Here is a 72,089-nt window from a genome sequence, read left to right on the forward strand (position 1 = left end):
TAGTTCCCATACTACTTCTTTCTCTAACTTATAGCACCGGTCTTACCGGGAAGATTCTAGTTCAGAGCTTCATCGCGTGTGTCTTCCCAGGAGCCGGGAGCATGGCGTCTCTCCTGAGGCGTCTGCTCCCGAGAGGAGAGCTGTCGAGTCTGAGCTCACTTCCTCTTCCTCCCGGCATTCTGTTCTGTTTACTCCACCTACCTACGTCCTAACCAATAAAATGGGCCGAGGCAGTTCCTTTATTAGCCAATGACCTTCCTCCATCAGGTTTCAATTGCTGCACCTCTGGCTTCCTGTCACTGACCTTGGTGATTTTCAGAGTCTGACTATGTACTTTTTCCGTCTTCTAACCTTTTCTCATGAACTGACCTCAGAGCATCTATACATTGTTTACAATGAGACACTAACATCAACTCTCTGCATACCCTGCTGTTTTGTTTGAGGACACTTTTAACCCTGCTTTTTGCTCATTTTTGAATGTCATAGTTATTAATTAGGCATTCAGAAAACTGGTAATGAAACCTTCCTAACCTAGACAAAAAATACTCCACTGGTCATGGTTTTGTGGTCACCTAAGCCCAGCAGAGGAAAGAGGCAGATCTTTGTGAGTTCAGGGAGCCCAGCTTTGTCTACATAATGGCATCCAGGCCAGTCATGCCTACATAGTGACAGAGTGTCTCATCAACAACAATAACAACACCAAATAAACAAATCTATCGAAACTGTGAACATTAAGATTCAGAGTTTTTGTTTAGTTCTCACTTCATACCTTGATCTTTGAGCTTAGACTTTTGGGGAGTTCGTATTGATATACCTCTCACCACAAAAATCTGAGATGCTCCTTTGCACTTTGACTTGCCACCAGTGGTGAAATACCACATTTGAAAGGACAAGTTAGAGGAAAGGATATTCTTGAGACAGCCAGGGAATCTTTCATTTGAAATTTTCTCCATTATTTTGCAACTCTGTTAAATCGCCAACAGCATTGCAAGATTTGGCTTGTGGACACCTGGAAAATGTGAGACTCGAATATTTCATGTGGACACTCTGACTTCACTTCCCCTGGGAAAAGAGGAAGTGACTGAACAGCATGTGTTCAATTTGCCCCTAAAGAGTAACACCTAGTGTGCTACAGGAAGCTTCCTGGTGGCATCGTAGTCTTTCTACACTGACTTCCTATCTTTTCATCCCCAAACGGGTTTACTTAGCTGCTCAGTTATTGAAACAAAGTGCTGTTCAGGGTCAGCTTTAGCCCCAGGTAGAAAAGACAGATGTTTATGGGATATGCTTTTTAAAATGTTCACAAGCCTCCTACAGAAAATATTTTCCTTAACATCCTTACTAAAATTCCCATATTAGTCATTTCCTTGGAATGGAGCAATGAGAAAGGAAAAAAAAAAAAACTTCTGATAAAATATACAAAGATCCAAAGTTACAGCACACAAAGCCTCTTCACTTACTGTTCAAATTAGGAGGACTTTAAGACACTTAAAAGGACTAAAGAAGGAAGAATTTTGATAAGAAATGGGAGGTAAACAAGGCATGGAATTTGTCAAAGCTTGGAAAGGAACAGAAACCTAAGGAATTTCAGTCATGTTCTTCAAATGGAGGTTCAAAAAAAAAAAATAAACCATATAGTATATATCTGTATATCCATCAACACAGTTTATTGTCTTTTTATTCATCCATCTATCCATCCATCTACTGAAGAATTGTTTTTTGAGTATTTTTGTTTGGGATATTGCAGTGATATACTGGGATTAATGAAGAGATTGAGTCTGTGTTTTGCTTATTTGTTGATTGAGATATTATGTTTTGTTTTCCTTTCTTTCTTTGTTTTTTATTTATGAAAGGGTCTTACTATACATCTCTGGTTGGCCTAGACCTTACTCTGTGGACCAGGCTGTGATGTCGCACCCTGTCCAGTTTGAATCCCTATTGGAAAAATTTTCCAAAAGGGCTGGACAGAGATATGGTTTAATAGTTAAGGATGCTTGCTGCATGCCAGGCATGGTGGCACGTGCTTTTAATCTTTTAATCCCAGGATTCAGAGGTAGAGACAGGAAGACTGCTGTGAGTTCAAAGTCTGCCAAGAAAGTTCCAGGACCATCAAGGTACACAGAGAAACCCTGTCTCAAAAAAACAAAACAAAACAAAAACAAAAACAAAAACAAACAAACAAACAAAATCAAACAAACAAATGCTTGTTGCTCTTCCACAGGCCCAGAGCTTAGTTCCCAGCATCTAAGTCAGGCAGCTCTCAACCATCTGTAACTACAGACGTTCCCACTACCTCTTCTAGTCTCAGTGGCATATGTATTGGTACACACACACACACACACACACACACCACACACACACCAATACCCATAGTTAAATATTAGAAACAAAAACTGCCTATGAAGCAATAGAAGGACATAAATAAAATTCATCTATCTACAGGTGAGAAAATGGTAATTAGTGTGTGTCTGTCTTATCCAAAATTTACAAGTAACATTAGACAAGACTGAAATGTGATCTCAGTTCATCTATCTCAAAAAATGCACATATAGCTGTTGTAGAACTGTCAAAAAGCACAGGAACTGTAGGTGATATATAAGTGACATCACAAAAGCAGAATAGTCTTCTGTATACAAATACTCATCTGGCTAAAAAGTAAATATAAGTCATCAGATAAAACTGGGCTATCATAGCAGTGGCTTTATTCCTAGAACATCAGTAAACACTGTCACCAGCTGATGGTTAATTCATGAAGGATGAACTGTGTCCTTATGGTTGAAAAAGAACTAGCAATAAATGCCTTTGCTTTGTTCAAGTCTATGTGTCACTATTGAAAATGTATATTAAAATTAGTGCAGCTGAGACGCACTAGGATTCTGATATTTTCACTGTGACTAAAGATGGCTGTTGGACCTTCCTGGGATTCATGGAGCAGAAAGGTGGTAACAGATTCTGGGGGGCCAGTGAGGACTTCTGAAGAAGATGGATATTGTCAGGAGGAGTATAGGAAACCATAGCATCTAGCTTGACACATTTATAGGCCACAGTCATGACTGAATGACCAAGAGTCAGCCTGGACCACAAAATAACCAGGGTAGTGGCAGAGGCAGCTGGGGAGAACTAGGAAAAGGGCCAAGCCAATAATGAAAGGGGGAAGTAAGGTACACATTAAGCTCCCCAATGGGAAAAAATAAGCAAAGTTTCCAGGACATTTCTAAGAAAAATTTGAAATATTAACCTTTTTGCTAAAGTAGCAAAAAATGGCAAATTTACTGGTTTCTCTAAGTATATTCTATTGCTTTATTGTTTTTTTTTCTTGAAGCCTTGAGGTGGTGAGGCCTCATTGAGCAGTAGTGAGTGAGGTCTTGAGACTTAACAAGTTATACACCAGTCAATTACTCAGAGTTCAGAACGAGTGGGCTATTTTTCCGGTGTTCAGAATCAGCACTTTTTGGAGCCGGGTTCTGGGGACTGAGCCCACATCCCTGAGAGAGCTGGGGTTCCAGTGGGCCGACAAGCTGTCTTATTTCCTGAAGTGAGGCTGCCACTGGAACCCAGGGCACTTGATTGAAATTTCAGACATGTGATTTTGTCAGAGATCAGATGCCTTTCGTTTGAGATGCCTTGCCTTAATAACTTCTTTAACCCATTGCCAATCTTGGTGGGAAGCATGCCTCCCATGATTGGGAAAATTAATGAACAGGCACCAGCTAAAGCAATTAAATCCAAGCACCCCTGATTTCAGTGTTAGGCAAAAGGCTGCCTTGAATTTCTCTTGACAATGCAGAAGCCTAGGCATCTCCGAACTGTTGAATTATTGAGGTGAACTGTAACAGCATACAGGAAGGGGCTGTCACAGCAGCTGGGCTCGGCGAGGCAGACTCTGGACAAGGTGCCCAGACCTGAGGCAACTCATTTGCTGTTCCCCAAGGTCAGTAAGTGTGCTAGGTGGCCAACAGCCGCACGAATGTCCTGGGTTTACCGAGGTCCAAGGGTGCTTGCTGGTTTAAGAAAAGCTAAAGTCCGCTCTGGTGTCCACCACAACATCACAGTTCCCATGCCCTGATGCATTCCTCTTTCCAGATCCCAGGCCTTTTTTCTCTCGCCTCCCTACGTGCACCATAGGATGTAGACAAAATGAAATCCAAGTGACCTATGTGGGGGTGGAATTTTTTTTTTTTTAGAAACAAACAGAAAATTAAGTGAAAAATGAAAAAAAAAATCCTGTTCTCACTTTTTTCTTTTTGGAAGGGGTATGTTTGTTTTCTCAGAGACACTTTCTGGCAGCGATGAGGGAATTCAGTTCTATTAAACTCTTTTCTTTAAAAAAAAAAAGTATTAGCCCTTGCTTAACTTTATTTTCTGACTCCTAAGTCTAATAAAAACCTATACCACTCACTTTTTTGTAAAACTAACTGTGTCAAGTCTTCTGATTTGAGAATACATTTTCTGAAAAGGTAGAATATTTTCATAAAGCATTAGCAATATTTAGATTATTACCTAATATAGTAGGAGAAAATACTTGAAAAAAATTTAGAGACATTAACACTAGGTAAACGAGAATTAAACCATGATGTTTGCTAAGTTATTTAATAATCGTGAAAAGCAATAATATTAAACAATAAGTTAAAAGAAATACTTTCTAAATATTTCAGTTGTTCTGAATCACAAACATATTTTTTTTTAAAAAAAGACTAGTAACTATTAAGAGTGAAGTATTCGTGGTTGCGCCAGGAGAACCTGAAGAAAATTGTGCATTTGACACAAGTAGATTTTTCATCATAGTCCTCCTTGTTAACACGGCTCTCGTCTCTGCTCAGAACCACACTCAGTACCAGCTGCATGCCTTATTTCTCTCATTTACTGTCTCAGTATTTATGGTCTTAAACTGTATTATTAAAACTAATTCTAGGGGCTAGCAATGGAGGCAGAGCCCTCCTGGGACTTGGAAATCCCCATAGAACATATCCAGATAATGTCCTTTGAAAACTAGAAAAGGGAATATAAAGGTGAGATTTTTGCTGTATGATTTTGCATTCACATTTGAACAGCTTTTTGGATCAAAGAGTAGTGGTAAGCCAGAGGAGTAACATAGTCTACATGGTGGCAATCATAGGTAAAATGGGACCCATACAATCTACTGATCTGAATCATCATCATCATCATCATCATCTGAGAATGAAGAAACAGGCTTAGTACTAGCCTTTGTGCTGACCATACTTCCTCCTCTGTCTACCGCATACTCCCTATCCTGTCAGTTTGAGCTCTTGGATCCACTCTGCGAGCTTCTTGACATCTCATTTCAATCCTGTCATCACTATGTATTTCCAGAATTGCCATGACCAGGTGAGGTTTTGGTAGCTCCTGTATAAACTGTCAAAGCTCGTAGAAAGGCCCCTCTTCCATGGCCCAAATCCCAGAGAGCCAGAAGCCCTTCAGTGAGGAGTTGGTGGACAAAAAAGACATCAGTCCATAGGCAAAACAATACCATCAGGAATCTTCAATCGGAGCAGGGTGCAAAGCTGAAATGGGAAGACAATCTCCCTTACTCCTGTAAAAACAACATGGTGGACATCCCAGGAAAAGATGCCAATTTTAGCATAGACCTGAAATTTAGGGCCAAGACCAGTTCCAGAGATATAACAACATTAAGTATAACCTAAGCCTTGTTTCAGACAGAAACCACAATTCCTTTTATGGTCCACCCTTGTCAAAGCTAAGTTAAACTGTAATTCGGCCACTTCGGGAAGGTGTGGGAACAAGCTGTAGTGGCTGTACAGAAAACAGGAGAATTTCCAAACAAGGTGAGTTTCCCTCCTCCGTCGCCTAACTTAGCATTAACCTAGGAAGAAAACAGGCATCTGTAAGCTGTACTTAATCCATTCTTTAAACAGCATGATATGATAGCCTTCTTCATTTCTCCCCACACTGCATTTTGTTGTTTTTGTCTCAGAGGCTTTAGCACAAGATGGGGACTTTGCTGGGAGGCCCGCAGATTACAAGAAATAATGACCTGTATATATTTAGTTGTTCAAAGGAAATTAGAGTAGCCTGATTTTTATTATTCCCCATTGCCTCACGTTCTCTGGTGTAATAACTTGCCCTGTTCTCTAATTTGCTTTTACATCATTGGAAATGTATAGCATTTAGCCCACATACTCCCATGACCAATCAGGACCTGCTGCTGAGCTAGGTTAACACAACCTTACAGGGAATGGCAAGATTTCCTGGGGCAGGCCAGCCAGAGATGGTGATGAGCTTATCTCCCCTGAAGGCAGGTCTGGCGAAAGCCCTTGGCACTTTTACCCCTTGACCCCACTGAACTCCGTGGGCCCTACTCTGGAGCAAAGTAGCTGTCTTTTCAAGGATGGTGTCGGAGAAAATATCCTTTGCTGGAAACATTTGTATGTAAGTGCTTAGGGTTAACTTTTTCATTGCTAATTTCCCAGTGCATGTCCAGGAATACCACCTCGCCCTGCCTCTCCATCCCTCTAATCGCTTACTATTTTCTCTCACACTAAAAATCTAAAAGCCATCTGCTTTTAATTTTTTCTCAGAAGAAGAAACAGCTGTTTCAGACATCATGGGTGTGTGGTGATGTATATGTAGGTTTTTTATATGTCTGTGTACAGATTTAGGAAAAGATACACACACATGTGTGCATATTCACTTAGAGTGCAAGGTTAGATGTCTTCTTCAGTTGCTCCCCACCTTATCGGTGTAGACACAGTCTCTCACCTACTTAGAGCTCACTCCTCAGCAGGTGCCAGGAATCCTCGGGCCTCTGCCTCCCCAGTGTTTGTTTTATAGTCACATGCCATCAACCTGACAGCATCTAGCTTCTTACACAGCATCTAGATCTTCAGCCCATATGCTTGTACAGCAAGCATTTAACTAATCAAACCACCCCAGTCATATTTCGAATGTTTGTAAGAACTCCATCTAGACCTACCCCACCCCCACATAACCCATGTATGGTATTTATACTCATTTGAGACAAAAGCAACACATGAAAGACAGGCAAAAGTGATTTCCATTTAATTAAGGGTGCTTTTCAAGACATTTAGTGAGTTCGTGTTTTTTTCTTTAAATTCTACTCTTAAATAGGCAGAATTTGGCAAGATAAAAATGACAAGAACTATATAGTAAGCAGTTTTAATAATCACAACTTCTGAAATTTACTTCAGGAGCATATTTTAGAAGCTCAATAAATTTGATCTTTATAAACGTTTCTTCTTCTCTCCTCAAACATTTCTTTGCAGCCTGGGCAATTGCCTCATTATTAACCAAGTCTCCATTCCAAAACAAACTCGGGCCCCTCATATTCACCCAACTTTAATTTCCTTCAGTCTCATATATTTTAAGATTAACTACTGGTTTTGTTTTGTTCTCTTCTTGCCTGCTCTGGGCACCACAATTTTTCTCATTATGATTTCTTAGAAATAACACATTCCTTTTAATACTGTCAAATGTAATACTTCTAATTGTTCTCTGCTTTTTCTAAATCAACACTAAAACCCCCCACTCCCCATAAAGAACCAATCAACTGTGGCTCAGGAGATAACTTTTAATGATCTTACTTTATAGTTAACTTACTGTCCTGACTGTCCTTTTATTACTGGAGCTTAGGCAATTCAACCCTCTTGCTAAATTGTACCCCTTGCCCTAAATTCCATTCATGGGTAACACAGTACTTGGATGAGTCTGTCTGTCTCCAGAGGTGGTGCAATCCTTTTGAGATTTCTCCAGTTCATAACCTTTCAAGGGGCAATTTTCATTTCAGAACAAGATTAGATAGGAAGTTTGTACCTTTGTGCAAAAGTAAATCAGCCAACAGTTGCCCTTCCCAGAGACTGACCAGGTGGTTGACTGTGGGGCCAGGATGGGGGAAGGACTGGGAAAGTGTAATGAAACAGAGAAGAAAAATGTTAACATTTTCTCTGCAGTGACAAAAATATTCAGTTTCTGAATTCCAGAAAACATTTAATTCCATTTGATTCCACTAATTCCAAAATGAGTCCTTTGGGAATCCCGCGGAACACTATGAGGGCAAAAGAGGCAGATTATATATCTACTTCTTCTCTTAAGATTCTGATTCCAATTTTGGGGATCCTAGTCTCTTTGGATATATACCTTGCTTGGCCTGGATATAGTGTGGAGGGCTTTGGACTTTCCACAAAGCAATGTGCCTTGCCCTTTCTTAGGATTGGATAGGGGTGGGGTGGGAGGGTGGAAGGAATGGGAAGAGGTGAGGGAGTGAGAATTTGGATTGGTATTTTTTTAAAAAAAAATCTAGTAAATAAAAAAGGATTCTGATTCCAGTTTCCCTGTCATTCCCTTCCTTTTCTTCCCAGAGGTGGTAGCAGTTCTGTGGCCTCAAATAATTTTTTGATATTGCAACTCAACTTATCTTAAAATTCATGTATCTAGAGTGATTTTGCATGATTTTAAATCCTTTCAAAGAGTTTCACAGCTAAAACAAAAAGCATATATAGAAGTTGTTATTGGCCCTTAACAAATGTGTTACTTTCTTTATAAGTAAACCAATTTCATAAATATATACAATGCAGCCTTTTGTTACTAGCTTCTTTTCCTCAGTATAATCCTTAGAAGGGCCACACATGGTATAACATATGTTGACTAAAAAAAAGCCAGTATGAGTTTCTATTTTTCCCTTTATTTGCATTGTTATTACCATAATACTAGTGAATATAAAACAATATATTATGTCTGATTTTCATTTCATTGATAGGTAGCAATAAACTTTTCCATGGATTTGCACGCACATTACGTATCTTCTTTGGAGGGGTATCCATGGCTTTGTTAATTGTATAGGACAGCTCATTTTTCTATTATGTAGTCAAATGATCTCTTTATGTACTGTAAGCACAAGTCGATCATCAGAGGTGTCATCTACGTACTTCATCTATCCTCTTGATTAACTTTCATAATTTCTATTTCAAGCTTTGAAGGTTAAAACTTTTCATTTTTCTGTAGCCTGGTTGTTTTTATCTTTTGTTATTCATGCCGCTAGTACTACTTCTGAAAAATCTTTTCCGGCTCAAGATAACAAAGATTTATGAGTGTAATCTTTGGGACTCTTGTGACATTAGGTCTATGTTTGAGTCTCTGAACCATTTTGTATGGGCTGTGAGACAGATTCCAAATCTTTTGTTTTTTTTCCCCTTTTTTTGCATATGGGTTTAGAGTTTTCTCAACACTGGTTAGAAATACTATTCTTTTTTTACCACTAAACTGTACCAGCAAACTTATTGTAAATATGAAAGCTTACAATGCAATCTACATTGTACATAGTTTTCTGTATATCAGATCATGACTATCTATCTATCTATATCTATATCTATCTATATCTATATATCTATCTATCTATATATATATATATATATATATATATATATATATATATAATTATTTTTTCCAATCAGGAATCCTTAATCTCTTTTTTCTGATGAATTGTTCTTACTAGAAAATGTTGCTTATAATTGACTATATTATATATAATCAGCCTTACATACATATGACTGAGGGGTTTGTAGCTACCCTTTATCAAGCTAATAAAATTCACTTTATTTCCTAGTTTATTAATTGCTTTTGCTATGGCAAAGTGTTGAATTTTGTCAAATACTGTTTCTATATCTATTGAGATAATCATATTGCTTTGTCATTTATGGACATTCTGCTGATTTCAGATGTTAAACAAACTTCTAATAAATCCCACTCAGTCATGATCATATTTTTTTAATATCTTATATACCACTTGCCAGCATTTTGTCAAGGATTTTTTATCTGTGTAAGAAATTTATTCTGTATAACTTTATTTATTTATTATGACATTGACTGTCAGTAATAGAAGGCTGTGAGTGATGAAATAGCTTTTCTTGGTCTAATTTTAGGGAAAGTACATGAAGAATCAGTACTAATTTCTTGAGGGAGCTAATCAGCAAAGCAATCTTTGGTTAAAAATATATTTCGGAGAAAAATATAAACTGCTACACAAACCTGCTGTATTGGTCTGACCTGCATTTCCATGTTTCTAAGGTAGAGACATTGAATCTTATTTGTAAAATTAAACTCATTAAACAATTATCAATGACATCTTTATGAAGAACATAAAAGTAGAGCATTCCTTAAAATATAGCAACAAGGAAAAAAAGGTGGAGAGTTCCCGTGAGCTGCAGAGACTCCATGTCTAAAATTGCCTTTGTGAGCTGACATGAAAGGCATCTCAAATAAATGTTATATGGATTTTTGAGTAATAACTAGGAGAGATGTCAACATTTAGGTTTCCCTCAAGTCCTATGAATTACTGCTATACCTCTCTTAAAGGTAGCACTAATGTCTGAACAACTATTTTCATTCTATTGAATTGTCTCTTAAAATAAAAATGAAGTCCCATGTATTTTAAAATCTTGAGTTTAATGGCTAAAATTTGTATCTGTTGCATTAGAAAATCAGTGACATATCATATTCTGTAAAGATTTCCACAATACAACAATTAGAATCGGCCAGTCCTTCAAAAAAGTTCAGCCATTCAGAAGTTCTTCTAGGTTGTTAATTTTAGGTGTAACAGAGAAAGGACCTAGCATTTCTGAGATAGGTGTCTAGTTTAGCACATTGCAGTTTTTAAACTTAAGAATTATTTTTCTTTTAGTGGTTCAATTTGTTAAGTTTTAAAAATAGAGATTATATGTAGCCTCAATATAATAATTTCATGTATATTAATATGTGGATTACATGTTATTTACTCCATGGCAACCATAGTAATTAATATTTCCAGAAACAATCAGCTATGGGGCCAAAATTTGTGTGATGTACCCAATCATTCATTGTTATCTGAGTCTGCTTATTCCTTCCCAGAATACCAAACTCAAAAATAACCACACAGAAACTGTATTAATTAAATCACTGCTTGGCCTATTAACTCTATGCTCTTATTGGCTAGCTCTTCTATTTTAAATTAACCCATTTCCATTATTTTATATTTTACCATGAGGTTTGTGGTTTACTGGTGTGATTCCAGTTTATCTGTTTGCTGCTGCGGCTACCTAGCATTGACTCTACCTTCTTTCTCCCAGCATTTTGTTTAGTTTTCCCACATATCTCTACTCTGCCCTGTCACAGGCCAAAGCAGCTTCTTTATTCCTTAACAAATAGAAGCAACATATATACAAAAAGACTTCCCACACCAGCTCACCCACCTACTCTTCCTGAAATGACATCACCATTCCAATTATCCCTATTATTCTTGATAGGAGTATAATAATTCCTGCTATTCATCTTCTGTTCTGTCCTTGATACTTTTTCAAGCTCTAGGGAATCTTTCTATAGATTTTCCCTCATGTCCCTTCTGTTTTTATTCAGCATTAGAGAATTTACTAATACTGTTGAGCAGAGCTCTTCAATTTTTGCTTCCAATGTTTTGAACACGTATTGAGTCTGTCAAGCTAAGTGCTGGTACCTTAAACTCATTCTTTCCAGTCCATGTCAATATGTGCAGAACATGAATGGGCATTCTGAGTTTATGGGTGATTAAAAGGTATAACAGAACTTGGTGAACTATTTAGTTCATTCAGTTTATACATGATCATCCTACAAAATACATTTGTTCTGAGTATGAAATCCATGCTGCTTCTTATCCTTCAAGCAGCTGCCAAGGCAATTTTGTTATAGTGTAGTTTTGATTATAACACACTCAACTTGATGGGTCCTTATTGCCTGTAAAATAAAGCCCAAACTCTTAGCTTGAGAATTCAAAGCTTGTGATAATCTGGTTTAAACCTGCTTTTTAGACTCTACTCACTGATCCTTCTCACACCCACTCCACTCCAACCAAAACATATGACTTTTCACTGCAAGTATGGCCTCAACTTGCCTATATAACTGCCTCTTCCTATGTCCTCCACCCAGTACCACCTCTACCATGAAGGCTCTCTATCTTGGACAGATGTGAAATCCCTTCATCTCTATGCCCAGTCACTTGGATTGTGTCAGCTTATGATTTATAACCTTCTTAACATAGGAAAAATACTAGAGGGATGTGACATCAAGGGGATTTCAAGAAAAAGGAGTCTGAGGAAAAAGCTAGAGTTAGTTACATCGACAAGGCAAAACCCAGAGCAAAAGGGGAGAACATGGTAATATAGAGTAAAGTACATTGTGCTGAGAAAGGACCTGACTTGTTTCATTTTCCCACTCATTAGAACATATAAATTATTAGGTGAAGTGAAGGGTATCAACAGATAAGAATTTTGGCAGTACCAGGAGATTGGCTTCCATATGAAATTACTGGCTTGGCATATTTTATATGTTATTTCTGGCTGTTAATTCAGTTTGACTCAGGCTTTTGTGTATGGAGTGCTTTTCCAAAATTGAAGATATTCCTGAGAGTTAGAAGGATGGGAAGAAGCCAGGAGTAGCCATATTCCATGAAATTAATTACTTGGACAGATGCTTGTCAAAGTACACCAAAATGGATGTTAAGTACTCATATGTGAACATATTCCAATTTTTATGTAAACCTGAAAGTTGTGGAGCATGGAAACGTTGTCTTATTCATAGAGGCTCCATTAACACCTTTCATGTAATGATACACAGTTGTTTTACATAAGATTTAACATTTTATTTTCAATGGTTCAATATAATCTCTATAAGAATGATGAGTTACATGGGTGAAATGGAGACCGAGGAAAGAAGGGAGAAACACATGGCCAGAGCCAAGATTTGGTGAGACGACATGTGTTCCTTAGCTTTGATATGTACAGCTTAAGGCAAGACTCCTTAACTTTGGTACTACTTGTATTTAGGTTGCTTAATTCTTTGTTACATGGTCAAGTCCTTTGACTTACATAACCTATAGGAGTGTAACTTGTTACTATTACTATTTCAAAAGCATTTCCCAGTATCTACACCCAAAAGATGTCCCCTGACTTGGCCAAACAGCTCCAGTGAGCCATAAAATTTTGAAGGGAGTGGTAAACAATGAAACCTAGAAGATTTCATACAACCAACTCACTTAAAGCTACCATCCTGCATGGATTTGTAAGAATTAGATCTAATGATGGCAGAGGCAAGGCTAAGGGAAACAACTATGGAAAGAATTTTCCAAAAAGAAAGTACTCACTGATGCCAGCAACAAACATTTCACGTGCCGTCTGGGTATAGGGCCTAGAGGAGCTTCTTAAGAGACTGTCAAACTGTTGTGTCAACAGAAGATGTCTTGGGAATCTGAGCAATGATATGAAAGAGTAAATAATCCCTTTGTAGGCTCCGGAAGGTCAAATATAGAGAAAATAGTTCAGAGAGATACCACACAATACAAGAAAAAAAAGACCTGCTCTATCTTAGTATGTAAAACAAGATTCCAAATGTTTAGCTGAGGAAAAGGCTCCGTTCTAAAATCTGTAACCCTAGAGTAAACAAGACATGAAAATTTTTAAGTGTAATTTTTATAGAGTATGAGGGCAAGCCAGAGTCTGAGCTCAGCCTTGGAGTTCAAAAGAGGAGCAGGACATAACTATTACAGGGAGGTTTGTAAAAGCTAGAATTGATGGGCAGGAGAGCCTCGAATGGTACAGTGCCAGACCAAAACACTTTACTTGTATTAGTTGCTCTATTCGTTGCTGTGACAAAATACCTGCAACTTGAAGCAAGGAGGATTTGTTTTGCTTACAATTATCAGGTGAAGTTTATCTTTGCGGGAAAAGCCAGGAGCAGAAACCAGGAGCCCTCAGTCCCGTTCCATCTGCAGTCCACAATGAAATAGAAATAAGTTCTGGGCCCAGCTGCCTTCCTCTTACTTGTTTCGCTTTTTAGTCTATGACTCAATCAGACGAAATGGTGCTGCCATATTTAGAGTAGGCCTTCCCAACTAAATGAACCTAAACTAGATAATCCCTCACAGACATGCCTAGAGTTCTCTCTCCATGGTGATGCATGGTTAATAAAAACTCTGAGACAGATATGGGAATTCAACCTGAAGACTGAAAAAGCAGCCAGCCACTGGCTCTCACCTCGACCTCAGTCCAAAAATGGCGATCCTGCCTCCAGGAATCATCAGAATGAGACTGGGTATGTAAGCTGTCTCCTTCAGTCTTATGTCTTATTCCTTGCTAGGGCTGTGATTAAGGGTGTTCACCACTATTGCCTCTTTCTATGGCAAGCTAGTTTGGCTACTGGGATTAAAGGTGTGTGTCACCACTGCCTGGTATGGAAAACTGGCCAGATCCTTTGACAAACATTATTTATTAAAATACAAATGAAATGCTACTATACCTTGGTGACTCCAAATCCTACTAAGTCACCATTGAATCCAGCAGAGTGAGTCAAAAGACGCTAACAGAATGCTAGTCAGGACCTTGCTAAAATACTAAGGATTTAGTATTACATATGGGCAGTGAGCAATACTATAGATGCCATGCAATCTTATTTGTATATTTAAATACATAGTTATAGCTAACTACTTACAAATATCAATATATAGGAAATACCATGAAGGAAAAAGTGAAGGGACTCTTTAGGATGTGAAAACTTGAAAGACAAAAGAAATTCCATATGGTTTTTATTTTCTGTATGGCTTTTATACTTTATCTTCCATGTTTTAGGTGAAAAGTGTTTTAATAACCACTTGTAAACTATTCTTCAAAAACACCATGCTGCCTCAAACAAGGATTGGACTTGGAATTAGCAATGGCGGATTATTTGAGTAGGGAAAATATTGGCATTTATGAGAAAGATCAGGGATGGCACAATCTGAGAAAGGTATAAACAATCCAGAAAATATGGATTGCACGGTGGAAATGAACACACCATTACACAAATTTGACAAGAAGTTTGCGTGCGTAAGTGGAGTACTTTGCTCCTAATGGAAAACTACTTTGTCGTTTCCTGAAAAGAAGCATGTTCTCCTTTCCATGGACCTAATCAGCAGTAGCTCTTTTGGAAAGGAAAGAAACTCTGTGGCTGTGTGTAACTGTGTATTAGACTATGGAGCAGAGAGTTTGTTTGGAATGATGGATGGTTTGACAATATAGCACAGTCAGACAAGACCAGCCATCAATCACTTTAAATCAATGATAGACCTTGGGTGTGTTTTGTGCCACTTTGGCTCACTCTAGTGCCCGGAGAGTTGCACAGAACAACCTCATGACCCCATATCAGCAAAGAAAATGGCTTTTAAAGTTGTTTTCAGGCTCTATTCATCACTCATTCCTGGGTGAGATGCCAGGAAATAATTTTCATGTGTTTTTCTTCAACTCATCTTTCTCACCCAAAATAAAATTTGGTTAAAGGATAGACAAACAGACAAGAAAGGGAGAAGCAGTCCATGTGAGGGCACTAGGTTTGGCATCTTGCAAATGACTTAGCATCCAAGTTTTTCTTCTAAACTTGTCTTATTCATCAAAGATCTGCCCAGATAGTTTTCCCATCTTTCTGGAAGGGAGCTGCTATTTCCCCATTATTACTTCTTGGGCCATTCTAGAAGATTTGAAGATGGGCAATCTGTCATCAGTGTCACCAGTACATACCCAACATTGTTATTCCTCAGTCAATGTCCTGAGAGACTTCCGCTGAGGGCATTGTGATCTTCAATGTTACTATCATCAGCATAGTTATTGATGGTTAGCCCACCGACTTCAGAAACCTCACACTACTATTTGATTGATATGGGCTCAGAGTATGTTCCCATGGAGGGACTGAGGGGATATTGTGTATTTCATAATGTGAGGGAATCTACAAGACCCTAAAATTCCCTTCTTTGACAAATAATTTGTGAAACAGACTCCTTAATTCAAGACACTGGTTCATCTCTGCCACCTTCTTAAAGCCCAATGGTCCTTCACTATGCCTTCACTATGACTCCTTTCCTTTCCTTTCCTAGCCAAGGAGTAAGATGGCGAAGTGACAACAAGCCAGCCCCTCAGAAATATAGAGGTTCCTTCAAGCAGCTTACTCTGAGACCAAGGAAAAGGTAAGCAGATCTATGTTCTTGTCTCCTCTTGTTGAAAGCATTATAAAAATAAAGGTTAACAGGAATTAAGAATATTTTATCTCATAATACATGAACCTACCAAATTGCTCAGATTTTGCATCTATCAGGAAAAACATTTGTCATCTGTCATGTATGACATTTCATCAGGATACCAAACAATTCTATAAATAGATAGAAATAGCTCTGCTGAGGTCTTAAGATGCTGAAGTTCTGTTAGTGAACGCACAAATTGAAATTTAAAAGCCAATGGAAAGAAAGGGAACACTAAAATATTGAATAAACTAATGCTATGATTATAAACAACTTAGATACAAGATAGCGTAGAAAAGTGGAACTTACTGGCCAAGGATGAAAAATCTAATGGGCCTCTATATAACATAGTACATGAAAAATGATTAGCAAAGGAATCAAACATCCCATTTGAGTTTCAATGTTTCACCACTTTCGTGGGATAATTTATGTTTTGGGGACTCCTAGGGATTAAAATCTGACCAAAAGTCTGACTTTCAGCAGCAATTATAAAGTGATAGCATTTTTATAGTTGTGTCACTTTTATTATAGAAACTGTAGCAAATATGAGAATTTCCAATTAAAGTAATATAGCTATGTGTATGGTCTTGGTTGGTTTTCATTTTGTGTTTACCAACTTGGCATATACTGGAGTTATCCCCGAATGGAAAACTCAGTTGAGAAAATACCTCCACCAAGTAGGCAAGTCTGTAGGATATTTTCTTGATTTCACATTTATATAGAAGGGCCCAGCAAACTCTGGGCATTGCCACACCTTGGCAAGTGGTTCTGAATTGTATAAGAAAACAGGCTGAGAAAACTATTAGTAGCAAGCTAGTAAGCCATACTCTTCCATGGCTTCTACTTCAGTTCCTGCCTCAAGGTTCCTGCTTTAAATTCTTGTTTTTACTTCCCTCTGTGTGATTTTACTTACCTGGGTAGTATAAGATGAAATAAATTCTTTCTTCCCCAGGATGCTGTTGGTCATGGTCTTTATCACAGCAACAAAAACTCCAGTTAAGGCATATTTGTGATATATGTAAGTCTGAGTTTGTGTTTATATGTTTTATAAATATATATGTGTGCATATCTGCATATATTGTGCATATATATGCATACATAAATATCTATGAATATGTATGGTGTGGGAGGTCCTTCTGTCTATGTGTTGTTCTTATTGGTTAATGAATAACGAAACTGTCATGATTGGGTAGAGCAGAACTAGGCGGGAAAAACTAAACCGAATGCTGGAAGAAGGAAGTCGGAGTAAGAGAGAAGCTATGTAGACTCGCTGGAGCCAGATGGAACTTCACCCAGTAAGCCACAGCCACGTGGCGATATACAGATTAATAGAAATGGGTTAAATTAATATGTAAGAGACACCTAATAAGAAGCTAGAGCTAATGGGCCAAGTGGTAAACTAAATAATACAGATTATGTGAGATTATTTCAGGGCTATGTGGCCAGGGACCAAAAAGTGGTCTTCCTACATATGCATACCTGTGTGAATGCATGTGAAGTTTATCTACTTATGATTTTTATCATGCTGAAAAGAATAGCTTATTATGGCATTGGTAGGCAAAACATGTCATTAACCTCCTTTTACTTCTATTAAAGGCTAAAGGGGGCAGAACTGGAGGGTCAATCATAGATATAAATAACTGTTTTATATATATATATATATATATATATATATATATATATATATATATATATTATTGAGATCAGAGAACAGATTTCTTATTTGAAAGGAAATTTAAAAAAAAACAGTCTAAATATTTATGCCCTCAAATCTAGAAGCCACTCAGGAAAGTGTGTGTATGACTCTGTGTGTCTGTGTGTAGGAAGGACTTAAACGTGGTAGAGGAAAACCTTTATATTTCTTCACAGTCCTTACAAGGGTGCAAACAGAGTTCACCCTGTATGCATCTGCTCCAGTAGGCAAAGAAGAATCTTGTCTGGAAGTGGGAAAAGGCAGCAAAGTAGCCCTCCTGCTGGTATCCAGTCCACGGATCCCAAAGTAAAGCTATATTTTTATTTTTCCTGTTACAGCAGAGATCTGTTGTTTGGCTACCAAATTACAGGTTGTGTCTGGTTCTCACATACTTCTGCTTTTCATGTGCTGAACAAGAGTAATAACAGGCTACTTTTTTCTCTTGTGGGACTTAGGTACTCTTCATCATAGAATGGGCCATTTTTCTAAGAAAACCTGCCAGTTTAAAAACTGGAGGTGTACGCCATTCATGTGGGGATGGAAAACCCATAAAAATGAGAGGTTTTTGGCTTGAAAGATGGGTTCTAGTTACTTGTTCCCAGATCTAAATGACATGTTTATGAGTCATACCCTTATTATCTAATCCGAACAGTTCTATCCAAAGATCACTATCATTAAATGGTTGCTCAGGGAAGGGTCTCTGGGAAATTTTAGCCCAGAGAAAATTATACACATTCATTCAGTTATGGAACATCACTCAGAACACACTTTTTATTCATTTTTTTAAAGTGTGCTCTATTGATAATCTATAAAAGATAATTAAACAAAGCACAGCAAATATTGTTCAAATGTGTAATACCTGATATTCTGAACATAAGACCAGTTAACTTAAATACACCACATAGTGAGGGAAACTGCTGCACACATATATTAGCAATTAGTATTTGAATCAATCGGCCATTGCACAAATATTCCATTCATTGTGTGTGTGCTCTAGCTTCACGGAGAAGTGGAAGATGACTAAACGGAGTAAGAGTGAACAAATGATGTATCCATGGAGCCCACTGACAACTGAGAAGATTGAAGGAACAGTTTATTGAGAGATCCCGGATCAGCATGCCCTACCCCAGAGTAGTATTAGGGAATTTTGCTGGTCATTTCAGGAAAGAACCTTGGAATTTTGACTCATCAGAGAATTTCTAAAGACTCTTTTTGGCAGAGAGAACCCAGTTTGAGGACATCTGGGTTTCTTCAAATGAAATTAATTTATACTTATTTTCTTAAAAAATAAAAAAGGAAAAAGTAGACATTTCCTTGCCCTTAAATCATTTGTTTTGTCCAAAGATTAAAAAAAATAAAACAAATTCATTTTCACCATTATTCATATTTTTGGAATAAGAAACTATTATTACATTTTATTAGAAAAGGAAATGAAAGAACACAGTATTCAGTTTATATCAGCCCATGACACTAAAAAGACGTAGTAGAGCTGAGGATTCTTCTCAGGCCCAGGCTACACCATGAAGAGAAGTGGGTGACAGTAAAAGAACTCTTGTTTTTCAGTCTTGAGGCGAAAAGATGCATTACGATGCCAGGCCCATTCTAACTGTCTTATCAAACTGTCACTTAGACACACCTTAATCTCTCCCAGGGAGTGTTTCTGCAAGTTACCATTGTTAGATTCTGCATCTCTTTTGTTTAGCAGTCTTGTCCTTAACTCATTTTTCTCTTCTCTCATTTTACTCTAGGAAGTAGCAGAAGACAGGCCTCACCTTCCACCCTGTGTTGAGTGCCCCACTTCCCCTACCTATCAACTTTACCTTTTATAAAATATTAAGACACAAATACAAGTCCTCAGAGTCACTGTCGTCTCATACAAGATTTGCCTTTCCTCCAGAATCCTTCAGCATCTTCCTCATTTTCACCCAAAATGTCATCACAATGGTCTTTATCCACATTTCTATGGGCGTTCTTGTCAAGACTGAGATTTTCTCAATAGCTCTCTTCCCTTTCTAAGGCCTCACCAGAACCACACTACAGTTTGTTCAGAGTGCTTTTCCTTGTTTGTGTGCTATTTGTTTCTCTTCAGTGTTTTTCCAAAGACATCTAGTCTCTAAACTTTAGTCAGTTCCAAGCTTCTTTCACACTCCAGGCATTTGTTGCAGCCTTGCCATCTCTTTTTACCAATGTTCTGCCATAGTTTGCTCAGGCAGAGTGCTGGATGGGTTTTATGTCAACATAACACAAGTTGAAGTCATCTGAGAGGATGGAATCTCAATTAAGAAGATGCTTCTATAAGACTTGGTTGCAGGCAATTCTGTAAAGTCATTTTCTTACTTAATGTTTGACATTTGTAAGAAGTGCCACCCCTGGACTGGGGGGGTCCTACGTTCTATAAGAAAGCAGACTGAGAAAACCATGAGAAGCAAGTCAGTAGGCAGCACCCTTCTCTGGATTCTACATCAGCTCCTGCCTCCAAGTTCATGACCTGCTTGAATTTCTGCCCTGACTTTCTTGGACGATGAGCAGTGATATGGAAGTGTAAGCCAAATAAACTCTTTCCTTCCCAGTGCTTTGGTCATGGTGTTTGATCATAGCAACAGTAACCCTAATCTAAGACAGGGAACTCTTACAATATAACATAAACCATACAGAGTATGAATGGATGCTATGTATCGCATGGTTCTGGGAAATCCAATTTAAAAGCAACACCAGGTCCATAGTTTGGTGTCTGTTGTCCGTCCTGTAGATGAGATCTTCTTGCTGTTTGCTAATAGGGGTGGGATGCTGGATTGCTTTCTTGGAGTTTCTTACTTTTAAAAAGGCACTAATCCTAATTGTGTCAGCCCAGCTCACCTCCTGAGTTCTAATTACCCATCAAAGGTATCATTTCCCAATATTATCCATCACCTTGAGAGATAAAATTCCATTATGTAGACATCAACACTCAGGCTGTAGAATTAAGAACATGTTTGCTTTCTAATCAATATTTATTTCTCTTCTGTTCATTGGTGTGTTTCCAACCCTGACCTAAAACACCATACTCTTTCTTCCCTCTGCCAAACCCATTGTCAAATAATTTTAGGTTACTGCTTTAACTAAGGCATTCAACAGTCATAGTGGTTAAGAAATAACTCTATATTATTTAAGAATATTAGGTATGTAAGTCAATATACCTTGAAATGAATGGTTGACAAATACACAAACAAGAATTTTTGTGCAAAGAAAAACCCAAAATTTTGAAAACCAAGTGTCATCTATACTTATTTTTTAGAAATGATTTTGCTACTGGAAATAAAAATACTATATCAAAATCTGAAATGATTATTCGGATGACGTAACTAAAATCTGAAGAAAACCAATATGTAAACTGGGACATTTATTGCTAATATCTCCAGCTACTATTGAATATTTCATCTTTTAAAATGTTGTAAATATACATTTGTCACTGATTATAAAACTCTTTGCAGCCCATAAAGCAGAATAAATAGAAATTTAAACAAAGAAACAAAAATACTTCAGGTTGTACCATATAAAGTTCTGTGTGCCTATGGTTTTGTATTGTTAATAAAGTTGTTTCTGTTTGTGGCTCTTTTAAACTTCTTATAACACAGTCTTACTCATATCAGGGGTCCCATGCAAGGTGACACATACACTCACCACCTTTCAAGCACTCCATTCTGATCTTGTATTTTCTGGACATTCATCTTTAGCCATTGCCAAGTAAGAAAGTGCCGCTATGACCTGTGTTGGAAAATAAGCAGGTTAGGCCATTTTTCTTGATTTAGAGTTCTTCTGCTTGCTGAGAAGCCTTTGGAAGCTGAGCCTCTCTTTAAGCAGCTGGCATGAAGACTGAAGCAGAGGCAGCAAACAGCAGCAAGACCTCCAGGTGTGGACTCTAAATCAACAAGTTTTTATATTCTCAGGACCACCTCAGAGAGCGCTCAGCTCACCATACATCTGGCTCCTATTAATTGCATGCCGGAAAGAGCATATGAAGATGCTGCATATGTAATTATAAATTTTGCCAAACTATCACAGGATTGACTAGGAGGCTGTGGCCATATCTGTATCGGGAGAAGTGCAAAGAACAGGGTAATATTTGGAGCTTTGGGTGCCTCCTCTATGCTGGATGACAGTTTTCTCTGGGGAAGCAATAGATGGAAGTTTTCAACTACAGTGAGCAGAAAACATTAAAGACATTTCCATTGTCACAGCCTGGATGTTTGCACTAGCCTCAAACATGATGTTTCAACCCACATCTTTGCCTCCACTGTTTTTTATTCGGTACTGAACAGAGCATTTTCATTGAGTAATGAGACAGATCCTACTATACTGATTTGATCACTCCTTCTCACCCAGATCCTTCAGAGTGAAATTTAAAATCTTCCTGAGAGAATATCCAAAGATTACCTGTGCTTTCCCCTGCCCTACCACTGTGAGCAGGATTTTGGTTTTCTTTCCTGGGCTTATGTCTTTCAAACCACAGCGGCATGTCTTTTCCTTAAACACTAACTCCACCCTTTACCCTTGGGCATCTGCACTTTCAGGGATCTGTATCTGATATCTTTCTATTTTTTTCTCACTCTGGCTCACTTCCTTCAAATAATCATCCATAAATCATCTACTGAATGAAGCCATTTTTGACTCTCCCATATCCTCCCCTACACACTCTCTTCAGGTTTCATCTTACATATCATTATCCATTTGCTTACCCATTGCTGTTATTAGATATTTACTATTCATATTATTCCTGTTTTCTATCTTTAAAATGAAAAGACTCATGGATACTAGTTTTTGTCCATCACTTTCATACCATAGAACATTTTTTTTTTATCACAGAAAAGGTGATTAAAGAATTACAGCCTGAAAGATGCTGACAGGAATTTGCTGTAGATCACAGTCAATGCAGTGATTCATTTGCTTTACTCCTTCCTAGAGTGTTTCCTATTGAAGAAAAGAAATATCTAATCCATGCAAGGAACTTCCCCCTCCCTCTAAACACAGTACAAAGTAACTATTAAGGAAAACTAGAGGATGAAACAAGATTCCCAACACAGGCTGGGAGAGAAAGAGCATCTCTGGCCTTTACCTACCTGTAGGGGAACACACAGCCTCTTGTCCCAGAAGCAAATATTTCAAGATAGAAAATACATTTAAATCCAAACAGGATGACAAATGTTTCTTCCCATCTGATTACATATGTTAGCAGTGATATTCAATCCCAAAACAGCACACTTATTTCATTAATGTCATTAGCAAATATATGCTTCTGCTATTTTAAAAAAGCATATGCTCTATCATTTAAAAAAATCAAAAAGAAATGAAGTTCTGTGAAATTATGTAGTTTACATAAATTATTAATAAATAAAATTATAGCACTCTTGTCATTAGCCATCAAGTGATCTTGTTTATAATTAGTTTATTGCAATTAGTTTATAAGAAAGACATAAAGCTAATTTAAAATGACAACTTAGTCATCTGAGCACACAACAGCTTAGAATTAGTCCCTCTTACCCACTAGGAACTGATAATGCAATAGATATGGCTTGTGATGACCTCTTTCAAATCCCACTTTAAAGTCTTCACAACAACACCATTCTCATGGGCTTTCCTCTGCAATGCTCTGCTAACATAGTCTCCAAAGTCAGATTGTGTTGGTGGGAGGCCACTAGGTAGTTCCCGTCACTTAGCCTTGAAATAATTACACAGAAACAGTATTAATTAAAACACTGCTTGGCCTATTGCTCTAGCTTATTATTTGCTAACTCTTACATCTTAATTTAACCCATCTTCATTAATCTGTGCATCACCACGAGGTTGTGGTCTACCAACAAAGTTTCAGCTTGTCTGTCTCCGGCAGAGCCTCTATGGCTTCTTTTTGACTCCACCTCTTTCTCCCAGCATTCAGTTTAGTTTTTGTCAGCTAGCTCTGTTTTTCTATATCTCTTTTATAGGCCCAAAGCAGCTCCTTTATTAACCAATGATATTCACAGCATACAGAGAAGAATCCCATATCAAGCTTGAATGTTAGAGTGTGTAAGATTACATCTACACAAACTATTAGAAACTCATGAATGCTTAAGTTAACTAATGTTTTCCATGGCTTGAAACATTGTCCATTCACAAACTCTGAAAGGAATTTCTAGGAACAACATTTGATCAAATTGTCCATGCTATACCTTAGAAAGCACTCCTTTATAAACTAGCTAGAATAATTCTGTCATGAACCAGTATAAATGATCAAAACATCAAAAAAGTATTCAGATAAAAGAAAAACTTATTGAATATTACCATGTCAAACTTAAGAAATTCTATTTTAAAAAATCATCTTGGAAGTTTGAAGATAAAGCATAAGCTGAAAATATGTTTTGCATACATAATTTACCTATTTATTCTACTGTCTCATCTTATTTCTCTTCTTATATTTCCTCAGATTTGCTCTTTTGTGTCTAACAGCTTTCTTCTGTGGTTTGCACTGTCTTCATTATTCTTGTACCCCATGCTTTAGACACACATGTGTGCATGCACACACATACACACACACACACACTCACACTTAACATCACTGTACAGGCTACTCAACTAGTTAAGGTAGGATGTGGTATCAAAATCAGTTTGATTTCGTATATAGAAAGCTGTTCAGGACTACCAGATAAACAGAGATTTCTAGAAAATGTCAAGGGAGAGACAGGTAGACAGACTGGATTGCATTTCATCTTGGATCTTCAATTCACGAGCTTTTGCTCTGACCATGGCAGAAATAAGTAGCAGGGCTGGCTACTGAGGAGTTACAGCCAGCAACAGAACTTCTAATATGTCAGACAGTTCTCGATGACTGTATTTTGCTGAATGATAAAGTAGCCACTGCTGGAAATCATAATAGGCCTTAAAATAGCAAAAAAAAATCCTGAATGACTGTATCAGGGAGTAACCAATTTCTATCATGTGTTGATGTCAATTTAGTACAAGGATATTCCCTAGAGAAAAAAGAAATGAGATTCCAGACTTGATGGTTTGTTTTTTTTCTTCAAGTGATTTAAACTACATAAAAAATCCCTTCCATGCTCAGCTATGGAGCCTTCTGGGAATGTCAAAAGGCCAAATGACAGGAAATGCCTTGTGTATAATCAGTTTGCTTTCCACATTTAATGTTGAAATAAGAAAATCCTCAATAGCACAGCACTCCTAGGTGGATTTGTAACCAGAAACTATCCGAAACGCAGAGATCAAGAACTTTGTACAACACAGTTTTATGAGTCCATGAAATGGAAGTCGGTGGATTTGGTAACATGAACACAAAAGGGAAATTGTAATTATTAGAATATAAGCAAGTTATGTTGACATATGCTCCCAAATTCTAACATTTGTAGGTAGGATGAAGTCCTTGCACAAACTAATTTTGAGGGCAGCCTACGCTAGGATCACGGATATTCTACTTTCAGCAGCCACTATTTCTCAGTTCCTTTCTCTGTCTGGTTCCTTGGGAAGAAAAGCATAGGTGCAAGAAATACGGATCAGCTAACATATGCTCTACACTCCTGTGGTGCAGTAGACAAAAACCTATGAAATCCAGACCAGCTCAGAAGAAAATGGACAGTTATCGTAAGCAATGGCCAGATGACAACCTCTTTACAAGCTTATGGACATTAGTTACAACAGACATACGAGTTACATGTGCTTCGGATCTCCATGTGTTCTGGAAAATATTGAATCATTTGCAAACATGTAAAATTGGGAACTCTTATGTTAAAAGCCCATTTGATTTTTTTTCTTTTTTATAGAAAGAAAAAGATATGCACCACCACATGTCTTCTTGGAAACATTTGTTCAGGACTGAAAGTGGCTATGTAGACAGTAGCAACCTAGCTCATCTCTCACTCCTTGATTATCTTATGGAAAGAATGCTTCAGCATTTCCATGACCATCATCAATGAAACTGAGAAGTTGGATGTGAAAACATCAATTGCAAAGAATAAGTTCAAAAATTTACTTTAGAGAAGAAAAGAGAAAATTAAAGGTTTTCACTCAATAAAAACAATGTGACTATTGTCTTAGTTATTTGTTCAGTTGCTGTAATAAAACATTGCTGAAGAAATCTGAAGAAAGGCTTGATTTCATCTTACATTTTCAGATAACAGTCCATCCCTGAGAAAAGCCAGAAACTCAAGCTCAAGCAGGGCTGGACCCTGGAGAAGTGTTGCTTACTGGAATTTTCCTCATGGCTTGTTAGTATGCTCGCTTGTTTTCTTCTTCTTCTTCTTCTTCTTCTTCTTCTTCTTCTTCTTCTTCTTCTTCTTCTTCTTCTTCTTCTTCTTCTTCTTCTTCTTCTTCTCCTCCTCCTCCTCCTCCTCCTCCTCCTCCTCCTTCTTCCTCCACCTCTTCCTCCTTCTTCCTTCTCCTCCTCTTCTTTCTCCCCCTCTTCCTCCTCCTCTTCCTCCTCTTCCTCTTCCTCCTCTACCTCCTCCCCTTCCTCCTCTTCCTCCTCCTCTTTCTCCTCTTCCTTCTTCTCTTGCTCTTCTTCCTCCTTCTCTTCTCCTCCTCTTCTTCTTCTAATTAGTTTTTGATATTATAATTATATCATTTCCCCTCTCATTTCTTCCCCATAAACCCTGCCATAAACACCACTTTATTCTCTTTCAAATCCATGGCCTCTTTTTATTTTATTGTTTTTTTACAAATATGTGTGTATTCCTACACATATAAATACAACTTTTCCAGTCTATGTAATGTTTCTTGTATGTATATCTTTTCCGGGATGAACCTCTCGGTATTATATAACAATTTGGTGTGCTCTTCTTTGGGGAAAAATTTCTTAGCTGCATATGGAATCTTTTTGCATAGGGTTGTGGCCTCGTGAGTATGTCCCACACCTGCTGTTGTGATTCTTTTCAGTTCATGGCAACCATGTTAGAGAAACTTTGTGAGTACAGCTTTTGACATTCCAACGTTCTCTGTTCATCTGGCTCTTACAATATTTCTGTCCCATCTTCTGCAGCAATCCCAGAGCCTTAGTTACATCAGCCTGATTTCTAATACAGTCCAAGACTATGTTAGACTTCTCAGGAATGGCACAGACCCCACACTGTGGATATGCTCTCCATCAATCATTAATCAAGACAATGTGCCTTGGACATGCCTACAAGTGGTCTAATGGAGGTATGCTCTTTATTGAGGTTTCTCTTCCCAGATAACTCTAATTTGTGTCAAGTTAACATCAGATTAGCCAGGAAAATTGTCTTACTTCAATCATCTCAAGACACATTTCATATTTCAACCATAAATAATGGTATGGGATGAAATGTTGATTTCTTTTCAAAATAAACTGAACTGAATGTAGAAGGAGAGAACCAACTCCAATAGCTGTTCTCTGACACTCCCCCATGAGTTCTGAAGCCATGGCAAACAAGTGCCTTTCCCCACACATGCAGACACATACACACACACACAACCAACATACTAATAATAAAAATAAAATTTTCTAAATACACAGTTACCCGTGAGGCATGGGGGAGTGAAAGAGTATAACAATTGGTAAGAGAATGAGACAGAGAGAGAGAGAGAGAGAGAGAGAGAGAGAGAGAGAGAGAGAGAGAGAGAGAGATCCCAAGACCTAGGAGCTAATACATTAGCCAGATAGCATAAAACTGTCTTTGACCATTAGTATTGATATTTCTCCTTGGAAGTCAAGTTCACAACTGAACAAGGAAAATATCTGAAGCTTCAAAAAGGTTTCTCTCTGAATTCTTTCACTGATTGCTTTGTGTCTGAGTAACTAAAATAGTTGAAACTTCACAACTCCAAGGTTCTTACTTATCTCTTAAAAATATTTTTAAAGATATATTTATATTTATTTTCTGTATATTGATGTTTTACCTGCATGTATGTCTATGCAACATGCTCTTACAGTACCTGCAGAGACCAGAAAAGAGCATTAGATCCCTCTGGGACTTTACAGATAGTTGTACTCACAACCATGTGGATGCCAGAAATTGAACCTGTGTCCTCTGGTAAAGCAGCCCACACATTGGCCACTGAGACACCTCTCCAGCCTAGTTTACCTACTAGTATATTTTTGTTTTGCAACTTTCTCAAGAAAACTTTATATATTTGAGATCTCAGAGCTTTTTATCTACCTCTGACCACAACTTACAATTTTAAATCCTGTAATCAGTCAAAGAACAAACAAAAATTAGGTGTACTTCATTAGAGACCAATTGTGTGTGTACATGTGTGTGCATGAGACGATGGTAAGATATTCCAGGCAAGTACTGTTAGAAACTACTGAAACTTTTTTCTTTTTTTGGTTTTTCGAGACAGGGTTTCTCTGTAGCTTTGGAGCCTGTCCTGAAACTCCCTTTGTAGGCCAGACTGGACTCGAACTCACAGAGATCTGCCTGCCTCTGCCTTCTGAGTGCTGGGATTAAAGGCATCTGCCACCACCGCCCGGCTTGAAACTTTTTTTTAGTAAGTAAAAGTTCACAGGACTGTTTATTTTCATAGAATGCATAAGTCATTGCACTACAGAATAAACTATGTTTAATGTTGTATAAATAAATCAACATGACATTTAAAGACTATTTTATGAATAAAATAAACTCTGATGTTTACATATCAATTCTGTTACTTAATATTATATGCCATCAAAGATCATGAGAGACAGTCTTCCCTGAAGTCCCCGCCAACACTTAGGACATAGAAATGCTCAAAATCGTTTCATCACAACTTTGCCTTAAAGAATTATCCTTAAAAATAATCATTAGGAAAGATACCTTATCAGTATCCACAAGTATCAATAATGACCAGTACACACTAAATTTTTAATGTCATCATATATTCTTTCCCTATTTAGGACAATTCTCTAGAGAATAGGCACATTTAAAAAGTAAAAATCGTAATATAATGAATACATTCATGTTTAGATAGTAATGCTTAAAATTACCATTTCATGTCATGTCTTGTTGTAAAAGGAGCGGCAGGCCACTTCCTACAGCCTGGCTCCTGTCCACCAGGCTAGTTTTACACCCGAAATAATTACACAAAAACTGTATTCATTTAAACACTGCCTGGCCCATTATATCCAGCCTATTCTTGGCTAACTCTCACATCTTTGATTAACCCATATCTAGTAATCTGTGTATCACCACGGAGTCGTGGCTTACTGGCAAGATTCTAACCTATGTCTGTCTGAGAATCATGGCATCTGCCTGACTCTGCTTCTTTCTCCCAGCATTCTGTTCAGTCTACTTCACCTATCTAAGCGGATGTCCCATCAAAAGGCCAAGGCAGTTTCTTTATTTGACCAATAAAGGTAACATATAGACAGAAGACCCTTCTACACCAATGTCTCAAATTCAGAACCTCATATCTGACATGCACATCCCAAGCATAATCTACTGCTTTTAAACTGTGTCCAAGTTTGCACTGAGAACTCTCTCCTAAGTGTTTTCATTGCATCCAGCTTCCAATGGCTCATTCTTCTTCATTCAGAAGTCATTTATTTGGGACAAAGATACAGAAATTCATGTTATTTCAACACAGAATATTAAGATGAGGCAGAGAGCAACAGGGTGGCTTATAAAAGGGATTCCATCTATCAGTAGGAAATTAAAATATAATTAAATAATAATATATTGGAACTCAACAATATGCTTCCTTTACCCTTGTGTTAATGGTTTATCAGATGTCTGTCATGGATTAGAGTCAAGAACATTCTGAAACTATCTATAATTAAGACCCTTGAACAGCATCCAAAAGAGGGACTATTGAATCCAATGCCTGCCATTATATATATATATGTATGTATACACACACACACACACACACACACACACACACACACACACACACACATATATATATATATATATATATATATATATATTCTTTTCATCAGAGTCATTTGGTAAAGTACAGTTCTCTGACTTTCTTTTAAAAGTCACATATTATAATTTGTTGTTAAATATACTGAGTCTACTACCATATATATATATATATATATATATATATATATGGTACATACAGTGGTAGGTTAAATATATATGCAATTAGACTATGCTTAACTGAAGAAGATTTGTATGCTTCTTGTCTAATACATGAAAAATCCTCTTTTTTAAAGATTAAAATCAGATCTCCTTAGAGTTGCATAGATTTATACTGAGTTCAATGATTAAAATTATCTACTTTGCAATCCTAGCACAAACAGTATAGCTTTTAGAAAGGTATTTTAGTTTTTGGTACATAACATGTTTTTTCTCTGACTATTGACCCTTCAAGAGCTTTTAATTAAATAATACGTACAAAAATGGTGCATGGATTAAAGGTCAGTGGAAATCATTTACTTGTGTGCCTCTGCTTCCTTCCTTCTAGTGACAAACTTACGTTAGTATTTTGTACCTTTTAATTATATTTTGGATATAATGTCTTTTATCTTGGTTTTGTTTTATATTAAAAATGGTTGATATAAAAAACCTTCTACTTATGATCAACTATGACCATTTGATTAACTTACTAGTATGATGAGCAAATATTTTTTTAGTTTTATAATATTGTTCTAAGTAAAGAGGAGATATTTAGTTTTCACATAGATTAAGGATTTGTCTTTGTCCAAGTGACCTAGAGAGACTCTCTTCTTCACCCTTCTTTCTTATTTTGTGAAGTAATGAAATATTTAAATAACGGGTACTTGGCAGAGACACTTATTCCCACAGTACTTCTTGCCAAAACTGAAGAAGTGAGCTCCAAATATGAGGCAGGGGTGCTGTGTTTGTGAGCTTATAAGCCTGGTTTCCTCTGTGGCATACTTCCTAAAATGAAATAAATAAAATAAAATAAAGTAAAACCAAGCAAAACAATATAATTAGTGGAACTCCACAGGGTTGCTTGTGAAGTGAGGCAAATTTCCTCAGCTGGTGACAACTGAAAACTGACAGAGACACATCAAGAAACCATCTCGCCCTGACAGGAACCTAATCAGATAAATTGTTTTTCCAGTTTCAATATTTGTCTTGTTTTTCAAGGAAGCAAGAAAGTTAGGACAACATGACCCATCGCTTTTGAGTATCTAAATAGAATTAAATACCTTTAAGATACTTTCTACCAAAGTGCGTGTCAGAGGGACTAGGTCGCAAACACCATGAGTCCACTTGTCGTCCGTTCTGAAAGGAAATGTTCGGCAGACAAAAGTACTAATTATAATCTGGGCAGTTCATGTGTGAAAACATCAAACTGTCAAAGATGCGCAGCTTTTTTTTCTTTTACTTGAAATTTGCCTCACAAGACTTAAGGAAGAACTTTGGCCAGGCTCCTCCACCTAATTGTTGCATCCAAAATTTATTAAAGAAAGAAAACAAAACCATTTGTGAGGCATCAGGACTGATGGCAATTCAGGTACAGTGAGAGGAGAACGAGCTGCCGCTGCCAGATGGAGTGGATGTATTCCCATGGCACCTATTACTTGCCAAATGTTTCATAAAGCAAACACATGACCTAAAAGATCTTTGCAAGTGTGGGGTCTCCACAGAAAAAAAAATGAAAAAGAAAAAAATACACACTTGCAAAAAAATAAATTCTGTTCTTATTTAAAAGTCATTTCTTAATTCCTAACCATAAGTTGTTTTTAAAAACACACACACTTTTAATATTTTTCAGCTGTCATGCCCACTTTAGTGAGTCTACATGTGTGGGTACTCCATAAAATCTCAGTGGTGGTGGCAGATGTCCCCTTTGAAATATTTCATCTGCTGTTGGGGGGTGGGGTAGTGTGGCTTTGGTGCCATGAACACCATTCCTTCTGAGGGCTCCGATTTGGGACAGCCTCTCGGGGGCCAAAGCAGCATTTCTGCATGTCACTCAAGCCAATGGAACTAGAAGTAGAGAAACAGATGACTATGTTAAGATGAAAAAAAAAAGAATTTTAAATAATAGCATACTTATGTGGGCATTTAAAACAGCACAAGAAGTACTGCAGGAAAACCAGTCTTTGTTGTAACTAAGGCTCACAGATAGATTAGCGAAAACATATAGCTGCTATATGAAGTCACCAAATTTCTAGCATGGATGTCCTACACATGGGGGCTCTAGAGTATTCTTTCTCTGAAGTCTTTTGGAAATTTTACTGTATCCCACATTTTAGTATTTGATTGCATATCTTGCCTTCTTCTCCCTTCCAATTGTTTACAGATTTGATGGGTTAGGATTTTTGTCCCATTTTCAACAGCCTGTATTCTTCTCCCTTCAAGGTTATTTCTGTACTTTAGGAAGGAAAATACATATATAGTTGACTATTCAGTCACTTGGTTAATTTTAGTAATTACCTAGAGTGCCTAAGTTTTTAAAGGTCATTGTCCTTGCCATTAAGTAATAAACATACTTCATAAAGACAAAGCGATATTGAGCCTATGATCACTGAGTCACCAATACCCATGTGGAATAACTTGGTATGCTAGGAGGGGCCCTATTGGGGATTAGTGTACAATTGGGGGTAATAGTGTGAGGATATGCTTACTGAGCAACTGACTTTCATTTGGAGACCAACAGGAAAGTAGGACATAACTAACAAAGATAAACTAGAGACATCTTAGGAAGATGAAAGTACCAGTAAAATGATACAAATGGGAGGAGGAGTGGATGAAGATTCTGGACATGTAGCATGGGCCTGATCATGAGGATGCTTGCGGTCTGTAAGGCACATGTTGAATTTTATGCTGTATGAGAATAAGGATATTCAGGATTTTGAGCCAGGAAACCGTATGATCACACTTGCCTCTTGATAAGACCATAATGGTTGTAGTCAATAATGGATTAAAGAGAACAAATATTCAAATTCAAACAGGGCGGCCAGGGAAAGTCAAAATGAAAATATCTCATTAGTCCAGGTGACAAAGGCATATCGTGATGAGGGAGCAATGAGCATACAAGGGAGGAACGAATTGGACAGGCTTCAGGTGTGTCTATAGCTTTAGTTCTTTGAGATTTAATGGTGACTTTGATAGGTAGCTTAAGAATGAAGGGGATTTTAATCAACATACAGGCCTCATGCTTAATCAAGTCCATATGCCATTGTATAATTTGCAAAATGAGACAAAAAACTCAGAATAGCAGCTGCAAAAAGGTCTGATTTCAGAATAGAGATTTATTTGGGGCGGGGAAACCAACTTGAAAGAATAGACCCAGTGTAAGCAGTTAGGAAAGGGAACACAGGAGCGCTACTTAGGGGCTAGGTATGTGCTTTAGTTGGTAGAGTACTTCCTCACATTCATGATGTCCAGAGTTCAATCCTCAGGCCTGCATAAACCAGACATGGAGGCATGGACCTGTCATCCCACCACTCAGGAAGCAGAATCAGAAGCATCAAAAGTCCAAGGTCTTTCTCGGCTACATGAGTGAATTTGAGGTGAGCCTGGGCTACATGCAAGTGTTTCCAAGTTAAGAACATCACCAGCAAATAAAAGCTCACTTAAGGAGAAAGCAATACAGTGAAGGGTAGGTAATCAAGAACAGAGCAGGAAGAAATCCAAAGAAAAGGGAGACCATGAGACAGAGGCATGAAGGAAGATAGGGTGGAAGGAAAGCAGGGTAGTGAGCAGGAACTCAAGGGACCAGAATGAAGAAACCACACTACAGGTGGCCCCATAAGGAGCTGTGTAATCACCAATCCAGACTTTCTAAATGTGCTCAAAGCTCTGGCAGTTTTCTCTGTTACAGATACCTGCATTACTGTGCAATATTTTTTCTTCAGTTAGCCTCAAATGAGCTAGCTCTCCTTTAAAATAATTACATACCTTTTTGTGAAATTGTATGGATTTCTAGAGGCCTTTTTCACATGCCAAGAAACTACATTTTGGAGTCAGATCATCTTAAACACAAACTCCAAATTGCGTGAAGAAGAATCCAGCCATATTTATGTGATATGATTAAAGTCAAATTAATTTATTGCTGCATTTGCAAATTATCTTTGCATATTCAACTAACTGCAACCTTATCTCTCCTTCCATTATTCCTCTGTCTCTGTCTCTTTCTCTCTCCAAAGGCTCTAACACTTTGGGCTACCAAAAATAGTAAGACAGATAGGAAAACTTTTTAAAGTGTATTTTATTGATAACATTACTGATAATATTATATTCTATTACAATGTCCTTTACAGGGCTGTGCTAAGTACATGGCTGTTGGGACCTTAAATTGGTACAATTACTTTGGAGAAGAATGACATCATCCTCTAAACTACATTGTGATAATGTAATACTAAATTGCATATAATAGTCCAACCCTCCAGATTTTCAAATTTAACCTATGTCTACAATTAACACTGAGATCCAGAAACAAACCCATGCTCATTCTTCATAATTTCCCTTGGGACTGTTATTTTTTAAATTGAGCATTCACTGACTATATGCTATAAGCATGAGCATATGCTTGTGTGCGTGCACGCACACACACACACACACCTCCAACTGAAATTTCTGAATGCAATCTCAGCAATTATTTTAGAATCCACTCAGCCCCAAACTAGTTATAATAGTCTAAAATTTGAACAATCCGTGTATAATAATTACCTGGAATTAAGAAATTACTCACAATGGGATATATGATAGCAGAGAACAATTGAATGAATGAACTAGCTCCAAGGACATAAGCATGAGCTAACTTTTGAAACTTACAAAGAATTAGTGGAGAAGTGAAAATTTCAAGAGAGTAGGAATGTATGATACCTGTTTTGTGAAGTTAAAAGTAGTGTAATATCTAGGCGCATGCATGTGTGTAGCAAGAATGAACAAGCAAGTGCATGACAAACAAGAAATGCAACATTGCATTGAAGACTGATTTCCTGGAAGGTAGACAGAAAAAGAGCTCAGACAAAGGAGGACTATTGTAATGTGATGCTACCTAACAGAGCACAATACGAAGTGAGGGGGCTACTAATCACCATGAAGGAAGGATGACTCTCATATACAGGAACTCTCTAGGAAAACCAGCACATAGTGGTAACCTAGTTATTGGTTACACTCCCATAAGGTGGTCTATAGGTTTTGTTCTCTATTAATTAGCTGATGGATAAGAATTAACTAGTTAACTATACAAGGGGGTCATTACTGTGTTGTGGACTGAGAATTTATGATTGATACTTGGGAATCCATCTGAGCTCCAAATATAAACTATGGTTCACTAAATTAAAATGGTTACTTAGTTGTACAGGCCTTAAAAGTAATGGTTTTCTGCATGGCTGAGTAGGATGGAAGAGAACAATCATTTCTTATTATATACTGTAGCTGAAACTGATAAAGGGGAGATAGATGTACTCTCAAGTCCCACTCCTCTCTCTTCCTCAGGATTCTCAGAGTCGGGGATTATGAGCTGAGGAATGTCATGAATGAAATAATGACTTGATTTGCACACCTGGTTCAGGCTGGCCTAGCTGCTCTGGATATTCTGGACAAATAGGTAGGGCATATATTAAATACAATTAATTAGCTCCTGGAAATTGTTTTATAATAGCTTCCAATTGTTTCAGAAAATTTATGAGTTGATTAGACCATCAGATTTTCATGAAATAATATTCAGAAAAATTTACCACTGATAATGCATAGAAAGCCAATAGATGTTATTTTTGGTGAGGCTCCTGGCATCTTCTGTGACTGGATCAGACAGTGATACAGGTTAAGGTACAAGGAGAAACAACTGGAGACAGAGCATCTGTCTCTCTCTTAGATTTATGTTATGACTAACACGTGAAAAGTTCAACGCTTTAGAAATCTTACAACTAGAAAGGACACAGTTATATAATTTTGTGAATTTTGCTAAGAAAATGAACAAGAATTTCCTAACTTTCACAAATAAAAAATTGAGACAAAGTATCCTTACTAGGACAGAAGCTTGAAGAACTTACACATAAAACCACTATTAATTTAATGAGAGCCTTATCCTTATTTGTCGTTTCCTCTACCTGAGTCCACACCAACTATTTCAGACCCTACAGACTCTCAGCTTCAACCAGAGAGTCTGCACACCTGTCCTTGTGGGTGACAGTGCCAGAGCACACTCCGTCAGTGAAGTATTGTCTGCTGCCCTTTAGTTTGCATATAATTTGATTATAAATTGGATTTGACTTCCTTCATGAGGGTCTGATCATGGAAGTATGAACTAAGTATCTAGCAAAAAACAGAATAGCACAGAAGAAATTCTCAACACTTCTTTCATCTCAATATTTCAGTCCCCTCTATCAACTTGTGTTTATCTCACCAAGACTAAAACATAGTAAAGAATAACATGCATGGCTGTTGTTTGAATAAATGAAGGTAAGTCTGGATTTCAAGAGGAAAAGTAATAACAAATAAACAGAAGAGGTCTAGGAAGATTATTTTTTAAGAAATTCACATGATAGAGTCTCAAATATTGTTTTTACATAACCTTTCTTCTAAAGTAAGGCCCACTTACTCCAGTTTTGACGTGATGATTAACTCAGTCATTGTAACCCATGGCCAAACTAAGAGTGACTGATGGATAATTTTGTGGAGATACTGAATTAAGTGTACAAGGCACATATTCTATATCTTAAGGATTTTCTGGTGGGAAGCAAAGGAATAATAGCAATTCTCCTGGTTTATTGGAAGACAGGATGCAGCATTGTTAGTGCAACATGCCAATTATAGAACAGCTCTTGATAACGAGTGAAAAATGCAGATTATAGTTCAAGTAATGAGTATTAAAATCCCTTCTCTTCTAAACGTCTAAGCAAGTTTTGATTTATTTTTTCCAGTTATCAAATTTATATTGTGGTCATTAACATCACTGCTGTCTATGATGAATTCAGAACTGTTAGAAACATCAGCCATGGATGAAGTGTGTTGTATGCCAAGTGAACATGTGAATAATAGTTGAACACCTGGTTCTACCAAGAAACAATAGTCTTCTTTCTAGGAAAGAGCACACGGGAGTCCAAAGTTTTGTATTTCACAGCTTAATCAGGTTTAAGTAGCATTGTAAGTTATGGTTCACCCATCTGGTAGAGAAATTTTACAATTAAATCAAGGCTTTCATTTTCCACTGTATTTCATTCTCTTTTGAAGCTCTCTTTTTTTATACTTGCAATTATGAACAAGATTCTGAGAAGTAAATCCATTTCCACTCCTAGCTGTACTGAAAACCATGGAATATGAAGCCTCCATAGAGTGCTCAGCATCAGAAAGATTTTTCCCCTGGGCCCAACAGGATGCATTTTACAGCACTCTAGGAAAGGAACCAATAGGTTTTACAGTCCTTAGGAGCTTTGGATGGGTAAGAGACCACCAAGAAATAAGATAAGTTTTCAGTGCTGTGGGTGTTTCTAGAAGGGATTTGCTAAACCTCCAAATTTCCTCTAAGGTTACCATAAGTCAAGGTGACATGTCTGTAACATATATGTGTTGATGATGTAATTGTGACAAATTATTTCTGTCATGATGAATTTAAAATATTTCTTACCCTAAATACTTCCAAGTATATTAATGTAAGTAATATTTTATAGAGTATATGAGATCACTTGGTTACTTTCAAGAGAGGCTTAAGTATAGTTGAGATCAAATAGCTACAGAAAATTTTGTTTTTCTATCTATAATTGCTTCGTTTTAAGGATATAATTTTGGATTGGTACACCCTTGTTTTCAAAGAGTAGGTTTCCTATGTACATACTATGAATACCAGTAGTCCCTGGAAAATTATCCTAAAACACTGTAAAGATGAAAGTTGACTACTAAGGATGAGAAAGAAAAGTATTTTGCTAATTTCTATAGGGTCTTGGGGATGTTTTCCATTTTTCATGATAAATTTCAGGATCACAAATCGGCTGTGTCTGTTGGAAGCTTTAAAAAATGTTTTCCACTATCAACTCAATTGCTATGAATTCTATTTCTGTGATATCCTCCCTTGATACCTCCAAGCTCACAAATAAAAACCTCAATGGCTACCAGACAAAGTCCAAACACTCAGATCTCAGCAGAGCCTTGAGTAATGGGATTTAGTTGCACCAAGACTTTCTTCTACTAACAGAAATCCTTGTTGAGAGCAAGAGGGCCATAACCTGAAAGCAGTTTTTATTACAGACTTTTATTACAGACACAGATGAGGGTCATCTCAATCTTACATATTTTACTGCGCATATATTAGCATTATATATTAATAAATATATTAACAAATGTTTTCTATTTTCCTTTCATTATTTTCCAACTAATCATTTTTATGTACATATGTATATATATGCATATATAGTGTATAAGTGTGCATGCATGTACATGTCAATACTGATAATGCTTGAGCATGTGTTTTAATTCAGCTTTCACTACACCTCAAGGAACCACATCTAGAAACAATAAAGTTTATGTCAAACACATTGGACTTTGAGAGCAAACAGCTAGTGGCCATACCTTGCATTGTCACTTTTGAAGGGAGATGTGAGTGCCTCTTCTCTTGTGTTTGGGTTACACTTTATTAAGGAAAAGAATGAAGCTGTTAGGAAATACGTTCTAATTTTTATAAGAGCGAATGCTTCATGGAAGATACTAAGTACTATGGCAGTTACCTACATTTTACCTCAAAGATGCGTATATACTATATTACCTACTAAGGCATCTTGGAGATTTGAAATATGAGATGAAAAGTGAAAATATGGTCCATGCGGGATTCTGAGTGAGGAAGATTGGTGTGAGCCCTAGGCCAGTCTGGCCTGCGTGGTGAAACCAGGGCAGCTAGAGATAAACAGACAAACACTGATCAGAAAACACGCAACCAAGCAAAACAGAAACCTCAAAAAAATTACTGGGAATTTCATTACAGGCAGATAGGGTAAGAAGACCTGAATTTGTGTGCTCTTTGCACACTATATGGTGTGGCTCACAGTGACACACTGTACATGGGCGTCATAAGAAAGTATTTGAAAGTCTCACCATATATAAATAAAAATGTTGGGGACGATAAATGCATTGACTCTGACTTAAACACTACGTGTTGTATTTGTGTATAGAATCATCAAGTGGCGATTGTGAATGGATGCATTTATATATTTTTTATAATGGATTTCTCAAAACAAACATTTGATTTTAAATGTTTAAATTTTCTCTTTATATGTTTTTTATTGTGGCGTCTCTGTAAGAAAAGACGTAGATTTCTCTACTTTGTAGAAGCTTGAGGTGGTGGGAACTTTGAGCTTCCTTCATTATTACTTTCCTGGCTCTCTCTCATGTATGTGACCTTGTGAGCAGTTAGTTAGCAGCTACTTTGGCTGTTTTAGTCTTATGGGGGGGGGCAAAACACTTTCATTTTCAGCTAAATTTCAATAAAGAAAAATGATGTGCTGACAGCTGAAGTTCACGACCAAGAACGTTACCTGATCCCAAGATGTGTACGCTAGGTAAATGGTTGAGGATCTGCCCTCGGGGAACCTTCTCTTTTTAGAAATAATCAACCTACTGCCTCATTTCAGTCACAGATCCTCAAATTAAAAATATGAGGAAAGTAACTATTGACCTAAAAAGCTCAGATCTAAATTAAGATTTTATAAGTACTGCTTCCTGGTAGAGAGATGAGAAAGAATCACTAGACAGCTTTACATTTTGTGAGGTTTGCCATATTTTCGTGTTTCTGTTCCCAAATGCTTAACAATCAAGGCCATATGTAAATAAAATCAGTAACAGGAACTATTCATAAACAAGAAAATGTAAGAAAGTATGGAAGCATCACTGTTATATTTCTGAAAACAAAATCAAGGTTCAAATTATCTTTCCTAAAGTCAATAGATTAAATGCTAGCTCCCTTACATTCTTGCAACACTTCTGCAGCTCACTAGTGTCTTCCAAAAAAATTTAAAAACTAGCATAACTTAGAAATTAAATTATATGGCAAATCTTTTATATACCTTTGCTATATACATTAACTCTGTGTGTTGGAGAGGCGAGAAGAGAATTATTTACCAAGTGTACCATTGATGGCTGAACTTTTGAAGGATGTGGGCAAGTAATGAGCAATAGAGATATATGGGGAATGGTGCTTCCCATTCTTAAGAAATTTCATGAAACTGAAGACTTTCATTTTCAATTGTCCATTGCCAATGAGAGAAAAACTCTCAAAAAAAATAAGACAGTCTCATTAATTCAGTTGTCCCCATTTCTGTCAGCAGAAGAAATACAAATGCTGCCAGTATTCATGTTTGAGTTGAAAGACAAAAGTTAGTAATTTTCTGAATTCCTGAAAAGACCACTCTTTCCTTTTGAAGACATGACCAGAAAGACTATAGGCTGAGAGAAGCTCACTATGAGATTCAAATGATATGGCAGATGACACAAGGCAAACATTTAATCCGGCCACAAACACCACACCAGAGAAGACAAATGAGGAAAGAGAGGAGCACCTAACCAGCCCAGCTGCTTCACCTCTACTCTGTCCCTTGAGGAAAAGTTAAGACAAGCATTCAAAAACTTCACTGATACTTTCCTAATCTGCACTGTGGTAATATCGGACTAAAATTCACACTGAGGGAAAAGTTGCCTTATTTTAAGACCAACAATAGCTAGAAATAGTATTCACCAATAATAGAGATAATATATATGCTTAGCAGTTGTTTAACAATGGGAGTTCAAGGAGATGGCCTGGTACATTAGAGAGCAGGAGAAGCCCAACGGTTTTGTGAAGTTTCTGATTTCGCATTTCTCTGTTTCTTTTGTAAATACACCCTTGGTTTTAGGAGGTAGAGCTGCAGTGCTAGAAGAATGAGGGGGAAATCATTCATAGATTTCTAAAATGATCATGCAAATATTTGTGAAATAAATATACATATGTAAATCCCTATGAAAATCAGCTTTTTTGTTGCAAGTTTAAAGGTAATTGAATGTCAAAAGTGGAAGTAACGTGATCCTGAACTAAAGTGAGGCTCTAGGGAGGACCCAAGGGCACTGGGATTCTGGTTTCAATGTCCCAACTATTAGCTAAGTTTGAGGATGTCACTGAGTGGCCATACTCACAACTGGCTTCTCAAGGTCTGCTTGAGAAGAGCTTTGTAGACAAAGAAAATATTCAACTAAAGCAAAAATTCTCTAAACCAAAGAGGATGCTTGGTCACAGGGATCCCTCGAATTATCCCCAGTTCTAGCAATGACAGAGGTAGTACCACTCCTGGGGAGAGGCTGAAACAGAGGGGAGCTGTTTTAAACCCAGTAGAATTAAGGAAATTGATTTAGCACTTTTATATATGTTTGTGGCTTGAATTTTGTTGCTGCTTGTTTGCTCTTATTGTTATTTTGTTTTTCTAAATTATTTTTTCAGTTTCTTCTCGCATATCAATGAGATGTCCATCACACATAGAAATAAATATCTGCACATGAAGGGACACAGTTATCCAAGAATCAAATGATAACTGAACAAACGTAGACCATCATGGGAAACCTCTATGTCGTAAACATTTATGGATCAGGGAACGTAAAGGAAGAGGGGGCAAAAAGATTGTATCACTTACTTAGTGGAAACCCAGTGGAATGAAGTATTTCTTAAAATCTTATTTTTTTCCGTTCTTATCATTCCTTCTTTCTGCATTTGTTTGTAATGCCTGCTTTCTTTGTGATGGCAGCAGTGGGGGGAATCATTAAGAAACAGGGCAAGTTGATTTAAACAATGCGGCCTTGAAGGAATCTGGTCTTACTATCCCAGAAGTTTGAAGTTCTGACTGCTGTGCCTCTTCATTTCCTGGGCTTAGCAGGGACACTGAACTCAGGAATGAAAAGGCAATGAGAAAAAAATCTATCTTCCACGACATTCACACCCCAGCAGGAAAGTACCATACCAGAAATTTCACAAGAAAGTCGGCTCTCATGAGAATGTCAGCCAGACTCTTAACCGTACTGATAAGTTCAGAAGAGCTTCAATCAAAAAGCTTTCAAATTCCCATCCCAGATGACCCCACAGATCCCTCTGAGAGTCACCCAACACCACTTCATAGTTCCCATAAACACTTGGACCCTTCCCTGTGAAAGCCAACAAGTTTTCCCACAAGTCCTTTACATACCACATCTTTTGCCAAATGAGCTATCTTAGTGGGAACTGTTGGAACTTTCCAGACAATTTTATACTAAAAGCAAACTGATCTTCAGTCACCGACATGCCCACACAGTTTTCTGGGACTGACAATGTTTCCATATTTCATATGCTACATACAAAGTCACTTACCCTCCCCCACAGACAAGTATTGCTCTCGGAATACTTTGTAAACAGTGTTTCATAACTGAAATAATTACTGATGTCAACAGTCTCATTAATATTCCAGAACTGCCAACATTTTACATCAAATCGCCTTATAAAAATGGAGCTGTTCACCTCCTCTTTGCAAATCGGCTATTTGATTTATCTGTGGGAAACATTTCTCAAATATAGATTCAGAAAGACGTCCACCACATGATGATTTTTCCATATGGCATCTCATAATTATTTTGCTGTGTGTGAACATGGTGAAAATGGTTTCATAATTCTCCAAGGGTCAGAGTAAATTATTTCAATTAGACATATTTCGGAGCAAACATTACCTTAGGGTTCATTAATAATATTACCTGAGAAGGAACAGCTGCCTTTTATGCATAAAAAGCTGACAGCTTCTTACTGCATCTTATCATAGAAACCCTTTTGTGGCTCTAAAAAATGGCAGATTTTCTCACGCTTTACCTAAACACAGCACTTGGCAGCACGGACCTGGTTGTAATCCTCAGCTTGGGAGCTAGTGGGTGGGTTTTTTTTTTCTCTATAAACTCTTGTATAAATCACACCAGTCTCTTGGTATTTATTCTAGGTAATGCTGGAAATTGTACACAGATCCAACGGGCCATGTAAAGGCCTGTTGTGACTTCCTGGAGTTCTTTCAGGCACAGTCTTCACTCTGAGTGTAATTCTAGAATATGGAAGCTTCGGGAGGCCGTTCTCTTCTGTATCCTCTTCCTATTCCGTGAGGCCTTGAAAGTATGGAATAGATAAACTGAGCTAACATAACAGCAGCAATTACTAAGACATTCAATGACCTGTATTAAAAATTCAATGCCCATTGAAATAGCTTGAGACGGAGCCACAGAGATACTCTAATCAAAAAAAAAAAAATGAATGTCTGGAACATTTCTTTTTAAGTAATTGTTACTCTGTTGACAGTTGGGTGGACTGTACATTAGTGTAACCCACCAGCCAAGTTTGGGCTGATTGTTAGCACTAGGCTCTGGCCACACATATTCAAAGATGAGGTGAGGGGTAAGACATTCCTAATACTCTCTAAGTCAAAGAACTAGGTAATCTTATTGTCTGTCCTGCTTGCATTCCATGACACTGGTGCACATGGGGATGGGGATGGCAATTGGATGGCCATTAGGATAAGGACTCTTCACCAACTTATCTTACTTTTAGCAAAATATCCCACTATAATGCACATTTATTACTGTAGTACTAACACCATGGTTATTTGCTTTGTCAACTAGGGTTATTTGGCTGCTGCAATTATATGGGAAATAGCAGCATCAGACAACATTAACTCATTAGACATTAGTTTCTTGGCATTGGAACCAAGTATAACCTCAAATCTTTAAGGGATTTTGGCTGAGGATCATGACTCTGATTCTGTGAACATTTTTTGAAACAAACTGCACTTAGCAATTACGATGGAAATTTAAAAGAAAACTGAAGTGAAAATACAAATTTTCAAGTGCGTGCAGTCTACATTCTTTCTCATAAGCATATGAGAACCCACAGTTGAAGAAATCCTCCGTGAAAACAAGAAAAGATAAGAGGAAAGGGGATTATCAAAAATAACTAACATTTATCTATATTTTATCTAAGTGTGCATAGCTAGAGGGGAAATAGAGAAAGAAGTGCAATGGGAATAAAACAAAAATTACAATCAGAAAGGTCATTTACATAATTGTTTAACTATATGTTATTTTATTAGAAAAGTTAATTACTATATAGTAACATAAAATTAGTATTTTAACATATTAATAAAATATCATGTGATGATTCTACATATGTGTATATTATATAATGTTTTACTAGTTCAAATATATTCAAAATTATCATTTCTTCACTTAAAATATTCATCCTCCAGGAATAAGTCCCCTAGTTCCTTATCCAATACTAAGTGGTCAGCTCTGAAGTCATGTACAAGCAATCAACATTGAACAGACTCTCTCTCTCTCTCTCTCTCTCTCTCTCTCTCTCTCTCTCTCTCTCTCTCTCTCTCTGTGTGTGTGTGTGTGTGTATGTGTGTGTGTGTAAAATAATTAAAGAATAATAAGAGGAGACAAGGTATTATCTAGGGCTGGGAAGAATTGGAGGAAAAAAAGAAAATGGTATAATTATAATTTCTTTTAAAAAATTCTTTTTTAAGCCTTTTGAAACCAATAGTGTACTGGTGGTGTAATAATCATCTTACTATACGGTAGCACACTAGAATTTCTTGCATCTCTCCAATTGCATCTCGTTATCCACTGCAGTTTCCCCCATTACTTTCTCTATTTTCCTTTGCCTTCAGCAACCACTATTCTCCTTTTCAACTAGATATACTCTCTTAGATTTTATATATGAATAGAGCACATGGTGATTTTTTTCTATGTCTGGTTTATTTCACTTAACATAATGTCTAGATACATCTATCTCATTCCCAAAGGCCTTCAGTCAATTGTCAATGATCCCATTTAAATCTTTGTGTGCGTATGTGTGCATGCATGTGTGTGTGTGTGCTCAGTATACACCAGAGCACTGGTGTGCAAGTGCAACCATGTACCCATGTGTGCTTATAAATGTGAAGCCAGAATATGACCTCTGGTATTGTCCTCAGGAATAGCATTCTTCCTTTAAGACAGGGTCTCTTCCTGTTCTGTAGTTCACCTACTATTAGACAAGCTTGCCAGGGAGTTAAATGATCCGATCTAACCCCGATCTAATCTACTGCTGGAATTACAAGAACACACCACTATGTCTGGCTTTTCACTGGGTGCTGGAAATGGAACCCAGGTCCTTATGCTCTTGACAAAAGGAGTTTACAACCAACTGAGCTCTCTCACCCTGACTGCTGATCTTTTGTTAAAAGGTTAATCGAATTTAACCTTTTTTAAAATTAATTTATTTATTAAAGATTTCTGTCTCTTCCCCGCCACCGCCTCCCATTCCCCCCCCCCCAATCAAGTCCCCCTCCCTCGTCAGCCCAAAGAGCAATCAGGGTTCCCTGCCCTGTGGGAAGTCCAAGGACCACCCACCTCCATCCAGGTCTAGTAAGGTGAGCATCTAAACTGCCTAGGCTCCCACAAAGTCAGTATGTGCCCTAAGATCAAACACTCATTGCCATTGTTCTTGAGTTCTCAGTAGTCCTCATTGTCCGCTATGTTCAGCGAGCCCGGTTTTATCCCAGGCTTTTTCAGACCCAGGCCAGCTGGCCTTGGTGAGTTCCCGATAGAACATCCCCATTGTCTCAGTGTGTGGGTGAACCCCTCGCGGTCCTGAGTTCCTTGCTCATGCTCTCTCTCCTTCTGCTCCTGATTTGGACCTTGAGGAATTATGAGTGGCTATCAGAGCCTGGATTTATAAGACACGGGAGAAGCAATGGATTTTATTCTTGATACAATGAGAAGCAAGTGACCAGAAGATTAAATTAAGATATAAAAAAGGTTAATCTTCTGGTCACTTGCTTCTCAATGTATCAAGAATAAAATCCATAGCTTCTCCCGTGTCTTATAAATCCAGGCTCTGATAGCCACTCATAATGCCTCCTCATAGCTCAACAGCACGTGGCTTTACATACCTTTGCCCCCTAAGCCTAGTCATCCCTACCTCAGCCAGGACTTTGTAATCCTGGAATTCTTGTATTCTGGATATTCACATGGTCCACTCTTTTCCTTCGTGGACTCCTTTCTTCTAAATAATGCTCCCTCCCCTCTGCCCTGCCAAGTTTACTTTTCATGATTCTAATTAGGATGGTGTGTGTCACCACTAACTATAATGATTAATTTCATGTGTTAACTTGGCTGAACTGAAGGATGACTGGGTAGCAGGTAAGTTGCTTTTTCTAGGTATATCTAGGAGGCTCTTTTATGAGGACATCAACATTTTGTCTCATAACTAATAAAGGAGATACCTTCAACAGTAAACATGAGTACCAACTGATTTGAAGTACTCTCAAATGTAACCAAAGGATGATGAGGGTAAAATGTTTCCTTCCTGCTGTGCTTCAATATCCACCTTCTGTCAGACTTTGATGCTGATCTATCCAGGAATTAGACCAGAAATGATACTATTGGCTGCCCCTGTTCTCAAGTTCTTGAACTTAGAGTAAATATTACACCACTATGCCCTAGGATTCCAATGCCTCTTGACCTGGACTGGAATTGAGGCATTTCTGAATCTCAGCTCGCAGGAAGTAGATCATAGGATCAATTTTAGGGCTGCAGTTTTCATAACTTTGTAACATCATCACATCATCAATTATAAATCTCTCTTTCTCTCTCTCTCTCTCTCTCTCTCTCTCTCTCTCTCACCTCTTGATGTGGGAGTGATTTCTTATTAATAAAGAAACTGCCTAGGCCCATTTGATAGGCCAACCCTTAGGTAGGCAGAGAAAACAGAACAGAATGCTGGGAGAAAGAAGCTGAGTCAGGCAGTCACCATGATTCTCCCACTCCATACAGACACAGGTTAAGATCTTTCCTGGTAAGCCAGCTCGTGGAGCTACACAGACTATTAGAAATGGGTTAGATCGATATGTAAGAGCTAGCCAATAAGAAACTAGAACTAAAGGGCCAGGCAGTGTTTAAAAGAATACAGTTTCCGTGTAATTATTTCGGGTAAAGCTAGCCGTGTGTGCGGCCGGGTGCCGGGTTCGCAGCCCACTGCTCCTATTACAACAATCTCTCTCTCTCTCTCTCTCTCTCTCTCTCTCTCTCTCTCTCTCTCTCTCTCTCTCTTTCCCTGTGTTTCTCTAAAGAATCCTGTCCAACACATTGTCCTTTCACCCTGCTTCAGTTTGGTTCTTCAGCATTTTTGACATACTCATGTTTTGTAGGTATTGACCTCTATGAACAGAAATTTCAATTATTTACTGCTATTTTTTCTATGAGAAAAATAATCTTTGTGAGATTATAGGCTTCTATATTTATTTACTAGTGCATTCTGAATACGTAGGAACATTGTTTGCCATAAAATATACACTTAATAAACATTAATGATATAAAGGCTTGTATTTTATTTCTTTTTTTTTCAAGACAGGGCTTCACTGTGTAGCCTTGGCTGTCCTGGAACTCACTCTGTAGACGAGACTAACCCCTACCTCCAAGAAACCAGCCTGGCTGTTCCTCCCAAGTGCCACCACTGCCTGACTTCAATGAAAATTTTAAAATACATAAAAATAGGTGTCAAGATATGCCAGCTAGTTAAATTTGCATTTGTCTCATGTTAAAGAAAGCAATCATGTCTCAGGAGTGGTGAGACAAAAATGACTAATTGAACCAAAAGTATTAATGCCTTCCTTGCCCATGATTTTATAGTACATAGCTATTCTCAATATCATGTAATATACTGACTGTCATTAGATTTTTGTATATGAGGATCCATAATTTTTGTGTCCACTTCTCAAATTTAAAATAATAAATCTTTAGGTTCTGCTTACATACCATTGAAAAGTTTAGATTATAGCACAATTAATTCTCTAAAGAGATAACTAATATAATATACTGAGGCCGGGCGGTGGTGGCGCACGCCTTTAATCCCAGCACTTGGGAGGCAGAGGCAGGTGGATCTCTGTGAGTTCGAGGCCAGCCTGGTCTACAAGAGCTAGTGCCAGGACAGGCTCCAAAACTGCAGAGAAACCCTGTCTCGAAAAACCAAAATATATATATATATATATACTGAGTAATTTATAAGAAAAACATTAATTTGTCTCATAGTTCTAAAACTGGAGAGTTAGAAGTCTGGTTGCCACATCAGGTAAGTTCTTTCTTGGTTGGCGACGAGGTAGGGAGGTTTGTTAGAGTCCAGAGTACTGAGAGTTATCAATATAATATAGCAGATTAAATGTCCTATCTCATATCTCTTTTTTCAAACTCCCACCCTCATCATATTAGACTTCACCTCTGTCCTGATTCATCGCGAAGATGCCACCTTCAGATACCATAGTGAAGTTTTGAATTGAATGCCTCACACTAGAAGTGCCATTTCAACATGTCTACAGAGCATTCAAACCCCAGCAGACTCATAATCTCCAAGATCCCTTTCCTATTACAAAATTCTACTGACAAAATAAGAGCAAAGTAGAAACCCGGGCAATTTTCATTTACTTACAATCTTCGCGTATTTCAATTCTTTAAATTCTCTATGTGTAAATATAGCATAAACGAAGTCATTTGAGAGCCTATATTTTTACTTGCCAAGAGAACTAACATTTTTTTTGTCTTTTTTTTCCTTTGTTCAATTTTTATTTATTTTTTTTTCATTTTTTTTAATTTATTTATTTATTAAAGATTTCTGTCTCTTCCCCGCCACCGCCTCCCATTTCCCTCCCCCTCCCCCAATTAAGTCTTCCTCCCAGCCCGAAAAGCGATCAGGGTTCCCTGTCCTGTGGGAAGTCCAGGGAACCCCCACCTCCATCCAGGTCTAGTAAGTTGAGCATCCAACCTGCCTAGGCTCCCACAAAGCCAGTGCGTGCAGTAGGATCAGAAACCCATTGCCATTGTTCTTGAGTTCTCAGTAGTCCTCATTGTCCGCTATGTTCAGAGAGTCCGGTTTTATCCCAGGCTTTTCCAGACCCTTCCAGTTCCAACAGAAGAACTTCAAATGGCCAAAAGACACTTAAGGTCATGCTCAACTTCCTTAGCGATCAGGGAAATGCAAATCAAGACAACTTTAAGATACCATCTTACACCTGTCAGAATGGCTAAAATCAAAAATACCAATGATAGCCTTTGTTGGAGAGGTTGTGGAGAAAGGGGAACACTCATCCATTGCTGGTGGGAATGCAAACTTGTGCAACCACTTTGGAAGGCAGTATGGCGGTTTCTCAGGAAATTCGGGATCAACTTACCCTTGGACCCAGCAATACCACTCTTGGGAATATACCCAAGAGAGGCCTTATCATACAACAAAAGTATATGCTCTACAATGTTCATAGCAGCATTGTTTGTGATAGCCAGAACCTGGAAACAACCTAGATGCCCTTCAATGGAAGAATGGATGAAGAAAGTATGGAATTTATACATATTAGAGTACTACTCAGCAATAAAAAACAAGGACTTCATGAATTTTGCATACGAATGGATGGAAATAGAAAACACTATCCTGAGTGAGGTAAGCCAGACCCAAAAAGAGGAACATGGGATGTACTCACTCATATTTGGTTTCTAGCCGTAAACCAAGGACATTGAGCTTATAATTAGTGATCCTAGAGAAGCTAAATAAGGAGAACCCAAAGAAAAACATATAGGCATCCTCCTGAATATTAACCTTCAGCAAGCGATGAAAGGAGACAGAGACAGAGACCCAAATTGTAGCACAGGACTGAAATCTCAAGGTCCAAATCAGGAGCAGAAGGAGAGAGAGCACGAGCATGGAACTCAGGACCGCGAGGGGTGCACCCACACACTGAAACAATGGGGATGTTCTAGTGGGAACTCACCAAGGCCAGCTGGCCTGGGTCTGGAAAAGCCTGGGATAAAACCGGAGAACTAACATTTTAATGCACTGCTTTGTACTATATATCCCTGGAAAGTCCCTCGCAGTTAGAATAAGTGACCAATCTGTGATCCAATGAGTCAACACTCTATCCTCTAAAGTTTAATTGCCCAATTTGTAAAAGAAAAATGAAAACACTTAAAACCTTGTTAATATAGTTCCCGTCTTAGGTAAGTTTCTCTGGAGACAGACATTAAGAACATGTTTTGGATATGTCAAGGTGATGACATATGGGTTGGACAACTATGGATTCCCAAACTTCAGCCAAATGCTCAGGATGTCTCTGGAGTCTACAATCTCCCTCACATGGGAAGAAGATGCAATTGACAGAAACTGCCTAACCATGGAAGGAGCTGACTGATGAAAAATGTCTGCCAGCACTTGGACAATATGTTCTGTCTTTTGAGTGTTATCCAGATTATTCCTTTTACTCTTAGAACCATATATAACCCCATGTATATTTTATAATAACAAAGAAGAATAAGATATACTCCCTGTACATGCTTTTCCAAAATATATTAACTTAATATATGTAAACTGCAATGCAGTCTAGCTCCAACTTACAGTGGACAATGGTAATATGTATATATGATCGACACCAAAATATCTATGTGTCACTCACTACCTATGTCCTTGTGTGCAGAAGAGAGTCGAAGTACCATCTGAAGACTAATATCCTCAGTAGAAAGTAGTAGTATTCAATTCAAAGATAGTGCTTTGGTTAAAGGGTCTCCTCCTTGTCTTAGCAAAACATGGACTTGAGCTGGGCATGTTGGTGTGTGTTTCTAATCAGCACTAGGGAGGTTAAGGTATGAGTCTTGGTAGGTGCTACATAGCAACATCTTTACTCAAACCCTGCCTTCTCCGTCAAGAAAAAAAAATATGCTAGGTTTAGCTGTGTGCCTACTTAATTGGCTCTCTTTGAATTCCACACACCTTAGATCTTATATCATTTAAAAAAAAATCATCAACAAATGCATGTAGGAGAATGTAATAAAGGCAGAGATTTATGTAACCATTGTATAATTCTTGAACTTTCTAAATGTGTTTTATTGTCACTATAATTTGACCTGGAACTATGAGTCACAGACCATACCATAATGATCCGTGCCTCTCCCCCTTCCCCACATAGTTTTAAACCATTTTCCTTTTTATTTGTTTTTAAATAGTCAACCAATAGGCTTGGCCTTTTTATCCTGCTGTGTCACTTTCTAATACAAGTTTTCATCACCTCAGTAAAGGGTATTTTTTTTTCTTCCCAGTGAAAAAGATGGATTGGTAAGCAGCCCCGTGGCCTATAAAACGTTTCCTTTTAATTCAGGACCTAACAGTTTGGCCTGGCTCATGTTCAGGTACTACTATAACTTGTCTGAACCCCTTCGAAAGGGCCTCCTGCTTGTGTATTTATGTCTGAGCACTTGAGCGAGCCTTGAAACCACCTCTCTGAAGAATGATTGGATACTTGTTCCCTCCCAGCACACGCTGTAATGAAGCATGCCCCTTGCTCTTCAAATCCAGAGGTTCTGACCTCACCAGGTGAGGTTTTCTCAGGAAATGGCCCCCCGAGGCAATTCCCAGTTGCACAGTTTCTGTGCTGGACACCAATAACCATGTGCACTCTGTCAGCTGTTTTCCTGTTCCAACATAAAGACCCACGTAGGAAGTGTTAGGAGATTTCTAAACCTCCTAAGACTTACCCTGGCTAAACTGTTCTTTAGTATTCTACTCAGGGTCTCTGTATGGATAAAAATTCTGCAAGAGCGTGTTCGTTTTAAGGAGGGTGATAGAATATGCAGAAGAACAAAGAATCTTTTCATCATTGGCGTTGTTGCCAAGAACAGGAACTGGTGTTATGTGAGCTTTGATCTCTGCTCTCTCCCCATCCCCCCACTGTGTAATTCAATTATGTATCTCCCCTTTACGTAAGGCAAGTACCACTCCTCCCTACCTCCTCCTTAATTGCACACTGTTCAATATCCTAGATGTTCTGAGATAGAATCAGGCTACTTTGGCATTATTTTATTCAAGCCTCTTCCAGGTACCGTGTGCTCAGGACAATTTTCTTGTTAAGGCTCCTAAACAGCAGAATATACATAATAGCCCATTCAGTAATCAGTAGATTATGAAGTGGCTGAAAAGTAAATGAAAATTAATGGGTATCTTGAGACAAAGAGGCTACTTAGATTCCTTTGATGAGATGACACAGCAACTTGCAGCCAGCCTAACTGTCTGCCATTTCCCTTCACCCTATTAGCCATGCAACTGCAAATTTAACGGAAGCATCTGAGCTTTTATAGTTACAATGCTGGCCTTGAGGGATTCTTTTGGTTAAATATTAAAGATTTAAAGAAAGATGCAACCTTTATCCTTTAGTTTCACCATCTATATAATATCTGATCCCGGAGCAAGTATTAATTATTCTGCCCATCTTAAGAAAATAAAGTCGAACAAACTATCAGTTGATCATATCAATGAAAGGAGAGAGCTTGAGCATCGTGATCGATTTGTAGCATGCCTTCTTGCTAAGCTGGTCTGTCCTGGATATGCTTACATGTGTGACTATAAAAGCCATGAACAAATGAAAAGGCAATAAGCAAGGATGTGTGGACTCAAACATAACTGTTGTGTGAGGTAAATTACACGTTCTTCTAAAATGTCATGTGATGGGAATTCCAATCGTAGTGACAACGTGTGAAACAGATCTAGGAATGAGCTGTGGGCCAAAATGCCTTTTCATCCTCATGAAGCACTGATGTGACTATGGCCCCCCCACAGCAGTGTTCATTTATTTTCTTTCCTTGCTTCAAAATAATTTCTATTAATTACAGTTATTTGTCACAGTATCAGTTTGTTTTACAGAGGTGATTGTTGATTGTGAAAGTCTAATTATATCAGTTATTCGGAAAACATCAAGGCTATTTCCTAACTAGTCAATAGCAAAGCCTTCCTACTCACAACCATTGATGCTCATGTTAATGCTGCCACCCGTATTCTTCAGGTACAGTTGCCCTCCAGAATAAAAAGAAAAGTAACCCCACTCTATACTTGTAATGAGGTTTGATTTTATTTTTAGTATATTCAAAAAGCTTCAATTTTAACCAGAAAAGCCACTTAAATGTTCAATCACAGAGGTGGAAATTAATTAAAAATAATATACATGAAAGGAAAGCAATTTAACTATAAAAGGGTTTTTTTAAGAAGAAAATATTGTCTTTATAGCAAAGTTCAAAAGGGCTGTCAGTATTTATAACCTAATAAATAGCATAAAAAATGTACAATTGCATTTGTAAGCAGATTTTGGTTTAAAAATATTGCCTCTTCATTTTAGGATAACGAAAAGCAAGAATAAATTCTGACATGTTTGTCTTCATTTTTGTGTCCAACATAAGTCTTTGTTCTAATTGTATATGCCTTGGATTTTAGAAAGAGTTGGAACTCTTATCACAAATGTTTTAGACCCAAAAGACAGGAGCTTTACTGCAGAACCTATCTTCACTACAAAGTACATGTTCTTGACAACAATACAAATAATGTCATCATTTGATAAATGGCTATAAGATATTAAAACACATAATTAGTGTGGTAAGATGTATGAACTCTGTGATGTTCCGTAAATATATATATATCTTTCTTCATTAAATGAAGTTTAACAGGAAGTTACACAACTAGATAAACCATGAACATGGTAAAAAATTGAAAAGAGGTCAAAAATTATTCTTGGACATAGCTCTAGGTCAACACACTACTCAATATAATCAAAGAACTTTCTAAGATTTCTAAAATAACAATTATCAGCTCAGCTAATAATTATCAAACCCAAAATAGATTTTTAAAAGACACTGATTTATAATTAAATAACCACTATAAAACCTAGTAAGGAAAATCTACATGTGTCTTTTTTTTGTTTATACACAAACATCAAATACAAGTACCACTAGCATGTTAATAATTACAAAGCTTTCAGTAGAGAAAAATAAGACCCCATCACTCACTAACCATACATGGTATAGGAGAGTTTGTGAACTATGCATCAATAATCATTCAACCCAAGAATGATGATAAAGAACATCCAACATTCCTGTTGCATGTCAAAAAGGCCCTGGAAACGGAGGGAACATTTAAAAGAAATGTTAACAGGTGCTGAGAAGATGGTCAGATCATGTATATGCCAGAAAAGTAATAAAATCATCATTCTTAGTTTTACAGATGTCTAATTATTGTGACAAAATCCCACTTGTACTGAGTCATGAAAGAACAATGAAACCCTCCACCTGTAATCCTTTGTGCTCACAACTGCTGGGATTGTTCACTAGAACCCCATTGTTCAAAAATAAACGTTCATTGTTTCCAATTGCCTCCAGAATCTGTCTGGATGCAGAGAAAACAGCATTAGAAAGGACTCAAAAGGTCCCACTATAAAAGGACTATACTTTCAACGGGTAATGCAGCGATTCTAATGAATGAAATACACAAGAAAAAATGAGATTTAAAACAAGTTACAAAATTAGCCTCTTTGGTTGGGTTTGAAGTCCATAGAAGACCATGCCCAACAGTGAAATTTGACTTATCCATGAAAGATGGAAGCCAGATATGCAAATTTTAGATTGGAGAGACTCTAGAAAGAAACACCAAATTTAACTTAAAACATTTTTAACTTTTATTTTGGAGTCTATAACATGGGCATATTTCTTTAAATGTAAATGGATTGTAGGTTTTCCTCAGTGTCAACGTACCATTTCCTGAAATGTCCAGTTGGTACACAACTTTCTCAACTTGGTTGCTTTGACCTCATGTTTTGAATCTATTATAAACTGTTATTGTTCATCCTGACATTAAGAGTCCTGTACTTTTCTTTGTTCTTTACTTATTAATATATGAAATATATTTTCTTATCTTACCCCTGACTCTCACCCCCATCTGAACTCATTTATAAATTGAGTGATGATATAGTAATAAAAATTATGATACCCAGCTGGCCTTAATAAATTTTATCTGTAGAAATTCAGGTGATATCAAATTAGCTGTTTCAAGATGTTTTATTTTACTCTTTATCACACTGACATGTTTCCCAGGGGTGATGATTTTTAAAAATACATGAGAATATTAAAAATAACTTAACTCTCATTTTGGTAGTGACTTGGTAGCAGGTAAGAACTGATTCTGTCCTCTTCTTCTGAAATATTCACCACATGGAAATATCAATAACAAAGTCCACGGAAATTTCCTAGAAAGTCAGGAAGCAAATTTCAAATCATATACAGTGCTAATTAAAGCTATTGAGGCTGATTAACTTTCATATAGAAAGGAGTAATAAGAATGCAGGAAATAAATCTTCACGGAATGGTATTCAGAATGATATAGTAAGAGCCATTGCTAAAAATTATTGCACATTTTGCTCACAAGAAGCAGAGCTGACCTCAAAGCTTCCTCCTGACTGGCCCCCTTTCACAGTTTCAGAAGGTGCTAAACAGAATGCTAAAGAAAAAAAGATATCAGCACTCTTACATAACTATACCTCTTAGAAGCTATAATAATGACCCCCGAAAAAAGATGTGCTCTGTAGTGCCATAGTGATAGGGCAAGTATGAAGGTAACCTGTCAATTTTCAAAAGTTGGATTTGAAACCTATACCACAAAAAAGAACTCATAAATGGATTTATAAACTTTGAACTAATGGCGGGGAAAATCATAGACCCTTTGAGAAGAACCTGCCATTACCTTTTTAGGAAAAACAGTAATTTTTGTCAATATGCTTTCTCCATATTCAAGTTTATACCCATAGTCTTTTTGCTGTGCCTGACGTTCATCAGAAAAGTGTACAACTTTTTTTATTGAGAAAAGGAAAAAAAAACCAAGTTTCTGCCTCCTCCCAACCTCCCATTTCCCTCCCCCTCCTCCCACCCTTCTCCTCCTCCCTCTACTCCTCTCCCCCTCCCTCTCCAGTCCAAAGAACAATCAGGGTTCCCTGCCCTTTGTTAAGTCCAAGGTCCTCCCCCCTCCATCCATATCTAGGAAGGTGAACATCCAAACTCCCACAAAGCCAGCACAAATAAAAAAAATGGGAAAAAAAAGAATTATGACATTGTATTGTTAAGATTCCAATGATACCCAACTGACTTGTGGATTCCATGCATTCTGAAATGAAATCTCAGCTGTATGTGTATATAAACTTTGTGCAGAAATTGTCAATCCAATTATAGAATATGCATTATAATTTTGAGAAAGACAAATATGATGAATTTTATTTCACATTATCTGAAGACCTACTATCATTCACTAAGGCAGTATGTTCTGGTACAATGATGATTAATAAAAACTAACAGGAGATCCAGAGGAATAAAAAAAAAAAGAAAGAAAAGTGTACAATTGAAGAAGGCAGTGGCTAATGAGGAAATCCAGAACTGGCCAAAGTGCATGTCTGTACGAGATTACCTTGATTACTAGTTGGATGTTGGAGGGTCTAGCTCACTGTGGGTAGCCCAATTTCTAGACATGTATATTTAGTCTGTATGAAAACGCTGGCAGAGCATGAGTTGTGAGGGAACCAGAGAATAAGACATCAAACAGGGTTCAGCCAGTAGCCTTTAAGTTACCTGCCCACTTGGGTGTGGCCTCTTATACTATAAATGCCAATGTAAAGCACGTGTTCCCTCTGTCTTCCAGCTACTGGATTCAGTTCCTGTTCCTCATTTGTGCAGAGGACTGTGATCTGTGAGTCTACCCCTAAATAAACAACACTTTATTATACTCAATTCTGAACTACGCTAGGTTTTTCTTTTAGCGTCCATCTTCATCAGGTGCCCCACGTGGATCTGAACTCCAAACTTACCAGGTGGACTGGTCTAAAAGGCCCAAATGGTCCACAGCCCAGAAATTCTCCCACCCTGCCCGTTTGTTTTCACCTACTAAGCAGTTTTTTGTAAAAACCCTGCAACAGCAGAGCCAAGTGCACGTGGCAACTTAGATATTTCCCACACTCACACACATTTCGCCACCTCCCCCCGCCCCACTGCCACATTCCCTGCTGTGTGCCAACTTGCACAGCTTCTGGTTGGTGCTCACTGCTCTGAGTTCTGAGCTCCTTGCCCTGTGTACGGTATTAATTTAATTGCTTTTAATTTGTCAAGCGAAGCATATTTGTTGTTATTTAACCAGCACCAAGGCAGAAAACCAGTGCGGCATAGAACTATTCCTGGCACCACCAGTTGCACCACCACTGGTCACGACACTGCAACCACGACATCTGCTGGACAATAAAGATTATTATACTTAAAACAATTTACTGGACCTCTTAACACAGGTAAATACTTTATTAATTAAGAAATCAATAAACTTGAAGGTTATATAATGTCAGACAGCATTACCATGGAAAATTTTAGTAACCTTTTTGCTGATACTATAGATAGTATTCTGCAAGGAGTATATGATTATTTTGATACATCCATATTGGATATTGGGGACTTAGTTTTTTTCTTCATATTATATCCTTAAGTAAATGGTTTTATAACAGAGCCAAGAATGAGGCACTTCTAGAAATGATACAGTCTTTACAGACTAATAATGAACAGCTATCTAGCAGGAGTAATACCATTGAAAATCAAAAGTTACCTGAAAAAAATTAATACTTCATGCTATGCAAATAATGTTCAAAGATGATCTGTTATCTTAAAGGAAAAACTTCAGATGTTAGAATCACATGTGCAGAATTAAGACCAGAGGCTAGGTGCCTCAATGAAATCACTAGAGATACATACAGGCCAGTAGATTCAGGCTTGACAAAAGGCAGTAGTAAAAGGATTTGAAAAGGCTGAGGAAGTTATTGTAGCTGATGAGTGGGGAAAGAAGCTACAAGGACAGGATTTAACATCACCAGGACCTGTCAGAGATGTCTTACCCAAGGTTTTAGCTTCTTACCTTGTAATCTACACTGAAAAAACAACAAGTTCTAAATGCCAGAAATGATCCAAAGAAGGTAGATGGATACCTTTAGAAATGAATGATCTAAAAGAAATTAAGGAAGCAGTAGTAACTTATGGCTTACATGGGCTGCCCCACATGACTGGCTTCAGTTAGTTTCAGCAGTCCTGGATGATGTGCCCCAACTGCTGTGAAAATGTTATTTCAGAGGAGAGGCAAAAATTTTAGAACAATAGGTAAAAGCAAAAGATTTGAGACTTTCCAAGATCAAATTCTTGCTAAGGGCACTTGTGCTGAACAATGAAAAAAATTTGTCCCTATGCCACAAAGCAGCCTTAAATTCTTGGGACGGGATTAAAAAAAAAACTAGGAAAACAAATTGAATCATATACTATGGATAAACAGCGCCAGAGAGAACCCTTTAGTGGCTTCTTACAAAGATTAACCAAGGCTTTACAAATAGGAGGAACAGACTCAGATGCTAGATGAGTACTTAATGAGTCTCTGGCTTTTAAAAATGTCAGCATAGAATGCAATAAGATAATTGGGCCTTTAAAGGTTAGATCAGAACCAATAGATGAAAGGATCCTGAACACAATGAACATTAAGCCATTTGACTATAATACTGAATCTTAGGTAGGAGAAGCAATGTCCAAAGTATGAGGGGACATCAAAATGCCAAATGTTTTAATTGTGGTAGAATAGGACATCTGAGCAGGGATTGTAGACTAAATTCCTAGAAATAACATTTCTTTTGGGAATGGTAAAAATAAAAGATATCAACCTTATGGGTTATGTAGAAGGTGTGGCAAAGACTGACATTGGACTAATAAGGCAAATCAACCAAAGACAGACAAGGCAACCTGATACCATCAGAAACTAGTTGGGGGGGGGGCTCTCATAGGCCCCCAAGTCAAAAATGGCCCAGTCATTCCCAGTCACTGTGGAGGACATGTCTCACCAGGAAAATTAGAAAATACAGTGCCTTCTGTAAAAAAAAAAAAAAAAACAAAACAAAACCATACTGTGATGGATGATGGAATAAACATGGAGTATGAGTCAAAAGTTCCAATAGGAATTAAAAAAAATGTATATTCTGGCAGACTTCTATAAATGATCAAAGAATAAAGATAAGAATGAATCTAAATGGCATTGTAATTGTGGGTTTGATAGACAAGGGTATGGACATGAATATCATTACTCCAGAGTCTTGGCATCCAAACTGGCCTCTTCAAGAGGCAGATTTTCAATTCCTAGAAAATGAAGCCCTATCTCAAGTGAAACAAAACATAAGATGTGGTGAATGCATAGGGCCAGAAGGATAGAAATGAAGGCTGAGATGCTTAAAGCAGAAAAGATAAGTATCCAGATAGAATCATCAAGCAAAGTGAATTACGGTTTAGGAGGACAGGTCATCTGAGGGTAAGAATCTCTAAACATAAACTAGAATAATAGTCTTGACTCACTTAAAAATCAAAGCTGGAATTGGAGTTGGACAATGGTTCTGTCCTTCTCCAAATCCAAGCATGTTGTTAAAAGGAAATTTCAGAGTTTCTGTCTCATGTTAGGAGCCAACTGGTATGAGACAGAAAGAAGAAAGAATTTAGAAAAAATTTTACTTTTCTTCATACATATTTTTGTTTCTATCATACCTTTCATTGAATATATGTCTGTATATGTCTATAAAAATAATCTTTAAGTTTTCCACAATGAACAGTGAATTTTCCTGCAGCAATCTTTGAAGTTTTCAGGAAGAAGATGGGGCACCACAACAATGACTCCACCTGGTTGATATGATGTCATGATGCTCATAGTGCTACTATAAGACCTGTTTTAGGTACAACTGCTTAAGATGATTCCAAATTAGTTAGCTAAAATGGTGCACATTATTTTACAATGTTCTGGCCAGAACTCCAAATAGGAACTTTAGAAAAACTCTCCTGAATACTCAGAGATTATTTGCAATTATACCAGATAGTAATCTTGAAACTTAACCATCATTTTACTTTCACAGGATCCCAGAGAATTAACATTGCCCCCATGATAGCTGTAAGTAACAGCTCTAGAAGATGATGTCCCCTCTCCCAACAAAGTTTGTCCTCAGGGGTAGAAACATCATTTAGGGGTGGATTATAATTGGCATAGGGTTGGGGGTTGGGAAGGGATATTATGTAGGTTCAGTGATCTCTTTGGGAAAAAAGGGAAATTGGATAGGATAATAGATTAGTGTGAGTAAGCTCACACTAATAATAATAGTGAGTAATAAAGTGAACACTTGTGAGCTTTTATTTATGGGCAATTTTATTGGTATAGATTCCTGTATATTGAAACAAACTTAAATTATATTGAGTATGTTTCTATTTTCGTCTACAATATTTGTATATCTAGGCAAAGTAATTTTCATGTTCTATGTATGTATGCTTCTACCTCTGCTTAAGACATCTTATATATTGAATCAATTTTGGGATATATTTATCATATTGCAATATACATTTATACTTCTGATCAAGATAGTTATACATTATCTACATTTTGAGCTCATTTTCCTCATTTGTTGCACAGTTGTTTAAAGATTGTTTAATATTCTAATATAAAGCCTTAGTCTTTAAGTTAGATAGGTATTAAAACTCATAGGTCAATAGTCATCCATGTTTATAATACTTATAGTTTGACTAATCATGTTCTTTAGATAGAGATTGCATTCTGCATAGCTGGGTAATCTTCAACCACTTCAAAGAGATGTAGAATATTGCATATAAATAATTTAGGGTTCGGTTGAGGTGAGACATGATTGCTCCTGGCAGCACTGATCTATTCCCAAGAGAATGTTGGGCACTGAAGACACTCCACTTCACTTGGAGCTTATTTTCTTCTTGGCAAAACTGGCCTTAGGAAAAAAACTGCCCATGCCTCAACCACTGACAAAATGCATGGTCTCTGGACAGGACAAGCAGGATACAAGAAAAAGGAAGGAGTGCCAAAACTTGTCAAGAAAGGGTAAGATGGTTTTGAAAATTTTTCTGCCTCTGAAAATGGTCTGTCAGTTACTCTAGGCCTTAGCCAAAGTTAGTTTCTCCAACATTGCAAATGAGGTGTTGGGTGATTGCCCAGGTAGCCAGTTGTCTCTGTCATTTATTACGCTTTTTGGAAGTTGCTTGATTGCACTTCCTACTTACTCAAGTAATATTATTTTCTTTCTTGGGTCTTCAATGGGGTTGAAGACTAAATAGTTGTAGTTACTTTCCTCTCATGACTTAGTAAAGTTATTTGTAATACAAGACTGTCTTAAAATCCTTAGGATAGGATAGTTATTGAAACATTTATCACATGTTTCTTGCTTGATATTGTTTATGCAGATTGTAATTCTAATATTTATACTTAATATTTGTTCTTGTTGTACATAATAATTTTGTATTAGGCTTAGAAATCTATTAATTAAACAGAAGGGGGAGATGCTGTAGGAAATCCTACAGCCAGTAGACTTTTAGTTACCAGCCTACTTGGGCATGGCCTCTTATACTATAAATACCTCACATTCCCTCTCTTTTCTGGCTGCTGGATTCAGTTCCTGTTCCACATTCATGCAGAGGATTGAGATCTATGAGTCTACCCCTAAATAAATAACCCTTTATTATACTCAATTCTGAGCTAGTGTGGGATTTCTTTTTAGTGTCCATCTTCATGTTTCCTCCATGATTTTTGCCCTGATTTCCTTCCCAAATTCACTTAATTATAGATTGTGCCCTGGAACTGTAAGTCAAATAAAGCCCTCCCTTTGCAAATTGCTTTTGGTCTCAGTGTTTTATCACGGTAATATAAACCAACTAGGACACCAATAGAAAATCAGTTAATAAGCAAATATTTGTAATTATCAATCTACCGATATGTATCATGAATATTTTCCTTTTTTATATGAAGAAAACATTTGCTTCTGCTTCTGGTTTAGAGATGCATTTTGAAGATTTTACTTCTTCAGTTACAGTTTTAAGACTATTAAAAGAACTAAACAAATTAATTGGCAATTAAACTGCATCTGTTGTCTTCCACAAGGTAAAGCATTCTACTTTCATCTATAACCAGGCATGAACAACAAATGATAGTTGATTCAGAATAACCAAAATTTTCAATTTGCAAGACAAGGGCACATATCTGGAATATGTTTCTTAGTCTTAATGTATTCTGAATATTTCTAGAATACCTGTTATTACAGAGGGGCACACATGTTTGCTCAAAGGACACTTACCTACTTTCCTATTGTTATGGATGTTTTTGGCTTTTTCAAATTCTATAGGCAAAACTTTTGTGCTTTGTCCATCAAATAGCTGAGTGACATATCATATGAATGCTTAATTTTGAGTATGCTTCATTTAATTTTGCACCAGATGGTGATATTTTACTTCAGATAAAGTATGTAGTGAATCTTCACTTAATTAATGATCCCTAGTAAAACTCCCAAAGCCTAAGTAATATATCCATAACTCTTCAGCACTAAAGGAAATGAAAGAAAAATCGTTCCAGGTTCTGGCTTTTACAAATAACACTACTATGAACATAGTTGAACAAATGTAATTGTAGTATGCTTGAGCATCCTTTGAGTATATGCCTAAGTGTTGTATTGCTGGGTCTTGAGGTAGATTGTTTCCCAATTTTCTTAGAAACCACCATACTGATTTCAAAAGTTGTTTAAACAGTTTGCATTCCCACCAGCAATGGAGGAGTTTTCTCCTTACTTCACATCCTCTCCAGCATAAGCTATCACTGATGGAAGTGGAGGCAGGGATCTACAACAGAGCACTGGACTGAGCTCCCAAAGTTCAGTAGAAGAATGAGAGGAGTGAGAATATAAAATGAGGTCAAGACCATGGTAAGGATACCAACTGAAACAGACTTACCTGAGCTAATGGGAGCTCACCATTTCTGGCCTGACAGTGAGGGAACAAGCATAGGACCAAACTAGAACCACCTAATGTAGGTGACAGTTGTATGGTCTGGGCAGACTGTGGAACCACTGGCAGTGAGACTGGGGTTTATCCTTACTGCTTGTACTGGATTTTTGGAACCAGTTCTCTTTGGAGGGATACCTTGCTTCGTCTAGATATAGTTGGGAACGCCTTGGTCCTGCCTCAAAGCAATGTGCTAAACATTGTTGATTCCACATGGGAAACTTTACTGTCTCTGAAAAGTGGATGGGGGGAGTCGGAACTAGAATTGGTATATAAAATGAGCAAATATGTTTATTTAATAAACAAATAAAAGATTTTTTAAGTTACAAAAGAAAAGTCTTTTGAAATTACTACTAACTCTTATTTTTCTAATATCAGTGTCTTATATCCGTTATTCACACTGAATGAATGTGTAAGCTACATTGATTATTTTATGACATCATCTTTTCTTATTCATTGTTTTCCAGGCTGTGAAAGAATTAAACTATCTCTTAAATTACCACCTAGGAGACACATACATAGCAAGAACATTTGTTCATTGTTAGATCACATAGCCACTAACCCTGAGTCAGCTCAGAACTCTGAGCAGACCAAGAAATGGTGGGACAATAGCTATGAAAAGCAACCCACTATGAACATCTAGAACTCAAAATGACCTTTTAGTCTTGGGACACAAATGAGATCCATGTTTGTTGGTTTTTGTTTTGCTTTGCCTGTCTACAGTTCTAATTTTACTTCAAACATAAAAACTCAGTCGGGCGGTAGTGGTGTACACCTTTAATCCCAGTACTTGGGAGGCAGAAACAGGTGGATTTCTGTGAGTTCGAGACCAGCCTGGTCTACAAGAGCTACTTCCAGGACAGGCTCCAAAGCTACAGAGAAACCCTGTCTCAAAAAACCAACCAAACCAAACCAAACCAAAACATAAAAACTTATTCTCATTTACATTGTTTTAAATAAATTACCTAAAAATATGAAAAAATTTTTGCCAAATATGTATGTGTGTGTATATATATATATAGTGTTGACATATTCTACTTTTTTAATTAAGAAGAAGAAAGAAAAGAACTACTTGATATTAACAGAACTTGAACTCAGGCAGTAGGGTACCAAAATAAAAAGAAAAGAAAAGGTGTTTCCTTTGATGCTTCCACCAAGTATCAGAAATTGGTGTTTTGATGTGGGATTTCCCTCTGTATGCTGTGATTACCATTAATGAATAAAGAAAATGCTTTGGACCTATAGCAGGGCAGAATGTAGGTAGGCAGGGAAGACTGAACTGAATGCTGGGAAAAAAGAAGGTGTAGAGAGAGACACCATGTTGCCACACGGGAGACAGATGCTGGGAACTTTAGCCAGTAAGCCACTATCATGTGTCAATATACAGATTAATAGAAATGGATAAAATTAATGTGAGAGTTAGCCAGTAAGAAGCTAGAGTTAATGGACCAAGCAGTGATTTAATTAATACAGTTTCTGTGTGGTTATTTTGGGTCTAAGCTAGCCGGGTGGCCAGAAACCAACAAGCGGCACCTTACTCCAACAGTGTTTCACATTTCTGGCCAAATTTTCAATCAAATTTTGTGAATTAACTTGTGATATTCTCAACATTTGGAAAGACATGTAGAAGCAACTCAGTATCACATTGTTATTTAACTAGAACACACAGTAAAGGTCTCTGGTGAAAGAAAAATTATGTTTTAGGGTTTACCAGTTCCTGTTGCCTGTACTCTGGTGATTCATTCAGGATGAATTTTGAAATATCACTAATTCCTCAACTATATAAATCACAAATACAAAAGAAGATTTATTGGTTGATTGGTATGTCTAATATTAAGATTCTGATAATATCTAGACTTCACACAAGATATTTGACAATACTACCTTTGTCTGGCCATCCTTAATAACACAACTATGAATATGGTTTAACTTCTGATTATAACTGGCAAGGCTCTTTGCTTCTGTTCCATTCCAATGAACATCCTTCATTCAAATATCTGTATTACTTAAGGTTGGCATGTATTTTTCACTCTATCTTCAGAAGAATTTGATGACTACTCAGTATAAAGTCCTTCTAATTTGTCTAACCTACATAGGGTAGACAGATTTCAAGAGTTATAAAAAAGAATGTGCAAATATATTACCACTTCATATGACCAACAAATTATTCATTTTTAGTATAAATTTTTTCCAAAATGATGGTTTTTATGTACTACATCAACTTCTGAAATGTACGGGACAGATTTTAAATAAACATAATAGAGCTTGAGATAAAAATTTAACTGATTCACTTGTGTTTTATCTGGCAAGTCTAAGCCTATTCCAATATTGTTTTGATTCATATCTGTCTTCTGGGCTTAGAGTGAGATCAATGACTCTGTTTTATACTTTGCTGTATTTTAGTACCAATAACAGTGCCTGACACCCTAAAAGGGTTGCCTAAATGAGTTAGTATTGATGCACCTCTACATAGAGTTTATGATATTGTCTCTTTGTGTAACAACATGCTCAAATCTGTGTGTTTTCCCCATTCCGTGCCAGCCGAGAAGCTGAGAATCAAAGGACCTGGATTAACAGGCACGGGCTTCCAGAAAAATTCAGCTGAAGTCTTTGTACAAGTTTCTTCCTATTCTCAATCAGCCAATGTAAGTTTTTCATGGTGGCATAGTACTTGATATGGTAACCGAAGAGGCAGAGACCTCTGGGGAATTTCAGGGGACTATGCTTTCAGAAAGAAAAATGTTTCTGGAGAGCAAATGTTATTGTGAACTCATTCAAAGTCAGGGCAGAACCACTGAAAGACTTTGTTTATGTCCAAAGCAAACCTTTATTGTGCAGTTGAAAATGTTCTCAGTTGCTGTAACTTACTTTTCATAAAAGGGTAATGTGTTTTTATTTCTTCCAGGCAGCAGATGAAAATATATTATACAATATTGATTTAAAATCCAAGCAAGTTTGCCTTACTTTTTTTTCTAACTTCTGTTTTATGCCTTGAAGACAAGCATGTTCTTTTGCAGACTGTGTGTGTGTGTGTCTATGTATACCTATGTGTCTGTATGTTTGAATGTTCAGATTCCTTGATGTCTAGAAGTATCTGACTCATCTTTCTATTCTTAGGAAAATATGTTTTCTTATCTTATACTGACAGTGAGAAGTAATGTAATATATTATATAACCTTTGAAATTAACGTTCATGTCTATGCTTTGCATAAAGCTACTCATGAACACAACAATCCCTTGGGAAATTTTGCTAAGTATATAAAACTTTACACTTAGAAAATATAACCAAATTTTAAATTAGGATTATTAAAATATACCTGGTAAGTCTAATATTAAGTTCATTTTCTAGTTAAGAAATCATCACACTTTGTAGAAAGCCCTAAAATAAAATGTAATAAAGCCACGTAGTAAAACATAAAAGTATGCTACTATTTTTAATTAAAATGTTCATGTTTTGCACATCCCAAACAATAATTTGCACTCTAAAGTTAATAGTTATTATTTAAGGTACCGAGACTGTTTGTGATAAATAATGAACCATATTAGTGCTAACATAATAATGCTCACATTAACCACTGCACTAAAATTTCTACTTTGTTTTTCAAGGCTTTCAGCCAGTTGGTTTCCCCATCATATGTATTTTCACATGTTTTACCATTTTACTCTTTATTGTTCAGTCTATAATATTGCAGAACTTCAAATATACTTTTGGTCCTTTAGCCTGAGAGGCCTGTATTGGTCACCCAGAGCTATTCCCAATCTCACTTGCTTCTGGAGCTCTAAGTGGATACCGTCTCAACCCTGGGAATATGATTTCACTTTTCAACTTACAAATAACAAATAAACAATTCATAACTTTTAATACTGATATACATATGCATATATATATATATCTTCATAGTCTCTGGATATATTTCTCTTTTTTACTGTATTACACTCAAGTTTTAAAATAAATAATCATTAAGTAAGACCTGCATGCTCGGTATATTCTATACACATTATAAATAGGAACTAATTTCTTCTAAAATAACCCCATAAGGGCAATCCAATAATCAGTTCTGCTTTTCCAAAAATCTGGGGATCCTAGAAAGAGGCTAACTTGATTTTCCTGCTGAGAATATAGACAAATAAGACTGAGAATCCCAGGAATGGACTGAGTTGGCTTTCCCACTGAAGATACAACTCTATTCCAGTACCTTCATTGGCAGGACTCTGATGTTTTGCCATGATTAAATAACTAATTGATTGATGATTGATTGATGACTGTCTGATTCAGGGGTTTAGTTATGTTCCTGCCTAAACATGTGTTCTCTGCTTCATTACAGAGAAGTCATAGCACATGGATAATTGAATTCCTGCCAGAAATATAAATATGAATAACCAGATTTTATATCTTTAGAAAAATATCAAGCTTCTCTGGTAGCTCCCAGTTTCAACTGGCCCTGTCTGTATCCTTGATAATAGAAAGCAAACTGACAACACAAATCCATTTACAATGTTCAAGGGTATTAGTTAGAGTGTATTGAATGTGTTACAGATCCCTGAGTGTATGTTGACTGGAGACTGGATTTCTGGTTATTGTAGACTTTTGGAAAAGCGGTAGAATACTAGGAATAGGAAGTAGCCGAGAGAAAGGGAAAGAAAAAACTCTAAAAAGAAAAAGAAGTAGTGAACACACTGGTAGAGATTCCGATCCGTTAACACAGTGGCTTTGCCTCATCTTGATAGCAACTCTCAGCAAGGCACTCCTTCAGGGATCACTGCCTATCTAATGGGAGCATGCCTGCCTCATTAGAAATCACATATTATTCCTTACAAAGTCAGGCTACAGAGTGACATTTTGAGATCATGGAGAAGGTTCCAGGTATTCTCCTAAAATGGCAATACACAGACAGATATCACCAGAAAGGAAAGATGATGGATAAGATGATAGATAGATGATAGATAGATAGATAGATAGATAGATAGATAGATAGATGATACATAGATAGATAGATAGATGATAGATAGATAGATAGATAGATAGATAGATAGATAGATGATAACACACCTTACAAAAACAACAAAAACCCCTTGAAAACATATGCCTCAAAAACACATAACATTATTCTAATGTTTCTCCTCCAGAATTTCAAAGGAAAGACAAGTCCCACAATAACAAGGGAACAGCTATGAAGCTAACATATGAATATGTAGTTTGTGGTCTTGTTGAAACCTGCATTTTGAGCTATACTTCATTGGCAACTGCTTTAGAAATATCAATGCCACCACAGACTCCAACAGTTCTGTAATTTGATCTATTTCTTGAGACTGAAGTGGCATCTGTATATCGGCTTTTGTTTCTTTTAATCAACTGCTGCCTTCAAGAATTCCAAATATGAATGAATACACAGTATATTTTTCCCTTTGAAATATATGCAGAATTTCAAAGAAGTTAAATGGTCTTCAAGGTCTCAGGAGTTATCACTCAGTCTTTAAACATCAATAAAAGCATCAATTAAAAATTTCTTCTCTTTATCTTCTTAGGCAGAAGTGTAGAAATTAATTATTTTAGAGACAGCAAGTCGCCATGGTGGAATATCTCTATTGATTAAATTTATTAGCCAATTTCTCAAAATCCCACCTGGCTTTCTAAGACATTAGCTTTCAATTACATCAAGGAAAGATCATACAAATAAGTATGACTTTAGAACTGTTATTCTGTACTAAGGATTGGACCTAATACCTAGCACACATGAGACAAGTGATGTAGTATGGGACTGTATCTTCAATCATCCTTTTCCCTTTTTTGCTGAGACAGAGCCTCACTAACTTGCACAGACTGTCCATAAAGTAACCCTGTTTCCTATACTCACCTTGACTCAAGTTGCTCCTACCTTAGCTTCCTGAGTGATTTGGATTAGAATTATGTACTACCTGCCCCAGACTATTTACTGGTTTTTGAAAGTTGAACTTTAGAATGTTCTGGCTATGCTTGAGTGAAAACAGTGACATTTATGAAATAAATGAGGGCCCAAATTAGACCCAGGCTGAAGACTAAGCAGCAATCCACTAATGTTGTGTGATCCATTGGAAAGGTACATCTCCCGGTGGATCCTGCTTAAGCTACTTTCATTTATCTGAAACATGTATAGTGTTCAAATATTCACACACACACACACACACACACACACACACACACACACTTGCACATGATAATATCTGTGAAGCCTATAGTTATCTCTGTTGAATTACTGACTGTAAGAATATTTTCATCTATTTGTTCACATGTCCTATAGGGTCGGGACTAGTTACAAAGTCTAGTTTTCAGAGTTTGTCCAAGAGTGAAAGAACTTGGTTTAGTGACTTGTGTTACACACTAATAGAAAAAAAGCAAGCAAACAAAAAAACCCATAACAACAAAAAAGCAAAACAAAACAAAATGTGTGCTTTCAGGAACAAACTTACCTCCATTTCCATCAAAGGGGATTCTATCCAAGTAGCATGTTCTGGGATGTGGGAATTTCTCACAGGTGAAACAGAGAGAATCTTAAAAAATAATCAGATATTAATTCACCTTGTATCTTTGCTCTGTGCTTTTCCTTCAGTAGTCTATTCATATCTCACAAAGATAAATAAGCTTAAAAAATAGTCTAATTACTGGATCTCTCCTATGTTTACTTTGTTTTGTTTTTGTTTTTTATCCAGGTGAAGAGAAAGTCATAAAAAAATTGGTTATAATCAGGAATTCTCAAGAACAGTGGATAAAATAAACCATCTAAGACCTTTCTCTAGACAGAATAGGAAAACCAAAAAAGCAGAAAGAAGAGAATAGCTTTAAGCTATTTGCTCCATTTAAAAATAATTTATCCAACAATGAATGAACTTACTATTTATTTGTTGAGTACTTACTGTATTAATGTGCAACATACTAGGCATGAAATGGTGAACATAAAGATGACTTTGCTTTTGAAGAGTATATCTTTAAACATGTGAGTCAAGTATTCTATACAGAGCTGCATTGTTGTTATAGAAGAATGCTATCTTAAAACGTTAACATGTATACTTTCTTGGAGCCCTTGGATATTCTATACTCAACCAATTAATACCATCTATATTTTTAGTTCAGGAAAAGGATGTCATAACTTTGAAAATACACAATCCTATTGAACATCACTATTCTTAGCTTGAGCCTCAAGTAAGGATGCAAGAAAATAAAACTCACACAATAGGCATTTCTCAGGGAGGTAGAACTAAAATATCATACAAATAAAGAAAGATAAATGTCCCAAAAGACCATACAGTAGTACACTTAAACGTAAGACAGAAGGGAATCTCAAAGAGAAATTTCTAATCCTCTGCTTCCTCCTCTACCTGACTCTGTTCTAGGAAAGGAAAGAATAGAAGTCGTAGACTAGACAAGCTGAGGATCCAAGCATGGGAAGACATGTGCCCTTCCCTAAATATAACCCAAATTCTGATAAGCCTGCGTTTGCAAACTGTAGCAAAGCCTGTGAATCTACATGGGCTCTGAGAATGTTCAGCATCTCTTAAAGTAGCCTAACTTTTGTGTGCTTAAAGTATGGTAAAGTGTGTGTGTGTGTGTATGTGTGTGTGCACATAAGTGTGAGAGAGGGTATTTTTCAAGGTTCCTGCAATCCCAGTGGGACTACCTAAATTTTATTCAGAGATGTAAGGCAAGGGAAAAAGATAAAGAAAAAAAAAAGCTATCAGTCCTGAATAGACTTGGAAGGCAGGACCATGAAGCACGTATATGAATTATATTGGTAAAGGCCAGGTCACTTCATATCCCAAAGACCTCATCCTGGCCAGGACCCTACACTAGAGTTCTTGTCTCAGGCTTTTTGGGATATAAACAGAACCCTCTGTGGACATGCCCTAAATCTCCCTGCTCTCGTGCATTCCTCTTTGCATCCACTTAGAATTAATGGAGGAGCACAGGATTTGCTCTAAATTGTTTGTGTTTAATTTTCAGCTCCTTGTAATTCCAAGCTGAGATTTAACCTAATAGTAATAGGGAAATGTGGCTATTTTTAATGATGATTTTTGAAATGTTTCGCCTATGCCCTGAATTCATTCTTGTGCTTCCCCAGAGGAATCAGTTTTTGAGGGCTCAAAAGCTAAGATTATATTCATTTTTTCTCTCACATTTCAATGTGTTATTCTTTCTCTAGGTCTTTGGGAAAGACCAAGGAATGTAAGGAAGTAAAATGAAAATGAGCTCAATGCTTCATAATCTTAGCCTACTACATAATTATTTGTGTGTGGTTATAATACTCCATGAACAAGTTACAGAATTAATGGACAGTATAAAATAAAATAAAGGAAAGTTGGCACACGGAAGAATAGAAAGGATAAATGAAAAAAATGAAAAAGAAAATTAGAATGATATGCATTTACTTCTGATAATAAATAAGGAGCAGAATAGGTAATAAATAGAGTGAGGCAACCCTGGCCAGGTCTTAGTACTTGAAGAAAGACAAGGAAAAAGTCAGGAGTTCTCTGTATTAAAGTCACCATTTATTTCATTTGAAGTCTCAAAGGTTTAGAAAGTGTTTGGTTATTCACAACGATTTACAAAAAGAGCCGTTTAATTGCTGTTACTAAAATTGCTACCCTCCAGAACAGATACCACTTCGAAAACACTCCCACAAAGAAAGTAACCTTCTTTATTTCAGTTCCAGTGTTTTTCCAAAGTACTTTCTCCAAAGTGCATGTGTGGTCTTGGTGAGAGGGTATCCGAGAAGACGAGAAGACGTGGTAGAGCTGAGTTCATGATATTTCTGTCAGTTTCCTCTGACCACGACCAGAAGCTAAAAAGGCGACAAAAGAAACAGAATCCTCACAAGGAAATACCAAATAGTCCTGCCAAGGGCCACTTGATCAGCACGACCTGCTGGAAATATGTGCAAATAGATGACGTCTTTCATAAAAGGAAAATGCTAAACTATTTTCAGCTGACAAATTCTTCAGAAGCATGCACAGAAATAACCTGGCATGCTTATTTTAAATTAGTTTGACTTTGGGAAGAAAGTGATCTCTTCATTTTCTTTAACAATAAACTCCATTAAACCTTTCCCCGTAATAAAAAAAAAAATAGAACAAAGAGTGGAAAAAATTCTATACACATGTATGAAACTCAAATAATCAATAAAATATATTAAAGTACACATACAGTAAAATTACATATATCCAAGTAGTGTGTGTGTTTGCGTGTGTGTATATATATACAATAAAATCAAGCACATATATACACATATACATACATACCGCTTTTGCCCACTGCCTCAATGATACCTAGCATTTGAAGTTATCTTAGATATTATATTAGTCAGGTTTAATACTTATGCTCTCCTTTGTAATTTAGATTGCATCCTCTCATGCCAAAAAGTAAAAAGAAAAAAACAGATTCCTGTGGCTTAAAAGTTGGAAACTCAACCAACTATGAACTAGGGCAAAGTTAAACACGCTCTAAATATTTCAAGTTTTTGTTTTGCTTTGTTTTATTTCTTCTGTAATCCCACGAGCTTTTCCAACAGTTGGTCTCTACCCTCATTGCACGCAGTGGTGTGTAGTCCTTGCCCAAAATCCACGATAGGGTACAGCCCAAACCAGAGGGGTTCATTTACTTTCTTCTTCCTTCTTTTAAAATTTCAATTAAGTTTTAGAGCAAGCCCAGTGACTTTGTTGTTGTTGGAGTATTGAATTTATTAAACATACTTAGGGTGCTGGTCTGTGAAGTTTAACTGGATATAATTACCGGATCACACACCCATATTCCTTGCTGCGCCAGGAGATG

Source organism: Microtus pennsylvanicus, chromosome 9 (assembly GCF_037038515.1).
Source record: "Microtus pennsylvanicus isolate mMicPen1 chromosome 9, mMicPen1.hap1, whole genome shotgun sequence".
Classification (NCBI taxonomy): domain Eukaryota; kingdom Metazoa; phylum Chordata; class Mammalia; order Rodentia; family Cricetidae; genus Microtus; species Microtus pennsylvanicus.